Raw genomic sequence first — 72,089 nt, forward strand, 5'->3', positions numbered from 1 at the left:
AAGACCCAAAGTTTCCAGGCTTAGTGTGTGGCTTGTTGCTGAGATACCATGATCTTGTGTTGTGGTATTGGCTGATTTATCCGTAAGGCTCGTTGCATTCACATGCCATGTCCAGGGATTTTCGCCAGCTTATCTAGATTTCTGCAATACATTCAGAAGGAAGATTTCTGTACACAAGCACTTAATCCCCAGACCTGTAAAGATCTTCAAGCTTACATTTGTTTGTGGACATTATCAATTAATCCCCGAAGCAAAAGCACCTTTATCAGAAGATAAATATTTATTTACCCCAATAAAGCATGGCAACGTGAGAAACCTTTTCTGGTTTCTCAAACTGGCATTACAGATGTTAGTTACAAATTCTCTTTATACAGATTCGAACACCATCTGGCCTTTCCAAAAAACCATCCATTGCCAAACTGCCTAGAATCCCAGCAAGTTCTCAACTGGTATGGCTGTAACCGTCTTGCAGATTGTAGGAATTTATCAATATGCATTTACATAGACAAATAGACACCATTAAGTATTATCCACGTTGATCAAGGAGTTGCGACATTCTCCTTGGCAAGTGGAGCAATCTCCTCTCCTTCGGTTCCAGCTTTGCTGCCGATAACATTTAGGCTTAACAGAATCTTCTCCCAGAGTCTGGCTGGTCCCTGCATGTATCAAACCGAAATTCATTTTTCATTATTTTGATCCCAGGAACTAAAAACGATTACTGTTGCAGGTGAGTGAGGCTCTTGTATTCCAATTAGTCACTAACCTTCCATGAAAGATCCTGGGACATGCAATTCTTGATCATTTCTTTGAAGGCAGCAGTGCCGTAGACTGCAAGAGCTCTTCCGACAGTCTTAACAATTGCAGCAACATCTGCTTTATCAACTACATCACACTGCAAAATATCTTGTTTTAGAATCAAGGATAGAGGAAAAGAATAGATCAAACAAAGTAATTGCCACTGTGCTTTTACCTCAACATTGAAAACTCCCATATGGAATCCTGTGTAACCTTCTTTGACAGTGTCAACAAGTCCACCAGTGGAGGATACAATGCATACCTGCAGCAAAGTTATCAGTTATTTGCTGTCATATTTCACGAATACAAGCGGCTAGAAGTTTTTAAGTCATGCTAAAATTGTGGAGTGAATCAAGAAAGTAGCTCCATAAAGAGAAGCAGATGTTCAAGGGAATTACTGTTCCGTATCTCATAGCATGCAACTGAATGAGACCACAAGGTTCAAATCTACTGGGGATCATCATAAAGTCAGCACCAGCAATGATCATATGGGCCAGGGGGACATTGAACTTTGCCACTCCTCTGACCTTATCAGGATACTTCTTCTCAAGCTCGGCAATCTGCTTTTCCATGTATTTTTTGCCAGTACCCTGAAGGAAACAACAGATCTCATCATTAAACTCAAACATTGTAGACAATCACAGCATCATAACTTAGGAGAAAAGGATGTTGAAGTTTACACTTACAAGGACTATTATCTGCACATTGTATTTAACCAGCATTGGAATGGCAGCAGCAAGAATATCTGAACCTTTTTGCTCTTCCAGTCTACCAATAAAGCCTATTACAGGAATATCTCTGTCAACAGGTAATCCAACTTCTGCTTGAAGTGCTTCCTTCAATAATGGCTTTGCAGATAAGACCTGAACAAGAAGATCCCGAAAATCACCCACTTTATCTTTCAGATTTGCATTCTTTGGTGCTAAAACATATTACAAAGCACTTACAGTTGTGATCCCATATTTGATGCTTAGGTATTTATCTGTTGCAGGATTCCATTCTTGAACATCCATACCATTTACTATCCCAGTAATGCCAGTTGCACGGATGTAGTTATCCAATTCCACACCCTTTTCAACCCCAGAAACAAGTTCCTGGGCATAGTAAGGGCTTACAGTTATAACCCTGTGTGCTTCCAATATACCAGCCTTCATCCAATTGATTTTCCTTCCCTTCACAGGCTTGTTATACCTGCCAACATAAAATCCTTCAGTATTTGGAAAGGGGAGAGGCACAAAACCTGTATAAAACTACATTTCAATTCATCTAAAAGAATCAACTGCTAAAAATCCTCACCCATCCATGAAGTCAAAAGCGCTCTTGTACTCATCTGGCAAATTTAGGAGTGGGAAATCTGAGAAGGCAAATCTGCCCTGGTAAGCAATGTTATGGATGCAAAAGGCAACCTGTCATGATTGAATTGACAACAATGTCAGCTACTGTGCAGTCGGACATCCAAGCCAAGCAGAACTCTAAATGTCTCAATTCAATGGTCATACCTTTGCATTCATATAAATTCCCCTGGATTGGTACACTGATTTCAAGTAACATGGGAGGAGACCAGTGTGCCAATCATTGGCAACAAAGACAACATCCTCTCCTGCATAATGTGAGAAAAGAACATGCATTGGAGAAATTTCTTCGTATGAAAATGAATTCTCACAACTTCATAAAGAGGTACACACCATATGGTCCAGAGAAATGTTTGCTGCTGTTCAAGCTCAGAACTCTTGGTGCTTCAAGAGCAGCCTGAAAAACAATCAAATGAGTTCATTTGCGATATACTTACCTATCCACTAAAACAAAAATGATCAGAATAATGATGCTGATCAACTACCATCAACTACCATTACTGGATGGAAACTACCATGAATTTTGTTCAGCGATTCATTTTAACTCGTTGTAAATCACTTTGTAGCATGGGGAACCTTGCACATAGTCAGGTCTACTTGGGTAAAAGTTTGTACTAGAAGACACATGCTTTGATGATGTCAACACATTATGCAGCTTCTACACAGCTTAACAAGATAAATTATGAAAGATATGGTGCTAGTTTATATTTATAATGCAAGTCATGAAACATCTTAACCATGCGGCATATGAACTAGAGGATTCAGACGAAAAACAATTTCTGTTTTCACCATTTTCTAAACTTCTGATACTTTCTTAAGATGCAACGATTTCAAGTTATGGTAAGGCACATGAAATGAAAAGGAATGGGAAATTACCAGGCAGAACAAGCTGAACCGCAGTTGATTATCCTGGTAATCCTCTCCAGCTGCAGGACCATAGATTTTGGATCCAGTTTTGCCCCAAACCTTAAACATCCAGTTAATTTAGAATCAGAAACAGCAAACAAGAGAAAAGACAACCAAATATCTGAATTTGCAAGAACTACAGCCTTTGGACACAAGAATCAGCAATCAGCGGAAATTTAAACCTTCTCTAGGAACATGGGATGATCCACAAACACGCGATCAACTCCACGCTTGTAGCAGTGGAAGTACCGAACAGTTTCAACTCTGTCTCCAACTAGAATCTGCCCGTAAGAAGCCCCTCATTTTAGTAAACAACCTAAAAAATTACCATCTTCACAGGCAAGGAAACAAAGCACAGACAAAAAGTAAAGATGAGCCCTCTTAAACACAGTAAAACTATGACAAATTACCTGCGCCACTACACAAGTGTCCCAAGCATCTTTGTACTGGTCAAATCGTGGAGAGATTGTCATAACCCGGTGGCCTCTTGCCTGCACAACAATACCATAGTAAAATTGATCAAACACAAGCCGTGCCTGACATTTTTCAAAGATGAAACTAAGTATCAGAAACCCTCTACTCACAGCCATTGCTGGGGGAAGTCCACCAAGAACATCACCAAGACCACCAGTTTTGCTCCAAGGAGCAACCTCAGTGGCAACAAAGACCACAGTCATTCCTCCTTGTAGACAAACAATTTTTCCAGAAGTGTCATTCCCAGTAGCATAGGCCTTTTTGACAGACTTCCTTGCAGATGCTTGAATCCTAAATTGCAGCTTGTCCACCATGTTCAGTGACCTTAAACCACTGTGAGTCATGCTTTGGCTCCTTAACCCGATTTGACCAAAATCTTCCGTTGTTTCTGATCCATGGCTGCTCAAATATGAGTTCCTAGGCACAAAGTGTGAAGCGGTCAGGCTTGCCATGGTTCTCCTCTCTTGCTCTGCAAATCCAAAACGAAAAACAAAAACCAAATTCCTGTCAAAGTCTTTAAACACTCCAAGTTGATCATCCCAAAAGGGAAAACAATTCTGGGATGCTTGAAAAAAATGCTACAAATTGATCAAGCTAAGAAATTTAAACCTGAAAGAATTACAAAGAAGTAAAAAATTACGACACTAAGGCCAAAGAATGATCAAAACATTTAGTACTAGCCATCATACAAGTTACAACCTTTGTGAATCAAACAATAACAAACCAGCAAGAAAATCTCTAGACTTCGATTTTGTTTTGAAACCATAAGAAAACCAATTCATTAAAAATCTCAAAAAGTTGTTAACAAAATCAGAAACATATGCAAACGTTAAGCAAATCAACAACTTACAAGATCAACAAGAGAAGTTTGTTACTAGAAAGATAGAGGGGTCTAAGGTCAGCTAAGTCTAGAAGTGAAGGAGTGATTCACTGTATATTCTGTGGCCAAAGACAAAGGGCTTTTGTAGCATTTACATAGAAACTCGTGCCATGACACATGGCATCATGGTACTGGTTACGGTCACTTCCAAATCACTAGGAACCTCGAGATTGATTTCACGGTCTATAATTCTCATGAAAACTTGGACCCACCGTGGAAGCATGATTATTTTGATTCAAGAAGAATATGCTTCAAAATTGAGGTCCTTAGTGGTTAGTGTTAGATTTTTTTTTGAAGGGTTGGAATCAAGTGGCAGAAACGACATTGAAGTGTGCCGTGTCTTGGCTAGTGGGTCTTACTGTTTCTGCCTGCAAGTGTCAACATCTTTCAAACCTGGTGTCCATCAATGTCCAATGTTGCTTTCAGTCAGATTTTATTGTATTGAAAAATTACGAAATGGACGGTAGAGAAATCGAGGGGAAAATTAAATCTTAAATCAAATTAAAAAATATGAGGGTAAGAGAAAAACTGTATGGCTCGCGGGTGTATTTAGTGCCAGAATATAATTGTAATTATTTTTTAAAATATTTTTTATATTAAAATATTTTAAAAAAATTATTTTTAAAAGCAACGAAATGAAATGATCCAAATATATATAAAACATTAATTTTTAATAAAAAAAATTGATTTTTTTTAAAAACAGAGGTGGATCTGAGTTTTCAAACACTCTCGGTGGTATAAATTATGTTTTTTAAAATTTTAAAATTTTTATTTTTATTTCAAATGAATTTTATATTTATATGTTTAAATTATTTTGATGTCTTATGTCAAAAATAACTTTTTAAATTAAAAAATTTTATTTTAATATATTTTAAATCATCAGCTTGCTGCAATCTTAAACACTGTTAAATCCTCTAGCAAGAAGAGAAAAATACAGAAAACAAGGAAAAAGAAACTGTCATTTTCATTTTTGGGTTACAGCTTCTTCTTCTTTTATGCCTTAGCTAGCAATCATTTTCTTCATTTTTTTTTTAATGTCAAGATCTACTCAATCTTCTAACGAATCGAAAACATATATTTGAAAGGGAAAAGAAACTAGATTTTGACATTTTGCATTTCTAATTCTCTATATATGGTACCTAACAACAATGGAGAATAATATATCAAATTAACAACATTATATATAAAAATTGTTTTGTTTTGTTTGTGTAGTTTATAATATTTACATTTTGGTTAGAAATTCTTTTTCCTCTCACATTTTAGTTACTAAAATTGATAAATAAAGATAAAATTATTTTTAAAAGAGAGAGAGAGAGGAGATTTTTTTTTTTACCACATTTAGAAAGTCGAAATTTTTTAACATTTCATGGGCAAGTTTCGATTAAGATTATTAAGATTTGCATGATGGAAGAAAGGATTTGCATGATGACAGCTTGTTTGGAAACGTGGATTACACTGCAAATGTAACAGTGTTTCCAAACCTTTGAAGAAATGTGTAAATAAGAAAAGATTCTTTGTTTTAGTGTTTTAAAAGTATTAAATTTAAATTATTATTAATTTGATATTTTAAGATTATTTTAATATGTTAATATTAAAAATATTTTTTTAATAAAAAAATAAAAGCTATATGAATGTTTTTTAAATATTTGGGTAAGGATTTTATATAAAGGGCAATAAAGCTTTTTTATATCACATTCTCAAACCTTCTGATAAAAAAAAAAAGGGTCCAAGTTGAGATAAAACAGCTGATGATGGATTCATGGTCATGTTTATACCATTGCTGGTAATATTTCTTTCTTCTTTATACACAAACCTTAGCAAAATGGTTAAAGAGTTCCCATGAATGGTAGGTGAAAGAATCTATAATTGAAAATCAGGTAATTTAATAGCAAAAGCTCATGATTAAAGGATTAAAAAGGATATTTTTATTATGTTTATAAGTTTGATTCTTGTAATTATTAATATGATAATTATTAAAGATTTATATAATTATTAATTTTAAAAATTATAAAATTAATTGAGATATGTGTTAATTAATTTAGAGTAATAGATGGTTAGGTGAAACATGCTTGTTCGTCTATAACTAGGAGTACAATAAATAATATGTCATTTCATTCATGTAATATAGGGAATTGAAGAACAGTATCTTAGGAGAAAGTCTATCCATTAACTTAAAGGACCTAAATTTCTTGTTATCTTCGAAAAATGGTATTTATTATAAGGATTTAAATTCGATGTTCAATAGAAGTTTTGAACTGTTATATATGGTGGGATCAATTTATCTATCGACTAATTTAACTTGAATTAGATTTGTAAAGTTTAAATTTAAATAACTTGATATATCAGTGTGATTGTTTATTTTTTAAAAAAAAAATTATTTAAAATAATATTGTTTTTTTATATCTAAAAAGATATATTTTCATTAAAATACTTGATACATCCAAGTCGTTATTTACCGAATTTTAAACCTAAATCTTGAACTATGCATATGATCACATTATGTTCTCCGAGCTGCATCATCAAGAAAAAGAATTTCAATCACGAAGTTGGTGGTCACATGATAAAAATTTGAGATTAAGAGATTTTTTTTATGTGATCTTAATTTTGAGTCCTTAATTGCTTATATGATAGCTATTAGAGATTTACATAATTATTAATTTCAGGACTCGTAAGATTAGTCGTGGTGCGCGCAAACTGCCTCGAATATTAGAGGTGATCAAAAAAACCGAAAAATCGATTAAACCGAGAAAACAAAAAAAAACTGAAAAAACCAAACCGAAAAAAAACTGATTAAACCGATTAAAATTTTGAAAAAACCAGTCGGTTCGGTTCGGTTTTATAACCAAAAAACCGAACCGAACCAAACCAAACCGAAATCGGAAAAAAACTGAGCCAAAATCGAGAAAAACCGAGCCAAACTGGAAAAACCGAGCCAAACTGATTTGAACCGGTTTTCCCTTAAAAAACCGAACCGAATCGAACCGAAACCGATCAGTTTGACCCGGTTTTGGTTCAGTTTTTTTTATTTAGTTACTTTTTCTAATAAAAACCGAACCAAAATAAAAATGAATATCCCTATCGGATATCCATATTAATCTAAAAAAATTTCATTAATTATATATATATATAAAAAAAACCATTCACTTCATTAAAAAAAATCCAAAACCTAATACACTTGTAAAATAACTAATGATTAGTGGCGGAGGCAGGAGGTGTTGGTAGGGCCCCAACCTAAAAGAAAAATTGTCCTAGTCTATTTTTTCCTTATTTAATATATATTTCAATAAAATAATTTTTTAATTTCACCCTCTCAATTTTTTTTTCTTGCTCCGCGCCCTGCTAACTATGCATAGTCAAGGATTATAACTCTGTTCTTCATCCGAATAATCTAGCTTTAATCATTTCCTTGCAAAAAAAGAACCAAAAAAAGTATTCAAAAGTTCATCATTAACATCAAGTTTCAGAGAATCAGACCATTCTCCATCAATCTCTTTCCTAATTCTTGCATTTAAAGTTGGGATCCGAATCATCTTGTGCGTCTTCTTCCTTCTTAAAACTGGGGTATCACCATGCACATATTCAAGGGATACATCTTCATGCTTCTTCTACTTTGCTTTTTTTCTTCCTCCTCTTCGTGTGGCCATTCTTGCAAAAGAGTACTCACGTCCTCATCTTGAGACAAGCACTACCCATCTTATAATGAGAAAGGGCCTCATCTTGAGACAAGCACTACCCATCTTATAACGAGAAAGGGGTTAAAGATTTAGTAATTTTTGTAAAAGTATTTTTTGTTTGAAAATATATTAAAATAATATATATTTTTTTTATTTTTAAAAAATTATTTTTAATATCAACACATCAAAATAATCTAAAAAATTAATTTAAAAAAATTAATTTTTTCAAAAACACTATGTAACTACAAATACAAATGGTACCTAAGTAAAGCATGTATGGGCTACTCCAATGGAGGAGAGTTCTTTAGTTGCTTGAGTTCTTAACCATTTAGAAGAACCATAATTTTATTTTATTTTTTAGTCAAAGAGATCAATTAATAATCAATGTGTTTGTTTGAAAGAACAAGCTGCAGGGCAAGAATACGTTATAGCAGAAGGAAGATGCAAAATGAATTAACAAGAGAACAGAATAAAACAAACATGGATGGTTTATTGAAGATGATCATTTAATAAGATTATTGTTCTGTACTGATATGAAAAGGTCAAAATTTCCAGCTGGGATTTTCTTGAAAACCACCCTTGCATTGGTGCCTCAAGCATGTGGCTTGATCTGAAGTCGCACATCGAGCTCCATGGCCCATGAAAGGTCTAGCTGATGTCCTCCAGCAAGCTTGTGGTCTCTGTTAAAATGCCCTTACATGAACTGATGTCTGCCTGTGAGTCCCTGTGACCCTCATTATTCCATGGTATTTTTTAAAAGACAACTATTGGCCTCAATTTTATTTCATTTTTTGAAATAATCGTGCCCATGGGGTTTCAGACTTGAATACTTCATTATCTTATAGTTGTAACTTGAATGGCTAAGAATCTGAGGGTGAGAGAAGTTGTTTTGCTCTTAGCTGTGACAATTATTATAAATTATAAATTATATTTATATTTATAAAAAAAAACAACTAAGTCCCCTTAGTCATCATTCACCGTAGACTTTGAGGGGATGCACTGTTCATTCGGACATCTTCTCTTCTTTCTTTTTTTATCCCTAGGATTTTTATACTTTCATCCCTCTATATCTTTGTCTTTTTATTTGGTCCATTCAAACTAGTTTGATTTGTAATAGGTCTTAGTGATTTGTTTTCCATACATGTTTATGGAGATCTCGAGGTGCTAAGGAATTGTTTCATGGCTCGGTTAATTATCAGCTTGGTGAAGTAAAATTTAATTTCATTGATTTAATATAATTTGAAGTTTTAAGAAATGTTTAGTCGCTTTTCTTTTTGTTAGCATCAATGATTGATTTGTACAAAAAAAAAGTTTGCGTCTCTTTTTTTAATTTCAATCCCTCAACCTTTTATCTTAAATTTCACTTTTGCTTGACTCCTTCACTTTTGCTTAATTTAGGATTTGCCTCGGTAATTTTCTTATTATCTTATGTAGTTCTTTTTTATTGTTTTGTTTTAAAAAATTATTTATCTTTTAGTTTTATCTTTTAATATTGAAGCATGTAATAAATGAGTTTTATAATTTTATTTAATTTATTTTTTATAAAATTATCCTGGTATTACGACTAAGTTATAAATTTAGCATGTTAATTTAAGTAAGTTTGGATGGAGTTTTTTTTTACCTTTTAAAAATTATATTTTTTTTTAATTTTTTTTTAACATTTGATTTGATAAAAATTAATGTGAGGTTTTTTTTTACCTTTTAAAAATTATAATTTTTTTTTAATTTTGTTTTCTAACATTTGATTTGATAAAAATTAATGTGATTGAGTTTTTAATAACATGATTAATTTAATTAAACACAATCTAAACTTAGTCAACTTAATATAAAAAAATTATTATTTTAATAAAAATAATTAACTCAATAATTGATGACCTATATTTTTTTCTAAATTAATTTTTAAGCTAGGTCTAACAATTATAATTAACCCACCAAATCTTCATCTCGAATGATTTTTTAGATTCAATAGTAATTTTTCCAAGAATGAGAAAAGATTATCTTAATAATATAGTTTAAAACCCACCAAATCTTCCAAGGAATAATCATAATAAATAATTGCAAGGAAAAAAACTAGATTTTGGCATTTTGTATCTCTAACTCTATATAAATTGAGTTGAACACTTTGAATTACTAAAAAAAATGAAAATATAACCGATAAATTTTTAGTTTTAATTATATTTTTATATTTTTTAAAATTATTTTCAATAATTGATGACCTATATTTTTTTCTAAATTAATTTTTAAGCTAGGTCTAACAATTATAATTAACCCACCAAATCTTCATCTCGAATGATTTTTTAGATTCAATAGTAATTTTTCCAAGAATGAGAAAAGATTATCTTAATAATATAGTTTAAAACCCACCAAATCTTCCAAGGAATAATCATAATAAATAATTGCAAGGAAAAAAACTAGATTTTGGCATTTTGTATCTCTAACTCTCTATGTATGGCACCTAACAACAATAATTAGGAAAATTTAGATTTTGAGAACATTATAACAAATTAACAACATAACAACCAAAGAAGTATAAAGAATTTTATAGTTGGGATATTGAACTTAACTTGAAAGAGTTCTTAATTAAAACAAATTAAGAAAAAATAGACCAAGACAAGTATAAACTCCATAGTCAGAAGTAAATCAAATACTAATTAAAATAACATCACTCATTTTTTTTCAGCAAATCAATGTTGTCGGTGTCGGTCACAGGAGTGGCGAGTGCCTCAATTTCAAGCCCTGAAACTCCAAACTTCCAAACTATTCACATGAATCTTGCAAGTTGCCCAGGAAAACAGTGGAATTTTGCTTAGAACTAGAAAAACAAATAAAAAAATAGTGCAGCATCCATGATTCATGAATGGCAATGGCACTTTGGCAACACCAAATCTGTAAGACTAGATTATTTATGCATAGCTAAGCTGGACACTTTAACCATTTTTGTTGAGGTTTGTGTAAGAAGAAAGAAATATCAACAGCAATGGGCTAAACATGGCCATGAATCCATCACAGCAGCTGTTTATGTTCTTCTTCTTTGTCTACACGTCCCTTCAGCATGCAAATCCTTCCATCCCACTCTTCATTTCCTATGCAAGTATAAGCTAAAAACACGCTAAGCAGCAACCGCCCACCACCGGCATCAACCCACCAGACAAAGGCCTGATTGCACCGCAGTTCAACTGTATTTTTTAAAAAAGTAATTTTTTATTTTTATAAAAATTAATTTTTTTAATATTTTCAAATAATTTGATGTGTTGCGTTAATTTTAAAAATAAAAAAACTATTATTTTAATATATACATAACCACATTTTTTTAATATTTTCAAATACACAACTAGATGCTGAACTCTTGTTTGATGAAGCTTTCAAGCAAGCTTGAAATCACAAAGTCGGTTGTTAGATTGCCTATTTTGGGTCACACTCCATCCAATAATTGCATAAACTAATTGTACTGGAGATGCATATTTAATTTTTATGCTTCTCAGTGAAAAATTGAATTAAAAAAACTATAATATTAATATTACAAAAATAATTATTTTTTAAAATACCTTTATCTTGAAAATATATTGTAATAATATGTTTTTCAATTTTTTAAAATTTACTTTTAATATCAATACATCAAAATAATATAAAAATAAAATAATAAAAATATAAAATATTTTAATTTTTTTGGAAATAATTTTTAAAACAAAGACTTGCAATAACTTATGTTTTTTAAGTACTTTTTAAAAATATATCTTTTTTTTTGTATTTTTAATATCAATAGATTAAAATTATAAAAAAAATCAGTTTTTTTTTCTTTTCAAGTCATCAACACAACGCCAAACACATCTTTAGAATTTATTTGGGAACACTTGCAACAATGTTTCCAAGATCAAAAGCATCACTTCAAACGTCTCTTAATCTAAACTTAACCATCCATCCAATGTAAAAAATGTCAAATCTTTTATAATCTAATCCCTGCCTTCCCCTTCAAAGCATATCATCTCCGACACAGCTGATCTCCATCTTTTTTCTTCATAAAAACCTAATTTTGACAGCTCATGAACAAAACGAAATCTGACAACCAGTTCACCTCTCTTTAAGACACACATAGCACATCCCGACTCTCAGGTAGCTGTTTCCCATGCACACAAATCAATGCCATGAAACATAAAGGTAACCCAAAATAATAATAATAATAACAAAACACGCCAGACCTCCTGATTAATTCTTTTTATACCAAATTAGCAACAAAAACAATAATAATTATAAGTCAGATTACAAAATAATAAAAAAAAATCCAAAATAACAAGAGCACAATGACATTAAAGAGAAAAACACAAAGTCACCAGGTAAACACCATTCCACAAAAATAAAAATAAAAATCCTTCCCTCTTTAGTCACATCTTAATCCCTCAAAATCTCTCTTTAGTCACATCTTAATCCCTCAAAATAACAAAATTAACAGAGATTATTAATGGTTAACTCAGTAATTATCTGTGAGCCGTGACAAGGGTCTCGATAAACCTTAATCCATCAAATCTTGGCGCAAATTTCTCCTTATTAGACCCACCACTTTCCTCCATTGAAGATGATCTTGATGAACCCTTCAAAACAACAAACATATCAACGGTCAGGATTTACATCGAGTTAACCATCAAATGCTACAACATCTTCTACCCAGAAGAAAGAAAAAGAACCTCAACCACAGGAGAAGAAGGTGGGGCTGATGATGATAAAGCTACAGTGGAGACAGTAAGAACAGAAGCAACAAGAGTGCACGAACCCTTCATGTTTTCTTGATGGGTTTTCCTCTTAATGTGGGATTTGAGTGAAGAAGAGATTTGAAGGCTTAAAATGGGCGAAATCCGACGAGTCGTTCTCGCCGGATCTCTACCACAACCAGACGTCGACAGAAATTGTGTTTCTTGAGTTTTGTGACCTTCGTTTTCAATGTTTTTGGCCTTTTTATACAGCGGTGGAGGGTTTCCCAGGTTAATGGAATTTAATTTTGCTTTAAGATCCGTCTCACGTGGATTTTAATGTAAATTTAATAGCACTAAGTTAATATTAATTTCTTATTTTAATCGGTCTTATCTCCGCTCCTCCTACCTACCATAATGCATGAGATTGTCAACGTGGCATCATGAAAATGCGATGAGGTTTCATATTTTCTAGTAAAAAAAAGATAAAATATTTACCTTGAATTAATCTAATCCAGATTTAATTTTACCAACATTAAATAAAATTAAAAAATAAAATTACTTTTAATAAAAATAATTAATTCAAGCCGTAAAAACAACCTACTTGATAACTCAATAATTTATTATATATTTGATATTGTGATACAAAATATATTTTACTTGAAAACAATATAAAAATTATTTTTTGAAATTTTACTATTAATAGGTAAAAATTATCTAAAAATATTAAAAAACTATTATTTTAATATTTTTTAAAACTAAATATATTTTTAAAACCCAATCACAAAAAAACAGTTAAAAATGCAATAACGATCAAAAAACTATTATTTTAATATTTTTTTAAACTAAATATATTTTAAAAACCCAATCACAAAAAAAAAACAGTTAAAAATGCAATAACGATCAGGCAGCGTTCCAGACCCTTTCTAGGGTCAATCTTCGACTGAAGGTCTGAGAAGGGATTAGAGAGTTAGGTGGCGTAGGGAATTAGGTGGGTAAGTAAGGAGTTAGTGATTTTTTTTAAAAAAAAATTAAAGTGAAACGGGTAGAATTTTAATTAACTTTATAAATTTTAAAATTAATAATTATATAAAAATTTTAATTATCAAGAGCTTAAAACTATAAAAAGAATAAATTTATTGATTCCAAATTTTTATTACCAAACTAATTAATAAATAGTTTTGATGGGAGAGAAAGGTACGGTGGCTGACATGTTGGCAGTTGGAAAGGGTGATCGTTTTGCCGGAGCTCGATGCCGTTCGATTTAGATTCTCTAAGTTTTTATGGCCCCCTATTAATAACGACTACGATGATGCATTGCAGTAAAAAGGAATGTTATTTATATATTTTATTATACAAACACGCTTGGTGCGTGCCCCTTTCTCTTTCATGTTTTATAAGTAAATTACCTTGATTCTCCAAGCGGGATGAAGCAATTTTTTTCAACACAGAAAATGATTAAACTTTTTTTTTTATTTTCTACAAAAATCTTAACTGTAAAATAATACTAGTTCAATAAAATTATATATTTTAATAAATATTAAAATATTTATTAATTTGAACAAAAAATAAAATAGAAAAGATGAGATAAAAATGTATATTAAACTATCTAATCTTACCTTGCGTTTTAATTTTTTTTATTTAGTTATAAGATAATAAAATTATTTTTTATTAGAAATAAATAATAATTTAAACTCTATCAAAAAATATATCATAGTATACTTTTTCTCCATTTTTTATTGATATATATATTTTAAATAAAAAGCTTTTTTTCATGGATTCTTAAAATTATAAAAATACAAAAAAAAATTAATATAAATAAATATCATCAACACTAAGATCATTGGTATTAGTTACTTGAAAGTGACCAACTAACAACTTCTCTCTCTTTCATTATTTTTTTTAATGAGATTCTCCCTCTTCTCTCAATCTAGAGTTTAAAAAATAAATAAAACATGTTTCTGAACTTAAATGACCTTTTGTGTAATTTTTAGATTAAATATGTGGTTTCTTTTTTTATTTTGATTCTTTTTCTTTGGATTTTGTTTTTTATTATAAATTCCACCGATAACTCATTAAATTGGCCACAAAAGGATTTAATTTAAAAAAATTAACAAAACTAAACTTGATTTTTCTTAATCAAGCAGCAATTGAGTATCATATTTGTTTCGTAACACTACAGGAATCTCATACTAAACCAATTAAAACAAATCACCAAGCCTAATGCTATATCAATATAATAAAAAATAATCAAATTAAAAAAAAAAAAGAACTTGAGTGAAAAAAAATAACCTAAAAGGATTTAATATGGAGACATTTCAACAAAATCTAATTTGATTTTTTCAAATAAAGCATCAACCAAGCATTATATTTTTTTTTATTGTCACCATGAGGACTCCATACCTAGCTAACTATAACAAATCATCAAGCCAACCTTAAATAACCATGATGTAAAAGGATCAAATAAAAAAAAATTAAGTTAAAAAAATCAAATATAAAAAAAAAATTGGAAGGATTTAGTAAAAAAAACAAAATTAATTTTAATTTTATTAAATCAATTATTAATTAAGTGTTGGCTTTGTTTACCAATACCGCAAGGACTTATACCAAGCCCACTAAAAATAAATCAACATAACGAAAGAGAATCAAATTAAAAAGCAAAATTAGGTGACCAAAAAGTCCATATGAAAAAAACACTAGTCTAGTTCATTGTTTCTTTAAGTATTTTTAATCCCAAATATCTCAATATTTTTAGTAATATATACAAACCAAATTTAGTATTTCAACAAATTATCCAAAAATTTGATGGATATTATCCAAACAGTAAAATTATTTTAGATTAGTTTGTGTATTAATAAAAATATTTTTTAAAAAAATAAATTTAAGAATGAATCCACTAGATCAATCTAGTATATTTAGAGAAATTTAATTTTTTTTAGATGATCATCTAAAGATTTGAATCTAAGAAAAAACATAATTTAATAACATTAGTTTTCACGAGAAATACCAATTTAATCTCAAATCTATATGCTCGCTTATGATGGAGCCAAAAACTTCTACATTTTATCAATTAGATACCAATCATCTAAAATTATAGAAATCGTTTGAAAGCTAATTAATAAAATATAGAAATCGTGTGTCTATTACTAAAATCATGATTCCAAAAATTGAAAAGCATGATTCAAAAAAAAAAAGAAAAGAAAAAAAAGAAAAATACATCATGATATCCATGGAATAACATGATCCACACGTTAATTATAGCCATTTTCAAGGCTAAAATCAATTATTTTGGACACAAAATTAACCTTTTTCTTCATCAGATTAATTATTCTTTTCACGTTTGATCTCTATTATTCTTCAAGTACGAGCAAAATACCATTCTAAAAAAATGAATTGACTTAAATTAAATAGATCGAGAAATTTTGTAGCTTCTTGCTAGTTTAGTCTTGCTTGATTATACCCAAGTGGGAAATTTTTTAAACCCTAAACGAATAAAAGTAAATTTAGGTTGTTCTCATTAGCTACGGGATCGAGTTGGCAAACATGTGCTTGCCAGGATGTTCATTCAAGGAAATTTCCCAAGTAATTCAGGAATATTGTAAGAAAGAGTGTTTGACAAGTACATGACCGACCCTAATTTTAAGTCCCTTGCACCAAATTGTTATTTCTTTTCGGACAAGGTACCTTCTATATAAGGCCATATAATTCCAATCTTTTGTCACACACGCTAAGTTTTGCTTCGAGAACTTGGAAATTATAGCCTTTTGTGACACAATGTCGTCTGTTTTTGGTTCAGCAAGTGCAATTTGTGCTGATTACTTTGGTGATGAATATGGGGTGCCTCTGCTCTCTTCCACGATCAAGAAGACAGGTGGTTACATAGCAAAGGAGCCGGAGAATTCAGAAAGAATAGGTCACCTTGCAAGCAAGAGCAAGAATGGCGACAACAAGCCATCAATGATGCCATGGGCTAATAATAAAGAGGAGCATGTGTCGCCAGCACCTCTTACCTTCTTGGATGGATTACACATGTTCTTTGAGAATAATTTCTAATTATGATTTATAGTTTCGAACTCGAGAGACAGTTCACCAATGATAGTTCTAAGACCATCATTCAAATGAAATAACAATGTTATGAATAATTCTTCTTAAAATATCGAATGATGCTGTTTTAGATAAGAATTTTTTTTTTAAAATCTTGGTGTTTGTTTTGTTAAGTATTACTCTAGTTTTTTTTTTTAATCATATATTGATCCAACAGATTATTTAAATTTGACCAAGCCAATATCTAACTTAGTTTGAAAAAAACTTGGCTAGCCCTTGAATAAACCTAATAAATTAGATTGTTTTTAATTCAAAACTCTCTTGGAATTTGAAATTGGCATTTCTTCCGGAAAGTTAAGATTAATCAAGCTATGTAGATTCATAGTTTTCAATTTCTTATTGATATTATTTTATCTCGCATAACAGTGTTTGAAATATATATCAATGATACAGATTATAAACTTCTCTGACATTGTACAATGATTATTTTTTAAAATATTTTTTATTTATAAATAAATTAAAATAATTTTTTTAATATTTTAAAATTTATTTTTAATATCAGTACATCAAAACAATATGAAAATAAAAAAAATATTAATTTTAAGCAAAGAAAAGAAATAAAAAAATTTATTTTTTTTTAAAATACTTTTAAAACATAAAAATAAATAGACTCTATATATCAAACTTGAAAAAGAGTTGCCAAAAGTGTTTGAGGTGGATGAATTAGCATTAGTCCTAATAATTATCATTATATTATTGTTTTTGTTTTAATACATTGAAAATAAAGAAACAAAACTAATCTCCTCTATGATATTTTGTACATATCGTGTTGTGTACAATGTAGAGAATGACGGTGGGTTTGTCTCCTGAAAGGTGTTAAAAGGAGAAGTTTGAGTATAATCATAAAATTATGATTATATGTTCATAATTTGTCAACTAATATTATGGTTATTGAAAAATTTATGGTTTACGAAAGTCTAAGTAAGGGACTAGTTAAGTAAAAAAAAGACATATAATCTAGTACACCCTACTTAAGATAGGTTGCATTGTTGTTTAATTATTTTTCTAGGTTGTGTTTCGATTTATTAGTCTTGTATAAAGTTCAAGGTAGGTCTTCATTTGTGAGGAAGTTTCTACCTTATTATGTTAAAGCCTAACTATTTTAAGATTTAAATTTTAGTATTATATTTATTTTCTCTAAATCCAAATAAATAATCATAAACTGAATGTAATATCTATTTTCATATTTTTAAAATATGATAAAAATGATTTTATCTTCCTTTTAGAAAATATGCATGAAAAACTTTTAGGATCTAACTATATGCATGAAAAAACAAGACATTTTTAATTTTTTTTAAAATAAAAATTTACTTTTTGAAATTTTGAATTTTTTTATTTTCTTTAAAGTTTAAGAGAAAACCAAATATTTTTAATACCGATATTATAAAACATTGTTGGAAAAGCATGTGAGAAGCCCTTAAATATTTTTAAAATGCCTTTTAGAAAATTTGAATTTTTTTCTTTTTTTAAAAAAAAATTATTTTTAATATTTAATTTATTATTATTATTATTATTATTATATGGGTTGGGTTCAACCTAGCCATCTAAGTAAGACCTTGTCAGGCTAGGTCGGGCCACTTGGCCTCCCTCTCTCTCTTTGTGTTTTTTTTGGTGAAGCGAGCTAGACCTTCCCTTAGCGTTATGGGTTGGATCTAGCCTAAACAAGTAGTGACTATTGAAATAAAGAAGAAGATAAAGAAAAAGATACCTAGGCTATGGGGTGTTGCTGGTTGTGCATGGTAGTAAAGGCTCACACTTGTTATAGGAGGATTTTGTGGTCACAGTGGTGCAAAGGTGGCAATGACTATAGAAAATGAGAGAGAAAGAAAAGAGGTTGGTTGGTGAGAATAATAAGGGATAAGGGTTGATTTTTTTTATTAACTTTGAGCTCTTATTTCTTCTTTTTTAGTGTTTGGAATTCACCTCTATTTATAAAGAATAAAAGAGAAATTCTTTTTTTTTTATTGGGGGCAAATCTTGGCTTTTGATTCAACTGAAAATGATCCCAATTGTTAGCTCAAATGAGTCATTATGGCCTGTCAAAAGTTGGTACTTAAAGGCTACTTGAGGTGGTCACTTTGAGCCAATGCCACGACCATTGTGGTATCAATCAACCAGATAGAACCATATTGGGGTATGGTTAAATATCAAGCAATCATAATGATGTATGTTTTATCAAATTTGGTAAAGAGATGAAGCATTAAATGCTTTGAAAAGGTGGCCACCTGAGAAGTTTTCAGGTGAAAAAGAAAGAAAGAGTTTGATGTCCCTTTCAAAAAAGTTTTTAGCTGTGAATTTCTTCAATTTAATTTCTAATTATGGTTTAATTTTACCCTTAATTTAACTTTGTAAAAATTAAGTTTGGTCATTTAACTGATTTGATTTATTTAAGTATAATTAAGTCCTTATACTTAATTAAATCCTTTAATTTCACCCAAATTAATTCTTAAATATAATTAAACTCTTAATTTGCCTTATGATTAAATTAAGTTGGACTCTTAAAAATCTAATTATGCTTCTACACTCAATTTTTATGTAAATTCATCCAATAATAATTTAATTTGATCTTGAATATATATTGTTTTTCCAATCTTGGGTACAATGTAGTATAATTATTCTTCAAATTTGTCTAAAAGTTTAGAAAGATTCTTATATATGTACTTATAATCTTCTCGGGCTAGCTTTTGCTACAATACCAATTCTCTTGCTATTATTTTTTAATTTTTAAAAAAGATATCATAAATTTTAAGAAATATCCTATAGGTTATTACAGTGCTCGTCGAACTTGTAAGAAAAAGAGCACTTAAACTTAAAGGTGGATTTTCCCATATACAAATCTCAGTGAGATTTCGAGCACCATGCTTTGCCACGAAGTCAGCATATGATTTGGTTTCTCTCAAAATATGAAGAAGATGAACCTCCCCACTCTTTTCAAAGAAGCTCCTTAATATCCACAATAACAGCCTAAAGCTTATGAAAAATTAAATCTCCCATCATGAACTAGTCTAAGGCATTTATGGCGTTCGAATTGCATATGATCTTCCTGTAGCCTTGGTTCCAAGCTAGAACTAACCCATGTTTAATAGCCAGAAGCTCTGAAAGTAGGTTAACTCCTATTCCTCCAAAGCCTGGTAGCTTGCTTAACCCAAGCATTGCAAAGACCCTCGTTAAAAAAATGAATTTGCTTCATGAACCGATTGTTACATGCATAATTCTCCTTGTCATGCCCGGATATTCCAGCGACCGATTAAAAATATAATCTTGATTGGAAAAAAAACATGGTGTTTGACATCTTGTTCTTAGGGGAAAATGTCTTGTTCAAGGAGTCGTCACCTAGTATTATAGTCACTAGAAACCCTAACTGGTCAATAGAGATTCTATAATACGAGACTAGTTACACAAAAGAGAAGATACCCCGTAAGCGTCCTACCTAAGGTAGGCTGCATTGCTGGTTTTGTCTAAAATTGCTAAGAATTTGTTCTTTTTTTTGTTCTTTTTTATTCTTCCTTTCATGTTCTTAACTCTGGCATCAGTGAACAATTCCTATGAATATTTCTAACTCTAGCGTTGGTAAATATCGCACAAAACTAAAAATACGATACTACTGACTCTGACGTCAGTGAATATTTTTGCAAAAATGAATTTGAAGAAGAAATTTTTTATGTCCGTTTTTCCTTGTTTATCCTTTATTATTATTTGTCCTTTTTAGATGGAAGTAAAAAAAAAACATTGCATGATATATTTGTGTTTAATAGTAATAGTTCACATATTGAGCACATTTACAAGAATTACAAACACAAGAAAAAAAATAAAATAAAATGTGAGGGACCTATAAATAAATCAATGAAGATTCCCAAATATTTTTAAATTTTTAATATCTAAAAAAAGGCTCATTTGACCAAATATCTAATTAAGATGGGCATAAAAATTATGGCCAAGATATAAGGGTATATTTTGCCAAACACGCCCTTAACAAACACAATGTGGGTCGGCTAAGCCTAAAGCCTAAATCCGCCAACTCTTTTTTTTTTTTTGTGTTGGATCTAGCTTAGCCATGCGTTAAAGGTTCATGTATGCATGCAATAGTGACTAGTTAATTGTTTTAACAAGGAAGGAAGGAAACTTACCTAGGTATGCAGCTGCTGGAAGAGCAGTTGAGGGAGACCAGACTAAACAATAGAGGGTTCGAGGGGGCGACGGCTAATATAGGGTTTGCCGCCCCCCTTTTTTTATGTTTCTCTCTTTTAGGGTTTTTAGTAATGGCCTTCTCTTGGGGTCTTTTTTTTTTTCAGGGTTTCTCTCTAATTGTCCTCCCCCCCTCTAATTTCCTTTTTTTTGTATACTGAGATCAATATTTATAGTGCAAGAGTCTCATCGCTTGCAAAAAGTAAAGTTTCATTCAAACTCATTCTTTTTTTTGAAGTTCAAATTAGAATCGAATTCGAAAGTAAACAATTATCATTATCTTAAGGATTATCTTGAAAAAGGTAAGGATTAGCTTGAAGGTAAGGATTATCTTGAAAAAGATAAGGATTAGCTTGAAGGTAAGGATTATCTTGAAAAAGATAAGGATTAGCTTGAAGGTAAGGATTATCTTGAAAAAGATAAGGATTATCTTGAAGATAAGAATAGAATGATAAAGGCACATTGTAATTCCTAATTTTGATGCAAGTAGACAAATCACACTTTTCTTCCAAATAAATATTTGATCTTTTAATTATATATTTTAAACCCTATAAAATTAAATTAAAAATCAATGAGATAAAATTGAGTTACAGCACTGCTCAAAAGCAATGATGTTTCTACAGCTCCCAATCCACTAAATACCTGAAAGAAAAAGGAACGAATCATTAGAAGAAACTATATGTCTACACAATTCCATAACATTTGTGTTCTGAAACCCGTGAGCATTTACTATTCCCATATTTATCCATATGATTACAAAAAAGTGATAGTCCTACAGGCAATGCAAAACACTTTCCTCTTCCTGGTTGCAGCAGCCATAGATGGAAGCAAGTGTCCATATGATTCTAGCAATGTGTTGTTTGTAGTGTAAAAGATTTGTAGGAAGACAATCATGAATAATCTGTCAAACCATCATCCGAACTTTCTCATAAGCTTTTATCTTCCAAACCAAGATCCAAATTGGATTTCCTTGCAGCGTTGTAGATCTGTCCAGTAGCCAATGAAAGGCAAACTTAGAATTGTAAACACCAACATCATTAACCTCCCGAATAATCCTGTCATCTGGACGAGGAGCAGCTGGAATAAGGACAACCACGATAAGGTGTTTGACCCTTTCTATAAGCACTGTTATCAGGTTTCTAAAGTTCCAGTAGGCATTTTGCCACAGATCTTGTACTTCAACTCGGAGTTACTGATGTGAAGAACATCAACCTGTGAACCAACCGAATCCACATCCAGCCACTTACCAAACCAAAAGAAAAGCTCCCCCTTCTCATCCCTGTACGAGAAGCCATCACGTAGGTGAATGAAGGCTTTAAATATAGCATTCCCTCGTATCTGAGGCATTAGTGTAGGGAGTTGATCTTTGGAGCAGGTTTGAGACCCTCAAGTGTTTATGCCTCGGGATGCTGAGTGCTGACCCATGGTTTCTCTCTACCACTACAAAAGCTGCCACACTTGCTTACCTAGCAAAGCCATAGTGGCCAGCCTCATACCTCTGATTCCCATCCCACCATTCTTTTTTGGGCGTTAAATAGCATCCCAATTCATAAGATTGAAACCACGACCTGTGTCAGAGCTGCTCTAAATGAAATCTAGAATGATTTTATCAATACCATATGGGGATTCCATTAATCATCGATTTAACAAGTGTGACGCCCTCTTTTTACCCTATTCAACATTCTCCATTTCCAAGTTGCTAGCTTAGTATGAACCCTGTCCATGATGAAATTGAGAAGTAGGAAGGAATATTTCAATACCAACAAGTTCTGATAGAAATATCTTGTATAACGCTACAAAGGATATCAATGAAACAACCCTCCTCAAACGTTCCCCACAGACCTTTTTTTTTTGCTTTCTTTCCACATCCTAAAAATTGAAGAATGACAATGGAATATTTCGTTGGTATTGGAATTTCCCGACAAAATTGCCAGCAGAATATTGTCATCAAAGAGTTAATCATTGGTGATTTTATATCGTCATGGTTTCTAATTCCGACAGAATCATTGGCAGAATATTTTGTTGTCAAAATAAGCTTTTACAATCCATTTTTTGTCAAACAATCCGATAGCATCAGAAAGTGCTGACGGAACAAACATTGATGAAATCGCTAATAAAAAGAATATTTCATCGGTGTTTTTTTTAGCATCTCACAACCAGCATAAAAAAAGGGAATCAACATAAAAGAATAATAACTAGATAAAGATAATAGAAGGGTAAATTCCTTATTTTGTACAAAGTTTTAAATTGTTTGATCGATGGTAAACAATCTCTAATGATCCATCCCAATCCCATATATTAGGAAGTCCCAACTAGTCTTGAAAATTATATATAAACAAAAACACTGAGATTTTATACTTCTAGAATTTCTTTATGTTCAATATTTGGTACAATAAAATGATAATAAAAAATTCGAAACTCGGTCTAGATCAACAATAATGTCTCTGTCCATTTGTTCCTATTGACATACTTGTAAGAAAACATGCAACAATATTGCAAAAGAAGCAAAACAAATCCTACTACAGTATTGAAATTTCAAGAAGATGATCATCAGGATGCATGATGCTTGAAAATTAGTTCTAACAATCAAAACAATCACAATATTAATAATCAGCCATTGATGACCAAAATGATGGAAGAGTAAGTGGAACACTGATCATGGTTGTTGCTTGAAAATGTTAAGCTTACTACTTTCATAACACGACGACATGACACAATTCACCATATATAGCTTGAAAAAAACAAAAATAAATTAGTAACTTCCATGTCACAAAGCCAATCAAGACAACCACACAAAATTCAATCAAGACAACATAAGTTAAAACTTATGCTTATATTTCTTCTTGAACTCGCCAGTCACATGCCTTTTCACAAATAAGTTTCTTCATTGGGTTTCCTCTACTGAGTTCGTCCAATGGAATTAGTTCTCTTCATTAAGTCCCTTCAATGGTATAAGTTCTTTAATTGTGTTTTCTCCATTGAGTTCCTCAAATGGGATGAGTTCCTCGATTGGTTTCCTCCACTGAGTTCCTCCTAGCCACGAGAAACATTTTCCAAGTATGAATTCCTTCCTAGTTTCACCTTACTGTATACCTCTATACATCGACTCTTCAGTATATTACTTAAGATTTCTACCTCTCTTCTTGAAAGAAAATTCAATGAACTTATTATAATAATTAAATATTTTTATAAATTTTTAGATATTAAAATTATAAAAAATTAAATGTTTATTGATAAATCCAAATTTAATGGACTCAAAACCCTTGATAACCTAAAAAAAATGAATCTTGCCTAGAACCCATAGGTCTTGGACAACGCACTTAAATTTATTTTAAGTCAATTTGCTTGAGTCCAATATTTCTTCAGCAATTTTTAAGGACTTTCATGCCATTTTTAAGGACTTTCATGCCGATCATTTAACATTTTATATTAATTAAATAAATATTTTTAATATATATATTTTAAAAATCTATCTCTTTAAAATATAATTATATTTTTTTTATTTAAAAAGATATTTATTTAGTATGAAGATTTTTTATAAGTATTTGCCACATTAACTAGAAAAAAATAAATCAGATTACTAGAACATTAATAGATTAATCTATTAATATTCAACATATAAACTTTATTTTTAAATTATTTGAACTTTTTAGGAATTCAATCTTTTCCAATTCTGTAGGATGAAATCTCTTACATTTTCTTCATATATGATACTATTTTTTTTCCATTGAAAGTTAATTTGATCTTATTTTTAATTCTCTAAATTCTTGCAACCCACCAACCGAGCTGATCTATGCCATCATTTGTCCTAGATCATATAACCTTTCCAAAAACCAAGCAAAGGATATCTTGCACCGACAATCAACAAACGAACATGATTTGCTAAGGATTTAGGGAAAAAACAATTTCAATGAAGAAAAGCTGTCTCACGAATACTAAAAGCTGTTAATAGAAAAAATGATAATGTTTAAAGATGTAGATTCTGGAACACTACAGTTCTGACATAGATATTTCAAGTTGTTAATATGATAGTATAAAATCAATATATTAATTATCATATCAATAAATATGTGAACATAATTATTGATATGTATCACGTGCATACAAATAAAATATAAATTTACCTTACTCTACCCATCATTATTATTGGTGAATTAATGTGTATTCCAGGTCTATAAAATATTTTTTAATATTTAGTTATGCTATCAAAAATAATTTATTAATAATTTTTTTTAAATTTATTAAAATAATAAAAAACAAATTTTACAGATTAAAAAGTTAAATAAAAATAAATTAAAAAAATTCATAAATTATCTCAAATAAAATAAATAATAATAATAAAAATAAAATTTAACAAATAAGAAAATTGAAAGATAATAAAATTAAAATAATTATAATTATAATTTTATAAATTATTTTAAATAAAATAAGTAACAATCAAAATAATAAAAATTATATTTGATAGATTTATAAAAATAAAGAATAAAATTAATATAAAAATTAAATTTTAAGGGATGAAATTAATATATATATATATATATATATATATATATATATATATAATTTGAGAATCAAATTTTATGTAATTAATAAATAATATGATATTTTTAAATTTTTTATAATTTCTAAAAAAGATTTTTCATTCAAAATAAAAGTAAAATATTTTTTAAAATTAAATTAAATTATTTTTAAATTAAAAAATATTTTATACTAACCATCTTTCTAATGATAAACTAAAAACATTAAAAAGTAATTTTCTAACTTTCCGTCCAACGGGCCTTATTATCTCCACTTCCAAGCAAGTAAACATACTTCGACAAGACACGCACCTTTGATCGTGGAACATGGTCAGCTGGTCTCCCCTGGCAGCTACCCCACAACAAGCGGTCCTTACCTCTCTCTTACACGCCTATGAGCCCCCACCCATTCCTACAGCGAAAAGGAAACAACATGGAAGTTGAAAGGCTTCCCACTCTCCAAAGGATATCAAGGTTCCTTCCTTGTATATAGTTTTACTTGAAATTGCTCCTCGTCAAATACCTGAACACAGCAAGAAAAGCAAACTAGAATCTTCCTCTCTAGCTTTCAAAGGGTCTTCTACCACTTGAGATTTGGGGCGGTCAAGATTTTCTTGAAGAGACCATGAATTCTATGTTCAGTTCTTTTGATGCTTTGTGTGCTGAGTTATTGGGTCAAAAAGTGAGGTCTTCACTCGCTCTTACAACCATGGATTGCAATACCAAGAGGGTTTTGACTGCTGGTGATAATAGCATGGTGGCTGAAGATAAGCTGATCAAGAATCGAGAGGGAACATCCTCGAGATCGTTGGCTAGGAAACAAGAGAAGAAGGTGCCAAGGTTTGCACCAGAGCTGGATGGACTCAACTGCTTCGAGACCATTGTTAAATGTTGAGATTCGATGACATGACACAATGAAGTTGTGTTTTTATTTATAAGGATATGTAGAGAAAGAAAAAGGTAGGCATTATTCTTTGATTGATCCATCTCAAGTGGTGATGGTAATGTTAATATCTAATTCTAATATACTTTTATAAGACTAGAATATTCTTTTTGTTCATCTTCTTGAAATAATTTTAATTTTATTAATTGATGGATTAAATTCTCAAAACCATACTCAAAGCTATGGTGTTGCGGGGGTGCTAGGTAATCATGGCAATCATGTTATTCAGATACTTCTATCAGAGCAAAGATCCCCTGTATATAGCAGCTCTAATCTCCCTGTCTCAGTAGTTTAAACCCTCATTAAGAGAACAATTACAAGCAATACACTTAGCATGGTGGTCAATCTAAATTCACATTAACAACTTAATCCTAGGCTTAAGGATCTTCTGTGGTCATCAACTTGCAAACCACCCAGGCTCCAACTTGCTAGCTATTCTCCATGATATCAGTCTGGTGAATACATGGCAATGCACAGTTGGTGCCAAAACCATAGAGAGATATCCCAATTTAGGCCAAGTGGATCGTTAGCCCATGTATATGTGTTTTTCTTTCTTGCTTTGATATCAATCCACACGGTAACTTCAGCTAAGGCGTCACAAACCAACACACTGCATAGATATAAGAGCCGACCTGATTCAAGTCCAGCTTGCAAGTTTGGTGAATTCACTTAGTTGAATGCAAGCTTTGATTTTTTTTTTTTTTAAATCCTAAAATAATGTTTTAATTAAAAAAATGACTTTTTTTCACTCATTTCACTTGAGGCTAGCCCTAGTTTGGTGGATCAACGAATCTTATAACAGTAACATAATATCTTCCTTAGATCAAGGTAAATCAACATAGCAAGAAAATTTAGGATATACTCTTCTTTTTTTTTTCTTACAAAATTTAGTGTGTACTTGCTAAAAGGAGTTAGGGCACATAATTTTAACTGTGGAGTTTCATTCAATGAAATTTCTGAAGAAGACAACTTTTTTCTCCTGACTGTCTAATATCAAATCCCATTCTTTTGTCACTCACTGAATTTTTGTTACAAATACTCTACTATTGATCTATAGCTTTTTGTGACACAATGTTGTGTGCTAGCAAGAAGAACGAGAATAATGGTGATAATATGCCATCAACGATGTCAAGGGCCAATAATAATAAACAGCAGCGTGTGCTAACCATTTAGGTGGTGGTCAAGTGGTAAGAGTTTGGAATCAAAGGGTTTGCTCCCTCTATGGTTTCAGGTTTGAATCTTTAATTGCTCATATGATAGCCATTGGAGACTTACCTTTCAGGTTTGAATCTTTAGTTGCTCATATGATAGCCACTGGAGACTTACATGGTCGTTAACTTCAGGACCCGTGGGATTAGTCGTGGTGCGCGCAAGCTGGCCTGGACACCCACGCCAATCTAAAAAAAAAAAAAAGAGCAGTGTGTGCCACCAGCTCTCGCACCCTTCATGGATTGACTATCCATCTTTAAAATGATGGCCCTTCGAATGATTTCTATTAGAGTGGCTTGAACATTGTTTTAGTTTCACTAATTGTTTTTGTTTTTTCCTTTCGATCTGGGATTTTAGTTGTTTTTGAATTGTGTAATTTTCAGCTTGGGGATTGAAGCTATGCATATTTGAGTTTTTGTTTTATTGTTTTTTTTTAAGTCTTGTTGGTTAATCAATAATAATTTTTCTTTACTCATCACAGTTGGTAGATTGTTTTATTACCCAGTCACTCCTTATCATACTTGTTAAACTTTGGCAGACTAGAGAGCTAATGATAATAAACCTGATCTGAATGGATTTGGATTCAAATTATTTTGAATATTGACCTGATTAAATTTATTTGATTTGAAAAATTGATTCAAAATCTGATTGGTTCAATTAAATTCAAATAAGACCTATTAAGATAACTTCAAAAAATACTTTTATTAAAAAAATAAAACTTTGTTGTTTTATATAAAAAAAAATTTATCTAGTTAACCATGATTCATATATTAACTCAATAATTTAATGATACGAGTTCTAAATCATGTCATATCTTAAATGAATTCTAAAACTATTCTCCTCATTAGATAAGTCTTGTTATTATTATTGTGTACTTGGTAAAGTCTTAGAATTTTAGTTGTGGCTCAAGAAAACAGTTTAAAATCCTATTACTGAAAAAAATACTAAATCATTGTGTAGACACTCACAATTTATTATGGATTTCTAAATTAAGGTTACCATTTTGCCCTTAGTGGTTTAAGTTTTATAGTTTGCTTGCAAGGTTAGCATTGTATTTTAAATGAGACAAATTTGTTATTACAAAATTCATTAGGGTAAATGAGTTTTTTACTATTAGATTTGTATAGTATAATATTTAAAATATCTTCAAAAGTTGAATTTTCTTCACAGTAAAAGCAGGGGTGTATTTTATTTTTCATTTTTTCTTTGCAATGTATAGTCACCAACGTATCCTTAAAGTCAAATAATTTATAGCTAAGCTTGAGGGATTTTTATTCTTTTTATCATATTTTTCTATTAATATTGTGTGGGTAAAGGACAATTTAGTATTTGCATAAATAAAATTAAAAAAAAAGTTATTGGCATGTGTTTTGAAAAGACAAACAAGTAGGAGGTGCCTAGGTTTTTTAGATGATGCTTGTAATACCTCTTAGTAGCCGAACATCACATTATCGGATGACTTTTGATAAAAAAAAATAGAAAAGTTGTGTGATTTGTTAGATTAATCACATTTGGTCTATTGTTTGTTTGTATAGTTTTATTTATTTTATTTTTAATTTGATTCTTTGTCATTTTATTTTTTTATTAATTTATCATATTATTTTATGATGTTTTAAGTTTGAATCTTGATATTTTGAATTCTAATTTCAATTCTAGACTCTTTCATAGAATTTTAATTTCTTTTTAATTTCATCATTAGATTCATGAATTTTTTTTTAATATTTGGTCCTCATTCTTATTTTCATTCTTTTGATTTTGATTTTTGTTTTGGATTCTCTTGTGAATTTAATTTTTCTTTTTAATTTTTCCTTTCAATTTAACATTTGATGATAATTATGGTTTGAATTTAATGATTTGATTTCTAATTTTAATTCTTAGCCTTTTATCATATTTTAATTTATTTTCAATTTCATTCTTAAATTCATAATCTTAATTTTTATTTTTTTATTTTGGAATAATTTGTTTATTTGATTATTTTTTTCAATATTTCCCTTCAATTCAAAATTTGTGCTTATCCTCTCAATTTTCTTTTTCAAACGAGGTCCTTATTCTCATAGTTGTTTCTATGGCCTACCTAAAAGTCAATTTTAGGTGACAGGTTGAGTGGGTTGACTTGAATTAACTTAAGTCAATGGAATATTTTTTCATAAAAAAATCAAAATAATACTATTTTAAAAAAAAAATAGTTAATTGGTTTTGACTGGATTTTTCCTAGGTTATCCGAAGCATAGGTCAACTTGGTCTTATATTACATCAATTCTCCTTCAATTTCTTTTGAAATTTAGGTCAGTTTAAGCCAAGGGTTACCCGGGATGTCATAATCTATTTATGGGTTATTTCCCAAAATTTTCTTTCTTTTCAAAATAAAAAATCAAAATTATTATTTAGAAAAAGCAAATTGGGAGGACTTCAAATAAAAAAAAATTAATTTGTAATTTTGGATAGAACTGAAACTCTAATTATACCCTATTTTACCAAAAATAGAAGAAACAATGCAGATTCAAAGTTAAACTAAATCATTATTGAATAACTTTAAATAAAAATTAAGTATAAGGACATAATTAGAATTTTAATATGTTAATTTATTTAATCATGCAATAGATTAAAATTTAATTATATTTAAGAATTAATTTGAGTCAATTGAAAGATTTAATTAAATGAAAGAATTAATTATACTTTAAATGAATTAAATTAATTTTATTATAGATTTAATTGGTAAAAAATTAAGTTTGAAAATCCAACTTGAGCTTAACATCAAAAATTAAAATTTTAAAAAATCAAAGATTAAATTGTAGTTAGACTTCATATATGATACTATTTTTATTTTTCCATTTGAAGTTAATTTGACCTTATTATTGATTCTCTAAATTCTTGCAACCTACCAACCGATCGAGCTCATACATGCCATCATTTGTCCTAGATCATTTAAGCTTTCCAAATACCAAGCAAAGGATATCTTGGACCGACAAGCGACCAACGAACATGATTTGCTAAGGATTTAGGAAAACAAATAATTTCAATGAAGAAACGTTGTCTCACGAATACTAAAAGCTGTTAACAAAAAAAATGATAATGTTTAAAGATGTCGATTCTAAAACAATGCAATTTTGACATAGATATTTCAAGACGTCATGAGTGCAAATTTGTTAATATTATAATATAAAATTAATATATTAATTATCATATCAATAAATATATGAATATAATTATTGATAAGTATCACGAAAATACGAATAAAATATAAATTTACCGAACCCTACGCAGCATCATTATTGATGAATTAATGTGTGTGCTAGGTCTCAGACAGGCTGGTTTTGAAAAAATTAAAAAGAAAATTATCTTTATTTTTAATTAAAAAAAAACTTGGATAAACTAGAGACTTGGTTAACTCAAGAAAAACATTATAAAAACCTGATTAAAATTCATTGATTTTTCTGTTTTTTTAAATTTATTTTTCAAAATAATATCAACATATGTTTTCTTATAAAATAAAAAAATATTAATCGAAGTTAATTCATTCATGTAAATCCATTATCTTAGATTTATCCCGAGTCAGCCATGGTTTTAAAACTATGGTAACTTGTCAACAATGATGTCCAAAGAACAACAACAATAATATAATTAATGAACAAACTAATCCTCGACCAATCAAAGTGGCAAGAGCATATTTTCATCTTTTATATTTTTCAAGTCAAAAGATAATTTGAGACTGGCCCGGACACCTCCACGTGAATGAAAACAAAACATGCTTTGACAAGACACGCGCCTTTTAGATTTAATTGGTAAAAAATTAAGTTTGAAAATCCAACTTGAGCTTAACATCAAAAATTAAAATTTTAAAAAATCAAAGATTAAATTGTAGTTAGACTTCATATATGATACTATTTTTATTTTTCCATTTGAAGTTAATTTGACCTTATTATTGATTCTCTAAATTCTTGCAACCTACCAACCGATCGAGCTCATACATGCCATCATTTGTCCTAGATCATTTAAGCTTTCCAAATACCAAGCAAAGGATATCTTGGACCGACAAGCGACCAACGAACATGATTTGCTAAGGATTTAGGAAAACAAATAATTTCAATGAAGAAACGTTGTCTCACGAATACTAAAAGCTGTTAACAAAAAAAATGATAATGTTTAAAGATGTCGATTCTAAAACAATGCAATTTTGACATAGATATTTCAAGACGTCATGAGTGCAAATTTGTTAATATTATAATATAAAATTAATATATTAATTATCATATCAATAAATATATGAATATAATTATTGATAAGTATCACGAAAATACGAATAAAATATAAATTTACCGAACCCTACGCAGCATCATTATTGATGAATTAATGTGTGTGCTAGGTCTCAGACAGGCTGGTTTTGAAAAAATTAAAAAGAAAATTATCTTTATTTTTAATTAAAAAAAAAACTTGGATAAACTAGAGACTTGGTTAACTCAAGAAAAACATTATAAAAACCTGATTAAAATTCATTGATTTTTCTGTTTTTTTAAATTTATTTTTCAAAATAATATCAACATATGTTTTCTTATAAAATAAAAAAATATTAATCGAAGTTAATTCATTCATGTAAATCCATTATCTTAGATTTATCCCGAGTCAGCCATGGTTTTAAAACTATGGTAACTTGTCAACAATGATGTCCAAAGAACAACAACAATAATATAATTAATGAACAAACTAATCCTCGACCAATCAAAGTGGCAAGAGCATATTTTCATCTTTTATATTTTTCAAGTCAAAAGATAATTTGAGACTTGAGATTTGAGCCTAACATCTCCACTTCCTGATAAGTAAACATGAAGAAGAGTGGAAATTAATTATGGTGTGTGTAAGTTGGCGCGGACACACATAAATAAAAAAAACATGCTTTGACAAGACACGCGCCTTTGATCGTTGAACATGGTCAGTTGGTCTCCCCTAGCAGGCTAGCAGCTACCCCACAAGAAGCTGTCCTTAGGTCTCCCTTACACGCCTTTCAGCCCCAACCCATTCCCACAGCGAAAAGGAAACAACTTGGAAGTTAAAAAGGCTTCCCACTCGCCAAAGGATGTCAAGGTTCCTTCCTTATATATAGTTTCTCTTGAAATTGCTCTTCGTCAAATACCTAAACACAACAAGAAAAGCAAACTATAATATTCCTCTCTAGCTTTCAAAGGGTCTTCTACTACTTTAGATTTGGGGCGATCAAGATTTTCTTGAAGAGACCATGAATTCTATGTTCAGTTCTTTTGATGCTTTGTGTGCTGAGTTATTGGGTCAAAAAGTGAGGTCTTCACTCGCTCTTACAACCATGGATTGCAATACCAAGGTGGCAGAAGATAAGTTGATCAAGAATCGAGATGGAAGCTCCTCGAGATCGTTGGCTAGGAAACAAGAGAAGAAGGTGCCAAGGTTTGCACCAGAGCTCGATGGACTCAACTGCTTTGAGACCATTGTTAACTATTGAGATTCGATGACATGACGCAATGAAGTTGTGTCTTTATTTATAGGGATATGTAGAGAAAGAAAAAGGTAGGGATTATTCTTTGATTGATCCATCTGAAGTGGTGATTGTAATGTTAAAATGTAATTCTAATATACTATGTATGACTAGAATATTCTTTTTGTTCATCTTCTTGAAATAATTTTGAGTTTTTATTAATTGATGGATTAAATTCTCAAAACATACTCAAAGCTATGGTGTTGCGGGGGTGCTAGGTAATCATGGCGATCATGTTATCCGGCTACTTTTATCAGAGCCAAGATCCCCTGTACATAGCAGCTCTAATCTCCTTGTCTAGGCTTAAGGGTCTCCTATGATCACCAACTTGAAATAATTTTGAGTTTTTATTAATTGATGGATTAAATTCTCAAAACCATACTCAAAGCTATGGTGTTGCGGGGGTGTGCTAGGAAATCATGACAATCATGTTATTTACCTGATTTTATCAGAACCAAGATCCCATGTATATTTCAGCTCTAATCTCCCTGTCTCTGTAGTTTAAACCCTCATTAAGAGAATAATTATTAGTAGTTCACTTAGCATGGTGGTCAATCTAAATTCAGATTAACAACTTAATCCTAGGCTTAGGGATCTCCTCTGGTCAACTTGCTAGCTATTCTCCATGATATCAAATTTGGCAAATTTGCATCATTTCCTAATTATTTATGATGCTATAAGCAAGAATCAGGATTACACTGTTAGCCTCCGGTGCTTTGTTCTCTGGTGAATACATGGTGTTGCACAGCTGGTGCCAAAACCACAGGGAGATCATCCCATTTAGGCCAAGTGGATGGTTAGCCAATGTATATCCGTGTCTTTCTTTTTTGCTTTGATATCAATCCACACAGTAACTTCAGCTATGGCATGACAAATCAACATAATGCATACTTCAATTCAAACTTTGATTTTTTCTTAAAAAATAATCCTAAAATAATGTTTTAATAAAAAAAAGAGAGTTTTTTCACTCACTTGACTTGAGGCTAGCCCTAGTTTGGTGGATCAACGAGTCTTATAACAGTGACATAATATCTTCCTTAGAAGGGTAAATCAGCATAACTCAACAAGAAAATCTAGGATATACTCTTTCTTTTTTTTCTTACAAAAATAGTGTGTACTTGGTAATAGGAGTTAGGGCACATAATCTTCCCTGTGGAGTTTCATTCAATGAAATTTCCGAAGGAGTGCAGGAGAAGACAACTTCTCCTGAATGTCTAATGTCTAATGTCTAATCCCCATTCTTTTGTCAAGCCATCAACAATGTCAAGGGCCAATAACAATAAAGAGCAGCGTGTGCCACCAGCTATTGCACCCTTCATGGATGGTGTAGGGTTTTATGAAAAGATGATTTACTTGTATTACAGCAATGCTTAATATAGTGATTACAATGAGAGTTACAATTAGAATAGGAAAGAAGAATTATACATAGAGAAGGAAACAAATGTCCTGAGATTAAGGAAGCAATTATCCTAGGTATACGGGGAGTTATTGCTGAAGATATGTAGACTTATTCTTTTACTCTTATACGCCCCTGCAAGATGGTGCCTCCATCAGAGACACCAATCTTGGACCAAAGAAGAGAAAACCGTTGGCGAGGGAGAGGTTTGGTTAGAGCATCGGCTAGCTGATCGGTAGTAGAAACATGAGAGACCCGAAGTAGACCTTGGCTGACATGATCACGTACAAAGTGGAAGTCAATAGCTATATGTTTCATGCAAGAGTGGAACACAGGATTGGCACAAAGATAAGTTGCTCCCACATTGTCACAGTAAATAGTTGGTGGAGCAGGAGGAGAGGCATGCAGTTCATGTAAGAGTTGCTGAACCCAAGATAACTCAGCAGCAACTGCCCGATATTCAGCTTCTGTAGAACAGCGTGCAACAGAACGCTGCTTGCGAGAAGCCCAAGAGACAACATTACCTCCCAAAAACAAAATATAGGCAGTGGTGGACGTGCGGTCATCAGGATTGCCTGCCCAATCAGAGTCAGAGAAAGCAGATAATGTAGTGGAGGTGCTACGGGTGAGGGAGAGGCCATGATGAATGGTGCCTTTGAGGTAGCGTAACCGACGCTTGACTGCTTGCCAATGAAGCTGAGTAGGTTTATGCATGAACTGAGAGAGCTTATTCATTGTGAAAGCTATGTCTGGACGAGTGAGAGAGAGATATTGGAGAGACCCAACAACACTGCGAAATTCACTAGCATCCATAGAGGCAGAACCGTCAGATATAGTAAGACTTGTAGTTGTGGAAAGTGGGTGGTTGCCTCCTTTGCACCAGCCATGTTGGTGTGGACAAGTAGATCATATATATATTTGTGTTGGGATAGGATGAGGCCAGTGGAGGTAGGCAATACTTCAACCCCAAGGAAGTAATGGAGAGAACCCATATCTTTGATAGAAAACCGAGAGGACAATGCAATAATAAAGGAAGTCAAGAACCTGTCATTATTGCCAGTGATAAGAAGGTCATCAACATAGACCAAGAAGTAGACAATTATTCCACCATGATTGTAGATGAACAGAGATGTATCAGCTTTAGAGTTGACAAAGCTCTATAAGATAAGAAACGTGGCCAGCTCATTATACCAAGCTCTGGGAGCTTGTTTAAGGCCATAGATTACCTTGCGGAGACGAAAAACATGGTGTGGCAGCTGATTATCAATTAAGCCTTGGGGTTAAGCCATGTAGACTTCTTTAGAAAGAGAACCTTGAAGGAAGGCATTGTTAACGTCAAGTTGTGTAATAGGCCAACCATGCTGAAGAGCTGGACAGAGAACAATGCGAATGGTAGTAGGCTTGACAACAGGGTTGAACGTCTCAGTGTAGTCGAGACCAGGATGTTGATGAAAGCCTTTAGCTACAAGGCGAGCTTTGTACCTGTCAATGGAGCCGTCTGGTTTTCTTTTGAGCCGAAAGACCCACTTGCAGCCTACCAGATTCTAATGCAGAGAAGGAGGGACCAGTTCCAGGTGCCATTACTGGTTAAAGTAGTAAACTCAGCTGACATGGCAGCTCTCCATTCTGGGTGTTGAAGGGCTTGAGACACACATGATGGTTCAAGAGGAACATGTAAGGGATGTTTGGTGGTGAGGTTGAGCTGGCGGGGTTTGAAGATATGGTTTTTGGAACGAGTGATCATGGGGTGATGTGGTATAAGGGGTGAGGGAGGTGGTGGGGTGGGGGATGGTGATGGTGATGGTGATGGCAAGGACGGGTATGCAGGACTTGAAGAGAGATCAGTATATGGGGGCGAAGGCTGACATGAGTGCATGGTGGCCTGCTGCTGACGAGATGAGAGTGCTGCAGAGGAGGGGACTGGCATGTCCGACTAGAGGAGAGGAAAAGTGGAGAGAGAGGGAGGTACTGGAGGTGGGGAATGAATGTCAAATGATAATGCCCAGGCGGGTAAAGAAGGAGATGGGAGACATGCATGAGAGGAGGCAGCAAATGGGAATGCAGTTTCAACAAAGCGGACATAACGGGAGATAAAATAATCATTGAGTAGTGGGATCAAAGCACTTGTAGGCACTTTGGGTGAGGGAATATCCAAGAAAGACACAGGGATGCGAGCGAGGGTCAAGTTTGTGTTTGGCATATGATCGTAGCCATAGGTAACACAAACACTCAAAGACACGAAGCTTGAGATAATTTGGCAAATTTCCAAAAAGAGATTCAAATGGGGATTTAAGTTGAAGAACGGGAGTGGGTAAATGATTAATGAGAAATATAGCAGCTTGAAAGGCATGGGTCCATAAAGAAAGAGGGAGGGAGGTTTGATGGAGCATTGTGAGACCTGTATCCACAATGTGCCTATGACGGTGTTCAACAATCCTATTATGTTAAGGAGTGTGGGGAGGAGTAGTGAGATGATTAATGCCTTGAGTAGCAAAATAGTCTTTAAGTTTGATGTACTCACCCCCATTATCGGAGTATATGAAAACAATTGATTTTTTAAAATATTTTTCAACAATGACTTTGAATTTAGGAAAAATAAGAGAAACATCATATTTATGATAAAGAGGGTAGAACCAAATATATTTTGTAAAATGATCAACAAAAATGACATAAAATTGATAACCTTCGGTAGAAGTAATTGGAGTTGGCCCCAAACATCAGTGTAAATTAAATCTAATGGACCATGACTTTTAAGAGAGGATACATGAAAAAGGAGCCTTTGGCTTTTATGACAGAGACAAGAGTCACAAATAATATTATTAGAGGATGTAGATAGAGGAAGAGTGCAGGAGGTAATAAGGTGATGCAGGATACGAGAGGAGGGGTGGTCAAGTCGTCTATGCCAGTCTCTCAGTGGGGCTTTAACACCCACAAAAGCATGGAATGATGTCAGAGGAGATAAAGATTCAGGCCACACGTACACATCATTTTTATTCTGGCCTCGAATGAGAGTCGCCCTCGTGCGGAGATCCTTCACCAAAAAATAAGTAGGAAAGAATTCAATTGAGGTGTTATTAGATTTGCAAAATTGATAAACTGAAAGTAAATTTTTCTTGATGGAAGGAACACACAGAAAATTAGATAAGACAAAGTTTTTGGATGAAGTTGGGAGAGTTACATGACCAGCATGAGTAATTTTCAAACCTGTACCGTCACCTATAACAATAGCATCCGAACCTTCATAAGCCGAGGTGAGTGAGAGATTGGTGAGGTCATCGGTGACATGATGGGATGCTGCAGAATCAAGAAGCCAGTTTGGTGACTTCGAAGAGGCAGTGGTGGTGTAATTGGTAGTAGGAGATGTAGAGGTAAAAGGGCGAACTCGAGGACAACGTTTGGCACTATGTCCTTGTTGATCACATAATTGATAGAATCCTTTGTACCCTTGGCCTGGATGTTTTCGTGGAGGCTGATATGCACCTTGATAACCATGATTGGAGTTGGAGAATGACTGATATCCACGATTATTGGAAGAGACTTTGTTATTGTGATAGTGCCTAGGAGTAGAGGTGCTGGATTGGCCAAATCGTTGAGTGACACGAGCTGTGATTGAAGGAGATACAGAGCACACCTCTTCACGTTTGAGAAAGTTTTCATATTCAACAAGTTTATCATGAAGATCTTCAAAGCTGATGGGGTTGTCACGTGCGCGAATGGCTGCAGCAATTTCTTTGAATGTAGGACCAAGACCATTGAGAACATGAACTACCAAATCAATATCACTGGGAGGCTCACCAATGATTGATAGTTCATCAGATATGCTTCACATAGTATTAAGAAATTCACCCACAGAGCTGGAGCCACGGGTGGTAGCAGTGAGTCGTTCTTTGAGACTCATTACACGTGATCTTGAACGGTGTGCATAAAGAGTGTTTAGTTTCTCCCATGCCATACAGGAGGTTGTTGCAGATGCAATGAGTGGCATGATTTGTTCTGAAACAGAAGCGATGATGGAGTGTAGCCATAGCTGATCTTGGTGAATCCAGAACATATGAGCAGGATTAGGTGCATCATGCAAACATTTGGGTAGTTCCTGATAAGAGCCATCTACATATTGTAGAAGATCATAGCCAATAAGAAGGGCATTGAACTGAGCATGCCATGTTAAGTAGTTTATTGGCGTGAGCTTGAGGGGCAATTGTGCTGCAGCATTGATGGCAATCAATGAATTTGGTGTTATGATAGCAGGGTTGGAAATAACAGTGGTTGTGGCTGCGTTGCCTTGAGTTTCTGCCATGAAAATAGGTGATGAATGCTCATGGGAGCGTGGCGGCTCTGATACCATGTAGGGTTTTATGAAAAGATGATTTACTTGTATTACAGCAATGCTTAATATAGTGATTACAATGAGAGTTACAATTAGAATAGGAAAGAAGAATTATACACAGAGAAGGAAACAAATGTCATGAGGTTAAGGAAGCAATTATCCCAAGTATACCGGGAGTTATTGCTGAAGATATATAGACTTATTCTTTTACTTTTATAGATGGACTATCCATCTTTGAAACGACGGCTCCTTGAATGATTTCTATTAGAGTGGCTTGAACATTGGTTTAGTCTCACTAATTGTTTTTGTTTTTTCCTTTCGATTTGGACTTTTTGTTGTTTTCGAATTATGTAATCTGCAAATTTGGGATTGAAGCTATGTATATTTGAGTTTTTGTCTTTTTTGTCTTATTTCTTGCTGTTTGATCAATAATAATTTTTCTTTACTAATCATAGATTGTCTTTTTACCAGTTTCTCCTTATCATACTTATTAAACTTTAGCTGACTGGACAGGTCAATCAAGAGAGTTGATAACCAGGAACCTAATTTGGGTGTGTTTTGATTTAAACCATTTTGAATATTTACCTAATTAGACCTAATTGACCTAAATAATTGATTCACGATCCAATTGGCTTAGCTAAATTTGAATGAAAGTCAACTTCAAAGAATATTTTTATTAAAAAATTAGAATGTTGGTATTTTCAAAAAAATTAATATGTCTAGTTAATGAGGTGATCCATATATTAACCCAATAATTTAGTGATGTGAGTTATAAATTATATCAGATCTTAAACTAGTTTTGAAAACTATGCTCATCATTAGATAGGCTTGTTACTGTTATCGTGTACCTCCTAAAATTTTAATTGATGATCAAGAAAAGCGCTCAAAATCCTATTATAAAAAATATTAAAAGAGTTTAGTCTTTTATTATGCACACACTCACAATTTACCGTAGATTTCTAAAATAAAATTATCATTTTGCTCTTGGTGGTTTAAGTTTTATGGTTTACTTGCAACGATAGCATTATATTTTTAGTGGGATACATTTGCTATTACCAGATTTAATAGAGGTAAATAAGTCTTTTATTATTAGATTTGTATAGTATAAATACCCTTAAAAGTTGAATTTTCTTGACAATAAGACTAGGGGTGTTTTTTAATTTTTCATTCTATTTTGCACACTATGGTCACCAACAAACCCCTAAAGTCAAATAATCAATACCTAAGCTTTAGATATTTTTTGATCTTTTATCATGTTTTTTTCATTAGTATTGTATGAGTAAAGGAAAATTTGGTATTTGCATAAATAAAATAACAAAAAAATTGTTGATGAGTGTTTCAGACATGCCAATAAATTAGAGGCATTTATGCCTTTTGAACAATGCATATAATGCCTTCGAGTGGCGGAACATCACATTACAAGACAAGCTTCAATATATTTGTCATCTCTATCATGATGGACAGACATATGTCTCTGCCCAATACATAATGGGGCTTTAATAATATTTCTTTTTCTTTCCCTTCTCTTTTCTTTTTCTTCAACCTTAAAAAATATACAGCCCTCACAAAAAATTAAAAAAAAAAGTGTGATTCGTTAAGTTAATCACATTTGATCATTTGTTTATTTGTATCAAGTTTTTTTTTATTTTTGTTATCAATTTAATCCTATCATTTGATTTTTCTATTGAATTTCTCCTATTTTATGTTGTTTTAGGTTTGACTCTCATGTTTTGATTTTTTATTTTGATTCTTGGTTTTTTTTATTAATTTTTTTTTTTCAATTTTATCATTGGATTCATGATTTTATTTTTTTTATTTTTTTCATATTTGGTCCTCATTCTCTTGAATTTTATTTTTGTTTTGGATTCTCTTGTTAATTTGATTTTTCTTTTTAATTTTTCCCTTCAATTCAATATTTAATGATATTTATAGTTCAACTCTCAATGGTTGATTTCTAATTTTAATTCTTAATCTTTTATCAAATTTTAAGTTGTTTATAATCCTTATTCTTTTGATTTTTATTTTTTTTATTTTAGATTTATTTGTTAATTTGATTTTTTTTTATTTTTCCTTTCAATTTAAAATTTTTGTTTATCCTCTCAATTTCTTTTTCAAATGAGGTTCTTATTCTCATAATTGTTTATAGACCCTACCTTGGAGTTAATCCATGACAATTATCGAGTCGTGCATCGAGCGGGTTAACTCGAGTTAATTTAAATTAATCAATTTTTTTTTGTTTTATAAAAAAATAAAAAATTAATATTATTTTAAAAAAAATAGTTAACGAATTATAACTGAATTTTCTCATGATTAACTAACGCATGGGTCAATCTGAGTTTTGACCATCTTAAACTATATCAATTCTTTTCTATTTGTTTTAAAACTCACGTCAGTTCAAGTCAAGAACCACTTGAATCACGATTTAATTTGAATATATAAGGTTAAATAATGTTTCAAAATAGTTAATATAGTGAAGCAAACTCACTTGGAGCTCTCTCTTCTTTTATCTCAGGCTCGTCTCGTTTATTGCAACTTAAAAGATAACAAGCACTAGTTTGAATCTTGTACAATTTTATTTAATTGTCAAAAACTAATTTATATATAAGAACAGGGTCACCACGTATGGAAAGTCTGTAAATAAAATAAATACGAGACCAATCCTTGATTCTAGCTTGCGGTAATCTTGGCATATCAACTGTCATCAGTTGAAATCTTTGATTCTAGCTTGCAATAATCTTGGCATATCACCTGTAATTAGTTGAAATCTTCCGTTATAAGAGTTGGCATATGATGACAGTTCATTCTTCCTCTACACAACTCTACCTAAATTGGTTTGCTAGTTCAATTAGCCAATTGGCTCCTCTCATGAGGGATAATTTGCTAGGTTGTTTTTAAATTTCTGTCTGTACTCCATTAAAAAATCCAAGCAGGCCCTAAGGGTATACATGTAAAAAAAATTCCAAGTCCTGCCAAAATTAAATAAATAAATAAACATGGGATAAGATGAGAATTTGAACACAGCAAGGTGCTAAGATCATTAAGCACGTCGCCAGAAAGAAAAATTCAATTTTAATGAAACAATTGAAATGCAGTGGAGTTGCGTCCTGCACTTATCCTTTCAAGTTAATCAGTTTAAAATAACTATTAATTACTTTAAAATAACTATTTAGATGGTGGTCAAATGATAAAAATTTAAAATTAAAAAATTTATTTTTTTTATAATTTTAGTTTTAAGTCTGTAATTATTTATATAATTGTTAATTTTAGAATCTATAAAATTAATTATAATACATATCAGCTGGCTTGGATATCATGTTAATTTTTTAAAAAAACTTAATCACTTTAAATGATATAAAAATCTTTAAAATAAACAAAGGTTCCACGCCGGAAATGCTTACGTGATTCATACATTAAAATATTATTGGAAGCCGATTTGATCCTATTCTCGATTCTCTAATCCTCGACAGACAAAAAGGGCTTTGCGCCAGAAGGGAGGTGAAATGCTTTCTTTAAGTGCCAAACGCAGTTCCAAATCCAATTGTATATATCCACCAACAGAATTAGTGGCATAATCACGGGCACATTTTCATCCTTTATGTGTTCCAAGTCAAAAGAAGATTTCAGAATTGAGATCGAGACCATGTCCTCGCAAAGCATATCCACTTCCCAAGCAGGTAAACATACTTCGACAAGGCACATGCCTTTGATCTCTGAACATGATCACATGGTCAGTTGTTGTCCTCTAGCATCCCCCGACATGAACTTACCTGGATAGATTTGGGTTTTTTTATATGAATATTTTATTTGATTGGTAATGAAAAGATCATCGATATCTCCAATTTCAACTTATAACTCTGCATGATATTTTTATATATATTTTTTAATTTAATATATATATACACACACATAAAAAATACATAGGGCATAAGATATTCATTTTATTATAAGAGAGAATTTACTAGGAATTATAATAATAAAATGATATTTTCTTTCTTTCCTTAAATTAGATCGGAATATAATAATAAAATGATATTTTCTTTCTTTCCTTAAATTAGGTCGGAAGACTAAGTTCAAGGGTAAATATTTTTTTCATGTGATTCATTTATCACTCATTTTTAGTGGGGGTACATTAATTTTTTATTTATTTTTATAACTATGAAAAACTTTAATTGCCCTTAAAAGAACATACTTCAATATTTGTTGCCATGAGCTTTTTTAAGATTTCATGTTTTTTTTTCACAATTTAATTACTACCTTATCATTTATGTCATAATTAATTAAGCCTTATTTTGGAGGCATTTGTGTATTTTCATTATTATTAGTATGATGAAATTATGAAATTAAACTTTATCTCATAATTTATTTAGGCTTGTGTTAGGGAAACTTTGTGTTTTCATGTTGTTTTTTCTAGTTATCAGGGGATTATTTGAGGGGTAGATTTGTCATTTAAAATAATTAAAAAAATATAAGTTGTCAAGCACATGGAAAAGATCATACTTCAGCGGCAACACATATATTTTTTTATCAATTTTATTCTTGAATTAAGATTTTTAATTTATTAATCTTTTTAAATTTGATTCTTATTGTTTTAATAGTTTTTTCTTTTAATTATTTTGTGGAATTTATTTTTCTTTACAATTTAATCATTCAATAAAAAATTATTCACTTTTATCCCTTTTCTTTTAATTTATATTTTTTTCCTTTTGAATTTTTTGTAGTTTTTTAGTTTTATCCTTTAAAAATTAATTTTTTATTTTTATAAATTAATTATATTATTAAATTAATTCAATTTATTCAAATCAATAACTAAGATTCTATTTTTTTTTTTTAAATATTATCATCACCTAAAATTCTTTTTAATATTAAAACATTGAGCTAATATGCACCACTTATTTAATATATTAATATATCATGTCGGCATACATATTATTGCATCAGTATTAAATAAAATATAAATTCACTAACCCCACCCAGCATCACTAGCAAAACAATAACAATACTATAATAAACAAAATAATCCACAACCTGTAAAAGTGGCAAGGGCATATTTTCTTCTTTTATACTTTCCGGGTCACAAGAAAATTTGAGAATTGAGAATTGAGATTGGGACCTAGTCGTAGCTATGCATCTCCATGTCCCAAGCAAGTCTACATGCTTAGGCAAGACGATGCCCTTTGATCGTTGAACATTGTCATATGGTTAGCTGGTCTCCGCTAGCTGCCCCCACAAGCTGGCGTCCACACGCTTTTGGGCCCCACCCCCTTCCTCCAGCGAAAAGGCAACAACTTGGAAGTTAAGAGGCTTCCCACTCTCCAAAGGATGTCAAGGTTCCTTCCTTATATATAGTTTTTCTTGAGATTGCTCCTCGTCAGATACCTACCTAAGCACAGCAAGAAAAGCAAACTAGAATCTTCCTCTCTAGCTTTCAAAGGGTCTTCTACTACTTTAGATTTGGGGCGATCAAGATTTTCTTGAAGAGACCATGAATTCTATGTTCAGGTCTTTTGATGCTTTGTGTGCTGAGTTATTGGGTCAAAAAGGGAGGTCTTCACTCGCTCTTACAACCATGGATTGCAATACCAAGAGGGTTTTGACTGCTGGTGATAATAGCCTGGTGGCTGAAGATAAGTTGATCAAGAATCGAGAGGGAACATCCTCGAGATCGTTGGCTAGGAAACAAGAGAAGAAGGTGCCAAGGTTTGCACCAGAGCTTGATGGACTCAACTGCTTTGAGACCATTGTTAACTGTTGAGATTCGATGGCATGACGCCATGAAGTTGTGTTTTTATTTATAGGGATATGTGGAGAAAGAAAAAGGTAGGAATTATTCTTTGATTGATCTATCTGTAGTGGTGATTGTAATGTTAAAATGTAATTCAATATACTATTATATGACTAATATTCTTTTTGTTCATCTTCTAGAAATAGTTTTGAGTTTTTATTAATTGATGGATTAAATTCTCAAAACCACATTCAAAGCTATGGTGTTGCGGGGTGCTAGATAATCATGGCAATCATGTTATTCGGCTACTTTTATCAGAGCCAAGATCCCATATACACAACACCTCTAATTTCCCCGTCTAATTTGTATCTGTGCGTATTTGTGCTTGTCCAACAAAAAAACTACTAGAAAAATTAAGAAAAATTAATTCTTATATCCAATCGGAATTTCAAACACAACCATTAAAACAAACACAGTCAAAATCCACCCGGGCTCTAACTTGCTGGCAATTCTCCATGCTATCAAATTTGCAGAATTTCCTAGTTCGTTATGATGCTATAAACAGGAATCAACACCATCATGGTTAGTGTCACGGGGTAATTTTTCGCTACGCGAATAAACCCGTGCGGCAGCCTAGTCCCTCGCTAGACTCAGCCTTCCCTCGTTTATCCACTCGTGTTTGCCTATTAACTAAGTGTTTCCCTCACCCGAGAGGTTTCCCCACTTTCCCATGTTAAAGACAAGCGGAATACACAAGTAGAATTGCTCTTAACCAAGCACACTGAGATTACAAGAATACCTCTCAACCTTTATTTATCTCATTAACAAAGGATTACACAACGTGTGCTATGCACAGAATTCGCATGCTACACCAACAAGTTTACATACGTTATTTCCTCTCTATGCATTCTATTCTCTATGTATTCACCCTATACAACAAAGAATTACCATCACCATTTATAGCCAAGTATATGAGCTGCAGGGCACCTCCATGATCCCCATATTTCAGGACATAATAGGTACTTACTCCCCCATGATCCCCATGATCATTTGTGGCTCACCCATATCCCCATTTCCAGGATATAGTGGAGAACTTCCTCCCCCATGTGCTTCGTGATTTCAGCAACTTGGAAACACCCCAGTTATGCTCCCACTTTCTGCATGCTTGCCTGGTAGCTCCATCTGCCAGCCCTAGCTTCATTTGTTGCTGAATCACCCACATGCCTTGGACAGTCCCTCGTCCAAGTTTTAGATCTTGCTAAGTCAAGCCCCTGACTTACGCAAGCTCTTGTGCGCTGCTGAGCGCGCACCCTGGGTACGGTCGCCAAATACTGCGATGCCAAATCCGCATCTGCGTGCAGACCCCCATGTTTGCGCTGCCGAATGCACATCTACGTGCAGGCTGCCCAATCTTGCACTGCCCCATTCGCTTCTGCGTGCAGGCCCCAAATCCTGCGCTGCCGAATTCACAACTCCGTGCAGGCCCCAATTCCTTCGCTGTCGAATTCGCAACTGCGTGCAGGCCCCAATTCCTGCGCTGCCGAATTCGCATCTGCGTGCAGGCCCCAATTCCTTCGCTGCCGAATTCGCAACTGCGTGCAGGCCCCAATGTCTGCACTGCCGCATTCGCATCTGCGTGCAAGCTAGCCAAATCTTGCGCTGCCGAATTCCCATCTGCGCGCAAGCTCCCAGTGTCTGCGCTGCTGAATTCCTTGACAGCCCCAATTCTCGTCCGCCATATCCCAGACGAGTTTTCCTGTCTCGCTTGGACATTCCGTCGCCAAGCCCATAGACATCACCAATCCGTGCTGCCGCATTCCTCGACAGCCCCAGTTCTCGCCAGCCTATGCCCCTGACGAGTTTCCCTGTCTGGCTTGAACATTCCATCGCCAAGCCCATGTTTGTCAACATCCTGCGCTACCCCGCATTTCTCGACAGCCCCAGTTCTCGCCAGCCTATGCCACTGACGAGTCTTCCATTCTGGCTTGGACATTCCATCGTCAAGCCTAGCATTCTGTGCTGCCGATGTTTCCTTTGACAAACTTACAGCCGCATAAATCTGCGCTGCTAATATATTCCATCGTTGGCATGGCTGCCAGCACCCTTAGGCCTGGTATAGGACAGCATGCCTTAGGTGTGCACCCCGTGCACATTTAACACTGTAACAAACCACCCCCACCAAAAGAACCCGACGCCCTCGTCGGACAGATTTGAAGTACCCTTTGCTCCGCATCTGTTCCTTGTCACCCTCCATGTATGTCCCCATGAAGTCTCTCTCTGGCTTTGTCCACATTCAACAACAATTCTATCCACCGAATTTCATCAACCTGTTTCAAAGCCAAACTGTGACACGTTCTGTTTTTGGCTCGTTGGTTTTCCACAAATGTTAAACCCATTATACTTGCAAGCATGTTTTCGCAAAGTTTGGATGCTCCATCTAGCACCCGAGGAATCCGTCCCTTCCTTCACAAAATACAACCATACAAAACCCCCGCCAAAGAATCATAAGAACTCCCATATGAACCCATCATTCCTCAACTGTTTCATATTTCACCTGCAAGTAACCAAAATGAGACACTGCAGTTGGCTCTAGTACCAACTCCATCCTTTGATCAACTCCATCTCATGTCGAAGTGTTTCGGCAAGGTCCTCAGTCCATCTGCAACCTACCATAGCACAAACACATAGCATCCCAGCATCAAAATTTGGTCTGACCTGGTTCCCCCATGCGCTACTGTCATGCCCCCGAAACTTCATCACCCCCACAAGACTTCGCTGACGCAAAATAGCCCCTATTGTTTTCCACCTGCGCTGCATGTTTCGCCCACCGAAAACTCACAACACTGTATCTCAATAAAGGCCACTAGCGTTCTACTTCTATCACTGCAACCATCCATTGTCGCAAAGCATAGAATAGCCACCCGTACTGCTTCCAAGACAGCACTCAAAATCATCTTCGTCGACAATCTTGACTTCCCAGCCGAGCCCACTTGAATCGGCTGTTGAATCTGTCACCTAGACAGTTCTTCATCATGTGCAGACTCTTCAGACACACCCCTACGGTACTGCCTCTTCGATACTGCCTCCTCTATGATTTGAGACATACCCCCACGGTACTGTCTCCTCTATGATGCTTCCCCTCCAAAGCAACACACCAAACTAAGTCCATCTAGTTCAGCTCCTCAACCAAATCCCTCAATGACTTGGTTGCCGAATTCTTCACCTCAATCTGTCCTCTTCGTCAAGGTGCCTCGAATTCCCGATACCACAAGTATTAAATTGCAATACTGCATACTTGTCCATTGCACAACAATCAACTCTTCCTGCCGAATTCATCTCAGTCTATGCCAGACTGCCGCTATCCATCGCTGTTGAATTCTATGCAGTATGTTTTTCGTTGGCGCATCCTCACACCTAGAGTTAAACCATGATCTCTCCATCATCATAGGTATGAAACTCTCCCATCTTGGTCCCAACATGACTAGAGCCCATCTCTGCCATTGTTCTGTCTTCTTCACCCTGCATTGTCCATCATCAAGGTCTCCCCGTCGAAGACACCAATTCTGCCTCCCCCAAGGCAGTAAAGTCACCAAAATCTTCGCAACTTTGTCTTGCCATTCGACCAAGTCTTCATCAACTTCGTCATTGGATTTTGCTTCCCACACCCTAACCATTCCTTCGTCAAGATGATGCACAAAAATCCCCAAGTTCTGCCCCCACAAGGCAGCAAGCAGGGCCAGACAGCATCCTCGCCGATATGCTGGCCCATGACGACTGAATTCTATCTCGGTCATCAAGCAGACACATAAGATTTGCACATGTCACATTCCCAACACCATCTTCCACACTGACAGCATCAAGGTTTCCCTTTGTTGGGCAACCATCCCATACAAAGTAATTTTCCATTGCAAGAGAAAATTAGTGTAAATTCAGTTTTGAACCCTTACCACTTTGCCTTCTCGTCTGACCTTCCACCGTCAGCAGCAAGTTTGGGCTCTCTCCCACTGAATTGCCCCTTCTCTTTCGTCTCACCCTTCCCTTTTAGGTTTCGACGAAAACTTAGAAACTCCCAGCAATCCCATCGCTGGCACTTGTTCTCTCGTCTGCCATTCCATTGACATTTCAATGGCCGAATCAGCATCCACTTTGATCTGATCCCATGTCATTACTTGCGTTACCCACAAATTCGTTAAGCCACCCAACTCCGCAAGTCTTTGAACATCAACCCTGCCCAAAATCCGCTCGCAAGTTTTCCTCAGAATGGCTTCCAGCAAATCAGCCCTTCGATCTGCCTCACAGAACCCTTTAGCATCTGTGCTACGAAACAGCCCATCGTTTCGTCATGAACGCAAACTGCGCTCTATCCTCAAGTTTCTGCCAGTCCATCAGCAGCAACAATGTTTCTCCCAAATCAGTCTCATCGATTTGTCTAGAGAATCAACAGCATTCTCATCGCTGATCATTGCACTGAAATCTGCCTCTCCATCGACATAAGTTGTAGCCCTCCCAAATCAGTCCGTTGATTTGGCCGCAGAATCATTCTCACTGTTCTGCCAAGAAAGCAACCATGCTCTGATACCAGTTGTCACGGGGTAATTTTTCGCTACGCGAATAAACCCGTGCGGCAGCCTAGTCCCTCGCTAGACTCAGCCTTCCCTCGTTTATCCACTCGTGTTTGCCTATTAACTAAGTGTTTCCCTCACCCGAGAGGTTTCCCCACTTTCCCATGTTAAAGACAAGCGGAATACACAAGTAGAATTGCTCTTAACCAAGCACACTGAGATTACAAGAATACCTCTCAACCTTTATTTATCTCATTAACAAAGGATTACACAACGTGTGCTATGCACAGAATTCGCATGCTACACCAACAAGTTTACATACGTTATTTCCTCTCTATGCATTCTATTCTCTATGTATTCACCCTATACAACAAAGAATTACCATCACCATTTATAGCCAAGTATGTGAGCTGCAGGGCACCTCCATGATCCCCATATTTCAGGACATAATAGGTACTTACTCCCCCATGATCCCCATGATCATTTGTGGCTCACCCATATCCCCATTTCCAGGATATAGTGGAGAACTTCCTCCCCCATGTGCTTCGTGATTTCAGCAACTTGGAAACACCCCAGTTATGCTCCCACTTTCTGCATGCTTGCCTGGCAGCTCCATCTGCCAGCCCTAGCTTCATCTGCTGCTGAATCACCCACATGCCTTGGACAGTCCCTCGTCCAAGTTTTAGATCTTGCTAAGTCGAGCCCCTGACTTACGCAAGCTCTTGTGCGCTGTTGAGCGCGCACCCTGGGTACCGTCGCCAAATACTGCGATGCCAAATCCGCATCTGCGTGCAGACCCCCATGTCTGCGCTGCCGAATGCACATCTACGTGCAGGCTACCCAATCTTGCACTGCCCCATTCGCTTCTGCGTGCAGGCCCCAAATCCTGCGCTGCCGAATTCGCATCTGCGTGCAGGCCCCAATTCCTTCGCTGCCGAATTCGCAACTGCGTGCAGGCCCCAATGTCTGCACTGCCGCATTCGCATCTGCGTGCAAGCTAGCCAAATCTTGCGCTGCCGAATTCCCATCTGCGCGCAAGCTCCAGTGTCTGCGCTGCTGAATTCCTTGACAGCCCCAATTCTCGTCCGCCCATATCCCAGACGAGTTTTCCTGTCTCGCTTGGACATTCCATCGCCAAGCCCATAGACATCACCAATCCGTGCTGCCGCATTCCTCGACAGCCCCAGTTCTCGCCAGCCTATGCCCCTGACGAGTTTCCTTGTCTGGCTTGAACATTCCATCGCCAAGCCCATGTTTGTCAACATCCTGCGCTACCCCGCATTTCTCGACAGCCCCAGTTCTCGCCAGCCTATGCCACTGACGAGTCTTCCATTCTGGCTTGGACATTCCATCGTCAAGCCTAGCATTCTGTGCTGCCGATGTTTCCTTTGACAAACTTACAGCCGCATAAATCTGCGCTGCTAATATATCCCATCGTTGGCATGGCTGCCAGCACCCTTAGGCCTGGTATTGGACAGCATGCCTTAGGTGTGCACCCCGTGCACATTTAACACTGTAACACCTAGCATCTAAACTTTTTAAATTCAATTAACCTTTTGTTAGTATTTTTTATATATATACACGTGTGTAAACTCCATCATTATATTTATTTGTTAATTTTATTTTGTTATGTATTAATATTTATAGTTTTATTTATATTAATTGCTTTTGTAAATGTATATACACCGGCATATTATGCATGAATTTGTATAAAAATGATGTATGAAAGTATTATATACTAGTTATGAACATGGATGATAATGGGTATCTACGAGGAAGGTTTTACAATACATATACTCAAACTTAAGCTTATTTTTTTTTTACCCAAACTTGATTAAATATAAACCAAACATGATTGAATTAGGTTTCTAGTATCTATCGGTTATTAACAACCTACCTTACCCACTCTCTTGTTTTGTTATTTATTTGATATCCATCTAAAGTCACCATTCAAGATCATCAATATAACATTTAAAAAATTTATAGCTATTTTCACACCTCCAAATCTTGGGTGTGATGAATATATATGATATAACTTTTAAAACAATAAGTTAACAAACCATATTTTCTCCCTCAACTTTAAAAATCTCTAATATTACAATAATCTAAAGCTATGATAATACATCACATTGGTGTTTGTATGTATCATAATCAATTTTAACTTTCATCTCTTCTCATCAAATCTAGATGAGAACCTAACTAAGATTAGCCTGAAAGTTATTCTAAAAGTGACCCAAACTAGTAGTAACCTTTTCCTCTTCCTCTCATGAGAAACACTGGATTCTAGCATAATAATAGAAAATAAAAAAACTTGATCTAGCTTATTCATAAAAAAATACAACTTTTATTTAATTGTTTGATTTCTGCCATAATTATACTGTAGATAGCGTGTAATGGTATCATTCGGTTTTGGAGCAAGCAATTAAATCTCTTAATCAACTTGGATTTGATCTTGTTGTTTCATAATAGAAATATTAGTGCAAAAAATGAAAGAGAAAAAAAAGCTAAAAGAAAGGAGTAAGAAGACATGACTGGAGAATGAAGACGTTACAAAGGAGAACGAGTTTATGTACACAAAAACCTTAGATTTTTTTATTTATATATGTTTGGTATAAAATGTAAAATTTTCAGACTTTAAGGTTATTTATGTAATTCAAGTCGGGTTCGACTATATCCATACCTTACCAAACTTGACCTTTTGACTTCCAATATTACCCAAATCTTACTCGAACAGAAAAAAAAATCCTTACCCATTCGAATTAGTATTCATCAAGTTTTAATGAAATTATCATCCCTAATTATGAAATGTGGGATGAAAGGATATAAATAATGAATAAAGAAGTATGAGATATACCTAAAGTTACCATGTGAAATTTATTTATGATATAATTTTATACGAGAAATAATGAGATAGAATTTTGGATAGGATCCAATATAAAAAAAACTTTACTAAAATTTTATCAAATTTGATAAATTATATAAATAATTTGTTTAAAAATAATATAAAATATTAATTCAAAGTTATCCAAGAAAATAAATCCATGGAGTAAAATCTAGTAATATTATGGATGCAAATCCAGTACTGTATTGCATCGTAATATCCACCGAAAATGATGCATATATTAATTTATTTTTTATCTAGTATACAATACATTTAAAAAGTTAAAAGATAAGGTATATGAAATACAAAAAAAAAAAAAACTTGTAATAAGTAGAAGAGATGAATATAGAAGTTATTATTTAAAAGAGAAGATTTAATTGCATGGAACATATTGATTATACAATCTGATGTTAATAAAATTGCTAATAAATAATGACGTCATGTCATATAAAACATTGGTTAAATTTTATATGACATCACAGGCTGGTATAGAAATTGTAGTTTCGTTTTGTTAGTGATTTTTTTTTTTTTGTATTTAAGTTTAGGTTTTTTATATGTGTCTGTTATTTCTGTAATATTTTAATTATTTATTAAGTTTGCAGGATATTCAATGAATTTAAAAATTAATTATAATATATATAAGCTAACCCAAATATCATGTATTATCAAATTATCAATTTAATTGTGTTTATTTTATAAAAAGTTTTTTTTACAATACTATAGTGTTATAATTAGAATTTTATTATGTCGTGATGTTTTTTTTTTTATCCTCCCATCTTCTTATAATTTATGCCAACTCATTTTTTTTTAATACTGCATTTATTATAGGCGATAATTTTAAATGTTGTGTTTTTCGACCGCAACATGAACTTATTTCGTTATTTTTTTTTATCTGTTTTTTTTTTGCCATTTTCTTTTAAATGGGGTTAATAAGCAAAAATACCAGGCAATCTCAGCCATCAAAATCACTGGACCCCACAATTCGCACTTTTCATTTCTACAACACGAGGGAGCCTATCACTCCTAACCAAGCTCAACAATCTCTCTCTCGCTCACAAAAAAAAAAAATAAAAAAATTCCAGCAAATCTTTTTTATTTTTTTTTAATCTTTTCTGCTTTCACTTATTTCTTTTCAAATGAAACCCAACCGGTAATCACTGAAAATTCGATCAATGGCGATCGCGTCTCCATCGACAACAACGTTTTCTGCTTCCTTCTGTTGCAAACGAGCTGAGTCTACTCACCCAACTCTCTTCCCTTCTATCTTGCCCACTCAACGGGCTCACCGCCTTCCAACTCGCCGATTCGCGATCAACTCCCGACTCAACTCCTCAAAATTCTGCGGTTCCCTTTCTCCTGACAATGGCGGAAGCCAAGATTTCGAGCAGTACGAGCTTCAACACGGATTCACTGGCCCGATGGAGCGGCTGAAGAAGGGATCGCCAGTGTACGTGATGCTGCCGGCGGATTCGGTGAGAAAGGATGCAAAAGTGAGGAGGGTTAAGGTCTTGGCGGCGTCTTTGAGGGCGTTGGTGACTGCTGGAGTGGAAGGTGTGGTTATGGAGGTTTGGTGGGGGGTAGTGGAGAGGGAGAAACCTATGGTTTATAATTGGGGAGGATATTTGGATCTTGTGGCGTTAGCCAGACGGTGTGGGTTGAAGGTTAGAGCTGTCTTGGCTTTCCATCAACATGGCATTGGACCTGGAGACCCTTTATGGTGAGAACTTATTGATTTTGGATCAATTGTTTTAATTTCTTGTTTTGTTAGTTAATCGTGTTGTGTTTCTTTTAGTTTTAATACTGGGGGTTATGCAAATTGGTATTGATTTTGGGAATTCGAGTTTGTTGTGGGGGTTTGATTTAATGTGTGGAGATTGGAGGTGTTTCTTTTTGTTAATTGAAAGTTGTAATCGTTTTATGATTATTACGTCAAGTCTTCTGCTCTAGGCCTTCTCTTTGTTATTGTATACATCCTATCTTCGGTGAATACTTTTGTCGTTGTTAATGTCTTCATTGCAATTCTATCAATTGTCATTTTATGAAATAAATGTAGGTGGCTGTGGGAATACTGAATATGTGGAGTTTTTTAGTGCATGTCTCAAGAATGTGATAATGCTTGACTGTACTGTGTTACTGCTTGCCCATTGTCAGTGGAATTATTTTATAATATGGGCTGTTGAATCTCGCGAAGCTGTAGAAAAATGTAGAGCCTAAGGTGTGATGAATCAGATAAATGAGTGAATTTTTCTCTCAAGAACTCGGTTGAAGATTTCTTCGGTTGTCACATACTTTGGAGGAAGGCCGTGGGTGCATTTTCCTCCCTTCTCTCTCTTGACATGGCTAGGTGATTGGAACTCCTTAGGGCTGATTAGAAACATATTTGAAATCAGTTTTTTTAAAAAAATTTAAAAATTTTATACTTAATTTTTTTTTTAATGTTTTTGAATTGTTTTGTTCTGTTAATGTTAAAAAAATATATTTTTTTAAAAATATTATTTTGATGTATTTTTGAGCAAATAATATTTTAAAAAGCAACTGCTACCATACTTTCTAATACACCCGTATTAAATTCTAGCAAAGTTGTAAAAGAATAATTGAGTTCAAAATGTAGAGCCTAATCATGTGAATTTGAGAAATTTTTCCCTTGATAACTCAATTGAAGATTTCTTCAATTTGTCATACATTTCAAGGAGTAGGTTTTGGCTGCAATTTTTGCCCCTTTCCCTTCTAGCATGCTTAGGATAGTGTTTGGATACTGTCTGAGATAAAAAAGATGAAGACTATAAAGACAAGATTGACAAAATAGAACAAATAGTGATAAAATTATACAACATAGATTAATATTTTTGTATAGTTAATGGTGGACAAGATATAATAAATATAAAGAAGTTTATTTTACCCTTAACATGTATTACCGTCAAACTTATATATTTTAAAAAATAATTAGATTTTTTTCTTGGTTTATATTGAGTATTGAAATTAATAACAATATAATAACTTTAGTTATAAAACCCAAACCGCCTGGCGAGTCGACCCAAGACCTGAAACTTGGACTAGTCTAGGTTTAAAAAAATAGAGGATGAATATACCCAATTTAACCTGATAAAAATCCAGGGCAAATTGTGATCTGGTCGACCTAGGATAAAACCTGGTCAAGACCCGTGATTTTTATTTTGATTTTTTTTTTGTCAAAACAACTTTGTTTTGATTCTTTTTAAAAGAAATTTTTCTGGGTCAACCCAAGTTTACCTTTTCGACTTGTGACCCAAACCTTGCCTCAGGTCAAGTTTTAAAACTTTAATCATAATTATTTTTATCATTATATGTTCTAATTGAATAATTTTGGAATTAAAAGTTTTTTATAATGATATTTTAAGGAAAAGATATAATAAATATCATATGTGAAGACATATTTTCTATGCATCTTTTGTTTTGAATATACAGAAATTCACATCAAAATTGTCCTGGAGAAAAGTTTATTTTCATGTCTGTCATTTTAATCAAACATGGTTTTGTCTCAATGTCTCCAATTTTTTTTTTTTTTTGTCTCGGGACGCTAACCAAACGTTATCTAGGTGATTGTATCTCCCTAGTTGATGGTTTCAATGTGTGTGCAAGACCTACTTTCACTTCCAGTAGTTTTATCCAGTGAGTTTTATGTTCTGTGTATATAATGGATGGATGGAACAGTGTGTTATTTGTCTAGGATCTTCATTCTGATGGAGTACCAATCCAAATAAAATTGAAACAGCCTCTAGAAAGTTTTGGAAGACATTCTCAGGAAAAGTAAAAGATGCATGTAGTGTGATCAAGGTTCCGCGAATCAAGCACAATGCAGTAGCTTTTACACATTCGATGAATGCTGATGATACAAATGGTTTTATTCTTTGGATAGTACTATAAGTTTTACAACATTGGTGGTCTGAACCATGTAACCATGTTGATCTTTGGCTTATACAATCCCCTCCTATTTTTTTTTCATCTGTCTTGAGTAACCTCTTAGTCATAGATCATTGACCAGATTGCGTGTTGCTTTCTTGGCAAATTTGAAGTATTTTTTTCTACCAACTTACCTTGAACCTAAAGTGTTTGGTTCATGGTCTGGTGTGGTGAGGGCAACCTTTTGCCTCTATTCTTCTTTCTTTGTTGGGCTTCTGGTAGTATTTGAATTTAGTGAGTCATATTATGCATATGTTGGATGCATTTAATTTTGGCACCATAAGTTGTCTTACAGACATTTTTCAAAATTATTGGTCTCACACTGTGTTTCAGGGTGATAATCTGGTCTGAAAGAAAAAATTCTTTTGACAAATTTGATTTGATAATTTTCCCTCAAGCTTCTTGTTTAGCTTCCCTTCTTGTTTGTCTATATGCTAGTGGCTCTAAACAATTTGTTTTATGTGTTGAAGGATTTCTCTTCCTCAATGGGTGCTTGAAGAGATGGATAAAGATCCAGATATAGCGTATTCTGATCGATTCGGTAGAAGAAACATGGAATATATTTCTCTTGGATGTGACATGTTTCCTGTGCTGAAGGGACGATCACCACTCCAAGCTTATTCAGATTTTATGATGACCTTCAGAGATGCTTTTAGACCTTTTCTTGGTTCTGTCATTACGGTGAGATGATACTGTTTTCAGTGCAGTAAATCACTGCTTCAATCATTGACAACAGATTCTTTGATGTTGTAAGTTACTTTTCCTGATAGGTCATTTTGTAGGGGGTCCAAATCGGCATGGGTCCTGCAGGTGAATTAAGGTACCCTTCATGCTCATCACAGGAGCTCGCATGGGCTTGGCGTTCACGTGAACTTGGAGAGTTTCAATGCTGCGATAAGGTACAGCAATAAGTTCAATTTACTTGAAAGCATCTAAATCTTTCATGCTTCATAATGGGTTGCTCCAACCCATTTGCAATCCCTGATCGTCTTGATTTGACTGTTTGCAGTATATGTTAGCATGTCTGAATGCCTGTGCTCATGATGTTAGAATGCGTGAATGGGGATCTGGAGGCCCGATTGTTGCTGGGAATTTGGTGCATGGCCCTGACAATACTGATTTTTTCAAAAGGAACGGCGGATCTTGTAATACCCCATATGGGGAGTTTTTTCTTCAATGGTATTCTGGGATGCTGCTGCTTCATGGGGAAAGGATATGTAGGGAAGCCAAGACCATCTTTAAGGGCACTGAAGTTGATACTACAGCCAAACTGGCCGGGATCCACTGGCATTATGGCACACAATCTCATCCATCTGAGTTGACAGCTGGCTACTACAATACTTCAAGAAGAGATGGGTACTTGCCGGTTGCTCGCATGTTCGGCAGATATGGTTTCGGTTTATGCTGCTCCGTCTTTGGAATGAGAGACGTGGAAGAAAAACAGACAAACCCAGTTAGCAATCCAGAGGATTTTCTTAAACAGCTTTTATTGGCAGCCAGGGTCTGTCAAATACCAATGGAAGGTGAAAATTCTGCCACCTTTTTGGAAGAAGAATCGTTTGAACAGGTGCTAAAGATGTCAAAATTCTTTTCATATGGTCCTGGAAACCCCTCATTTTCTTTCAACTTTATGAGAATGGACAGATACCTCTTTGAACAACATAACTGGGCTCGCTTCACTCGTTTCGTAAGGCAAATGTCAGGGTCCAATATTTTTCGAGCCAGATTAGATTTTGGAGGCGATGTACACCGAACTTCAATGTCAGATGCTGTAAAAGCTAAGAGTTGCATGTACATATTGTTGAGGAAGAAAGATTCAAACCCATATCCAAACCAGCAAGACAAATCTTACACTTCGACCGCCAACACTCGGTCTATGTACCTTACCTATAGCAGTACATAACGTGATGATCTCTGATAGATTGTCGCCAAATGTGCAGTGATGCCACGCTTTCAATCATTTTTTCCCCTTAATCATGCAGGGTTCTTATGGACCAGATTAATTGTCTGTGTACATCTTGCCTCTCTAACGCTGCTTGCAAGAAGCCCAAGAGACAACATTACCTCCTAAAAACAAAATATAGGCAGTGGTGGACGTGCGATCATCAGGATTGTTTGGGTTGCCTCCTTTGCACCAGCCATGTTGGTGTGGACAAGTAGATCATATATATATTTGTGTTGGGATAGGATGAGGCCAGTGGAGGTAGGCAATACTTCAACCCCAAGGAAGTAATGGAGAGAACCCATATCTTTGATAGAAAACCGAGAGGACAATGCAATAATAAAGGAAGTCAAGAACCTGTCATTATTGCCAGTGATAAGAAGGTCATCAACATAGACCAAGAAGTAGACAATTATTCCACCATGATTGTAGATGAACAGAGATGTATCAGCTTTAGAGTTGACAAAGCTCTATAAGATAAGAAACGTGGCCAGCTCATTATACCAAGCTCTGGGAGCTTGTTTAAGGCCATAGATTGCCTTGCGGAGACGACAAACATGGTGTGGCAGCTGATCATCAATGAAGCCTCGGGGTTAAGCCATGTAGACTTCTTCAGAAAAAAAAAACCTTTAAGGAAGGCATTGTTAACGTCAAGTTGTGTAATAGGCCAACCATGCTGAAGAGCTAGACAGAGAACAATGTGGATGGTAGTAGGCTTGACAACAGGGCTGAACGTCTCAGTGTAGTCGAGACCAGGACGTTGATGAAAGCTTTTAGCTACAAGGCGAGCTTTGTACCTGTCAATGGAGCCGTCTGGTTTTCTTTTGAGCCGAAAGACCCACTTGCAGCCTACCAGATTCTAATGCAGAGAAGGAGGGACCAGTTCCAGGTGCCATTACTGGTTAAAGTAGTAAACTCAGCTGACATGGCAGCTCTCCATTCTGGGTGTTGAAGGGCTTGAGACACACATGATGGTTCAAGAGTAATAGGTAAGGGATGTTTGGTGGTGAGGTTGAGCTGGCGGGGTTTGAAGATATGGTTTTTGGAACGAGTGATCATGGGGTGATGTGGTATAAGGAGTGATGTGGTATAAGGGGTGGGGGATGGTGATGGTGATGGTGATGGCAAGGACGGGCATGCAGGACTTGAAGAGAGATCAGTATATGGGGGCGAAGGCTGACATGAGTGCATGGTGGCCTGCTGCTGACGAGATGAGAGTGCTGCAGAGGAGGGGACTGGCATGTCCGACTAGGGGGGAGGAGTGGAGAGAGAGGGAGGTACTGGAGGTGGGGAAGGAATGTCAAATGATAATGCCCAGATGGGTAAAGAAGGAGAGGAGAGACATGCATGAGAGGAGACAGCAAATGGGAATGCAGTTTCAACAAAGCGGACATAACGGGAGATAAAATAATCATTGAGTAGTGGGATCAAAGCACTTGTAGGCACTTTGGGTGAGGGAATATCCAAGAAAGACACAGGGATGCGAGCGAGGGTCAAGTTTGTGTTTGGCATATGATCGTAGCCATAGGTAACACAAACACTCAAAGACACGAAGCTTGAGATAATTTGGCAAATTTCCAAAAAGGGATTCAAATGGGGATTTAAGTTGAAGAACGGGAGTGGGCAAACAATTAATGAGAAATGTAGCAGCTTGAAAGGCATAGGTCCAGAAAGAAAGAGGAAGGGAGGCTTGATGGAGCATTATGAAACCTGTATCCACAATGTGTCTATGACGGCGTTCAGCAATCCTATTATGTTGAGGAGTATGGGGAGGAGTAGTGAGATGATTAATGCCTTGAGTAGTAAAATAGTCTTTAAGTTTGATGTACTCACCCCCATTATCGGAGTATATGAAAACAATTGATTTTTTAAAATATTTTTCAACAATGACTTTGAATTTAGGAAAAATAAGAGAAACATCATATTTATGATAAAGAGGGTAGAACCAAATATATTTTGTAAAATGATCAACAAAAATGACATAAAATTGATAACCTTCGGTAGAAGTAATTGGAGTTGGCCCCAAACATCAGTGTAAATTAAATCTAATGGACCATGACTTTTAAGAGAGGATACATGAAAAAGGAGCCTTTGGCTTTTATGACAGAGACAAGAGTCACAAATAATATTATTAGAGGATGTAGATAGAGGAAGAGTGCAGGAGGTAATAAGGTGATGCAGGATACGAGAGGAGGGGTGGTCAAGTCGTCTATGCCAGTCTCTCAGTGGGGCTTTAACACCCACAAAAGCATGGAATGATGTCAGAGGAGATAAAGATTCAGGCCACACGTACACATCATTTTTATTCCTGCCTCGAATGAGAGTCGCCCCCGTGCGGAGATCTTTCACCAAAAAATAAGCAGGAAAGAATTCAATTGAAGTGTTATTAGATTTGTAAAATTGAGAAACTGAAAGTAAATTTTTCTTGATGGAAGGAACACACAGAACATTAGATAAGACAAAGTTTTTGGATGAAGTTGGGAGAGTTGCATGACCAGCATGAGTAATTTTCAAACCTGTACCGTCACCTATAACAATAGCATCTGAACCTTCATAAGCCGAGGTGAGTGAGAGATTAGTGAGGTCATCGGTGACATGATGGGATGCTGCAGAATCAAGAAGCCAGTTTGGTGACTTCGAAGAGGCAGTGGTGGTGTAATTGGTAGTAGGAGATGTAGAGGTAAAAGGGCGAACTCGAGGACAACGTTTGGCACTATGTCCTTGTTGATCACATAATTGACAGAATCCTTTGTACCCTTGGCCTGGATGTTTTCGTGGAGGCTGATATGCACCTTGATAACCATGATTGGAGTTGGAGAATGACTGATATCCACGATTATTGGAAGAGACTTTGTTATTGTGATAGTGCCTAGGAGTAGAGGTGCTGGATTGGCCAAATCGTTGAGTGACACGAGCTGTGATTGAAGGAGATACAGAGCACACCTCTTCACGTTTGAGAAAGTTTTCATATTCAACAAGTTTATCATGAAGATCTTCAAAGCTGATGGGGTTGTCACGTGCGCGAATGGCTGCAGCAATTTCTTTGAATGTAGGACCAAGACCATTGAGAACATGAACTACCAAATCAATATCACTGGGAGGCTCACCAATGATTGATAGTTCATCAGATATGCTTCACATAGTATTAAGAAATTCACCCACAGAGCTGGAGCCACGGGTGGTAGTAGTGAGTCGTTCTTTGAGACTCATTACACGTGATCTTGAACGGTTTGCATAAAGAGTGTTTAGTTTCTTCCATGCCATATGGGAGGTTGTCGCAGATGCAATGAGTGGCATGTTTTGTTCTGAAACAGAAGCGATGGTGGAGTGTAGCAATAGCTGATCTTGGCGAATCCAGAACATGTGAGCAGGATTAGGTGCATCATGCAGACGTTTGGGTGGTTCCTGATAAGAGCCATCTACATATTGTAGAAGATCATAGCCAATAAGAAGGGCATTGAACTGAGCATGCCATGTTAAGTAGTTTATTGGCGTGAGCTTGAGGGGCAATTGTGCTGCAGCATTGATGGCAATCAATGAATTTGGTGTTATGATAGCAGGGTTGGAAATAACAGTGGTTGTGGCTGCGTTGCCTTGAGTTTCTGCCATGAAAATAGGTGATGAATGCTCATGGGAGCGTGGCGGCTCTGATACCATGTAGGGTTTTATGAAAAGATGATTTACTTGTATTACAGCAATGCTTAATATAGTGATTACAATGAGAGTTACAATTAGAATAGGAAAGAAGAATTATACACAGAGAAGGAAACAAATGTCATGAGGTTAAGGAAGCAATTATCCTAAGTATACGGGGCGTTATCGCTGAAGATACGTAGACTTATTCTTTTACTCTTATACTTTTAGCAATACATCTGGCATTTTTTGGGATTGATTTTTCAGCCTTAAAAAAGACTGAAATGACAACTGCTGAGAGGGAACTTGACCAGAACACCAGCTATGACTGGAACCGAATTCAAGAAAGTGGACAGGATGTGGAACCCATTTTTGGACCAGGTTATACAGTACTTGTGAATCTTGGAAACAGGTACTACATGGCTGCAACGATGCAAGTTGTGTTTTCAACTCGGTTCTTCAATTCACGATACTACATTAACCAAAGCTCGAAAATGGCATTTGAGATGGCTCCTGCTGATCCAACTGCAGGCTTAAATACGCAGCTTACAAAGCTGGCACATGGTATGCTTCCTGGCAAGCAATCGGTTCCAGCATTGGAGAATGATGAAAAGGCTAATGCCAGAACCACCCTAGTGGCAAGAAAAGGAGTTGGGTAGGCAAATTCTGCAATAAAGCAGATTCTTCAAATGAACACTAATGGAAGTTTGGCTTCTGCAATTTTCACAAGTTGTCCTTGAGGTCAAGGACATTTTCAAGAAAGAATAATGTTGAAGAAGGAATGACAGTAGTAAGAGTTCAGAGGATTTTCAAGGAAGAAAAATGTTGAAGGAATGACATTTTAAGGCAAAAATTAATATCATGGAGATATTAAGTTTCAAGTATTAAGTATTATAAATATTTATATAATAACATTAAAAAGTTAATTACGAGAGCTCATTCACCAACTTTCATTTAATTTATTACAAAAACTCATAATTATAAATATTTTAAAAGAAGTATTTCTTTTCATAAATATCTTTTTCTTTTTTATTCATTTACAAGCTAATTCAATAATAAACCGCAGCCTAATAGGAAACCAGTTTTAAGAGACGGGTTGTTTTTAGAGACATGGTTAGAGACACTCGTGTGGTGTAGTGTGGACAAACTGTCTGAAGCCTTTATGTATTTGGGTAGTTCCTGATAAGAGCCATCTACATATTGTAGAAGATCATAGCCAATAAGAAGGGCATTGAACTGAGCATGCCATGTTAAGTAGTTTATTGGCGTGAGCTTGAGGGGCAATTGTGCTGCAGCATTGATGGCAATCAATGAATTTGGTGTTATGATAGCAGGGTTGGAAATAACAGTGGTTGTGGCTGCGTTGCCTTGAGTTTCTGCCATGAAAATAGGTGATGAATGCTCATGGGAGCGTGGCGGCTCTGATACCATGTAGGGTTTTATGAAAAGATGATTTACTTGTATTACAGCAATGCTTAATATAGTGATTACAATGAGAGTTACAATTAGAATAGGAAAGAAGAATTATACACAGAGAAGGAAACAAATGTCATGAGGTTAAGGAAGCAATTATCCCAAGTATACCGGGAGTTATTGCTGAAGATATATAGACTTATTCTTTTACTTTTATAGATGGACTATCCATCTTTGAAACGACGGCTCCTTGAATGATTTCTATTAGAGTGGCTTGAACATTGGTTTAGTCTCACTAATTGTTTTTGTTTTTTCCTTTCGATTTGGACTTTTTGTTGTTTTCGAATTATGTAATCTGCAAATTTGGGATTGAAGCTATGCATATTTGATTTTTTGTCTTTTTTGTCTTATTTCTTGCTGTTTGATCAATAATAATTTTTCTTTACTAATCATAGATTGTCTTTTTACCAGTTTCTCCTTATCATACTTATTAAACTTTAGCTGACTGGACAGGTCAATCTAGAGAGATGATAACAAGGAACCTAATTTGGGTGTGTTTTGATTTAAACCATTTTGAATATTTACCTAATTAGACCTAATTGACCTAAATAATTGATTCACGATCCAATTGGCTTAGCTAAATTTGAATGAAAGTCAACTTCAAAGAATATTTTTATTAAAAAATTAGAATGCTGGTATTTTTGAAAAAATGAATATGTCTAGTTAGTGGGGTGATCCATATATTAACCCAATAATTTAGTGATGTGAGTTATAAATTATATCAGATCTTAAACTAGTTTTGAAAACTATGCTCATCATTAGATAGGCTTGTTACTGTTATCGTGTACCTCCTAAAATTTTAATTGATGATCAAGAAAAGCGCTCAAAATCCTATTATAAAAAATATTAAAAGAGTTTAGTCTTTTATTATGCACACACTCACAATTTACCGTAGATTTCTAAAATAAAATTATCATTTTGCTCTTGGTGGTTTAAGTTTTATGGTTTGCTTGCAAGGATAGCATTGTATTTTTAATGGAATACATTTGCTATTACCGAATTTAATAGGGGTAAATGAGTCTTTTATTATTATATTTGCATGGTATAAATACCCTCAAAAGTTGAATTCCCTTGACAATAAGACTAGGGGTGTTTTTTAATTTTTCATTCTATTTTGCACACTATGTTTCAGACATGCCAATAAATTAGAGGCATTTATGCCTTTTGAACAATGCATATAATGCCTTCGAGTGGCGGAACATCACATTACAAGACAAGCTTCAATATATTTGTCATCTCTATCATGATGGACAGACATATGTCTCTGCCCAATACATAATGGGGCTTTAATAATATTTCTTTTTCTTTCCCTTCTCTTTTCTTTTTCTTCAACCTTAAAAAATATACAGCCCTCACAAAAAATTAAAAAAAAAAGTGTGATTCGTTAAGTTAATCACATTTGATCATTTGTTTATTTGTATCAAGTTTTTTTTTATTTTTGTTATCAATTTAATCCTATCATTTGATTTTTCTATTGAATTTCTCCTATTTTATGTTGTTTTAGGTTTGACTCTCATGTTTTGATTTTTTATTTTGATTCTTGGTTTTTTTTATTAATTTTTTTTTTTCAATTTTATCATTGGATTCATGATTTTATTTTTTTTATTTTTTTCATATTTGGTCCTCATTCTCTTGAATTTTATTTTTGTTTTGGATTCTCTTGTTAATTTGATTTTTCTTTTTAATTTTTCCCTTCAATTCAATATTTAATGATATTTATAGTTCAACTCTCAATGGTTGATTTCTAATTTTAATTCTTAATCTTTTATCAAATTTTAAGTTGTTTATAATCCTTATTCTTTTGATTTTTATTTTTTTTATTTTAGATTTATTTGTTAATTTGATTTTTTTTTATTTTTCCTTTCAATTTAAAATTTTTGTTTATCCTCTCAATTTCTTTTTCAAATGAGGTTCTTATTCTCATAATTGTTTATAGACCCTACCTTGGAGTTAATCCATGACAATTATCGAGTCGTGCATCGAGCGGGTTAACTCGAGTTAATTTAAATTCAATCAAATTTTTTTTATATATAAAAAAATAAAAAATTAATATTATTTAAAAAAAAATAGCCAACGAGTTGTAACTGAATTTTTTCATGATTAACTAACGCATGGGTCAATCTGAGTTTTGACATCTTAAACTATATCAATTCTTTTCTATTTGTTTTAAAACTCACGTCAGTTCAAGTCAAGAACCACATGAATCACGATTTAATTTGAATATATAAGGTTAAACAATGTTTTAAAATAGTTAATATAGTGAAGCAAACTCACTTGGAGCTTACTCTCCTTTTATCTCAGGTTCATCTTGTTTATTGCAACTTAAAAGATAACAAGCAATAGTTTGAATCTTGTACAATTTTATTTAATTGTCAAAAACTAATTTATATATAAGAACAGGGTCACCACGTATGGAAAGTCTGTAAATAAAATAAATACGAGACCAATCCTTGATTCTAGCTTGCGGTAATCTTGGCATATCAACTGTCATCAGTTGAAATCTTTGATTCTAGCTTGCAATAATCTTGGCATATCACCTGTAATTAGTTGAAATCTTCCGTTATAAGAGTTGGCATATATGATGACAGTTCATTCTTCCTTTACACAACTCTATCTAAATTGGTTTGCTAGTTCAATTAGCCAATTGGCTCCTCTCATGAGGGATAATTTGCTAGGTTGTTTTTAAATTTCTGTCTGTACTCCATTAAAAAATCCAAGCAGGCCCTAAGGGTATACATGTAAAAAAAATTCCAAGTCCTGCCAAAAATAAATAAATAAATAAACATGGGATAAGATGAGAATTTGAACACAGCAAGGTGCTAAGATCATTAAGCACGTCGCCAGAAAGAACAATTCAATTTTAATGAAACAATTGAAATCCAGTGGAGTTGCGTCCTCACTTATCCTTTCAAGTTAATCACTTTAAAATAACTATTTAGGTGGTTCAAGTTAATCATTTTAAAATAACTATTTAGATAATTGTTAAATAATAAAAATTAAAAATTAAAAAATTTGTTTCTTTTATAATTTTAGATTCAAGTAAATAGTTTATATAATGATTACTAAAGATTTATATAATTGTTAATTTCAATACTTATAAAATTAATCATAATACATATAAATTACCTTGAATATCTATATTATTAATTTTTTAAAAAAACTTAATCACTTTAAATGCTATAAAAATCTTTAAAATAAACATTGAATTATAATAGTAAAATGATATTTTTTCTTTCTTTCTTTAAATCAGATCGGAAGACTAAGTTCAAGGGTAAAATATTTTTTTATCTATGTGATTCATTTATCATTCTCATTTTTAGTCGGGGTACATTCAATTTTATTTTTTTTACTATGAAAAACCTTAATTGCCCTTAAAAAAAATACTTCAATATTTTGTTGCCACGAGCTTTTTTAAGATTTCATGTTTTTTTCACAATTTAATTACTATCTTATCATTTATGTCATAATTAATTAAGCCTTATTTTGGAGGCATTTTTGTATTTTCATTATTATTATTATAATGAAATTATGAAATTAAACTTTATTTCATAATTTATTTAGGCTTGTGTTAGGAAACTTTGTGTTTTCATGTGGGTCTTTTTAGTTATCAGGGGATTATTTGAGAGGTAGATTTGTTATTTAAAATAATTAAAAAAATATAAGTTGTCAAGCATATTGAAAAGATCATATTCTAGCGGTAGCACGTACATTTTTTTATCAATTTTATTCTTAAATTAAGATTTTTAATTTGTTAATTTTTTTAAATTTGATTCTTATTTTTTTAGTAGTTTTTTCTTTTAATTATTTTGTGGAATTTATTTTTCTTTAAAATTTAATCATTCAATAAAAAATTATTCACTTTTATCCCTTTTCTTTTAATTTATATATTTTTCTTTTGAATTTTTTGTGGTTTTTTTATTTTTATCATTTAAAAATTAATTTTTTATTTTTAAAAATTAAAAAAATATGATTTTTCTAGATTTAATACCTCCAATCAAATGATCTAAATCACACTTTTATACGAAAGTATAGGTTTCTATATGTTTTTAAGACTTTTTTTTATTTTTAAATCTCATTACTAAATTTTGGTTTTTTATTAAAATAATTGATTTTATGATTTTTTTTATTTTTTTACTAAGCTATCTTAATATCATTACCTTTAGTGGATTTGCCAAGTTAACTTATGTGATTTGTGCCCTTACCTTTTTTGTTTTTTGCTTTTTACTATCTAAGTTTTCTTTTTTATATTTTTTTGAGTTATTAATTTTTTTATATTTTATCTTTTAATATTTAATTTATTAAAAAATGATCTTTATAGTTTTTTCATATCTAGTACATCTAATTAACTTACCTGAAGCACAGGTTTTATAAACTAACAAGAGTTTGCATTTTTTTTTGTGTTTATTTTTGTCCTATTTCATAATTCAACACTTGTTTTTTCAAAAAAATTGACTTTTATGTTTTTCTTCATTTTCCTTTCATTGTAAGGTTATCACAATCCTACAATCTAACTTATGGGTTTAATGAGTTGATTCAAGTGGGTTTGAGCTTTTTTTTTAATTTATAGTTACTATTTTTCTAATCCTTTATGTCTTATGATTTAACATTTAACATTGGCATTTAAAAAAAATAATAAATTTTAAATTTTTTTATTTTATTGTTTTGAATTATTTTAATATCATAACCTAACACAACCTAACACATAGATTAAAAAAAATTAGCCTATGCAGCCTCAAATATTTTTTTTTAACTTATAATTTTTTTTTTTTTTGTATGTTAAAGAAACTCAACTCATAAGTCTTACATCTTGAAAATCCTTGAGCCCCAACTCAATCCTACAACATATTATTGAGATTTTTAAAAAAATATTATCATCACCTAAAATTCTTTTTAATATTAAAAAATTGACCTAATATGCACCACTTATTTAATATATTAATATATCATGTCGGCATACATATTATTGCATTAGTATTAAATAAAATATAAATTCACTAACCCCACCCAGCATCACTAGCAAAACAATAACAATACTATAATAAACATCTCCATGTCCCAGGCAAGTCTACATGCTTAGGCAAGACAATGCCCTTTGATCGTTGAACATGGTCATATGGTTAGCTGGTCTCCGCTAGCTGCCCCCACAAGCTGGCGTCCACACGCTTTTGGGCCCCAACCCCTTCCTCTAGCGAAAAGGAAACAGCTTGGAAGTTAAGAGGCCTCCCACTCTCCAAAGGATGTCAAGGTTCCTTCCTTATATATAGTTTTTCTTGAGATTGCTCCTCGTCAGATACCTACCTAAGCACAGCAAGAAAAGCAAACTAGAATCTTCCTCTCTAGCTTTCAAAGGGTCTTCTACTACTTTAGATTTGGGGCGATCAAGATTTTCTTGAAGAGACCATGAATTCTATGTTCAGTTCTTTTGATGCTTTGTGTGCTGAGTTATTGGGTCAAAAAGTGAGGTCTTCACTCGCTCTTACAACCATGGATTGCAATACCAAGAGGGTTTTGACTGCTGGTGATAATAGCAAGGTGGCAGAAGATAAGTTGATCAAGAATCGAGAGGGAACATCCTCGAGATCGTTGGCTAGGAAACAAGAGAAGAAGGTGCCAAGGTTTGCACCAGAGCTTGATGGACTCAACTGCTTTGAGACCATTGTTAACTGTTGAGATTCGATGACATGACGCCATGAAGTTGTGTTTTTATTTAGAGGGATATGTAGAGAAAGAAAAAGGTAGGAATTATTCTTTGATTGATCTGTAGTGGTGATTGTAATGTTAAAATGTAATTCAATATACTATTATATGACTAATATTCTTTTTGTTCATCTTTTAGAAATAGTTTTGAGTTTTTATTAATTGATGGATTAAATTCTCAGAACCATACTCAAAGCTATGGACTTGCGGAGGTGCTCGGTAATCATGGCAATCATGTTATTCGGCTACTTTTATCAGAGCCAAGATCCCATATACACAACACCTCTAATTTCCCCGTCTAATTTGTATCTGTGCGTATTTGTGCTTGTCCAACAAAAAAACTACTAGAAAAATTAAGAAAAATTAATTCTTATATCCAATCGGAATTTCAAACACAACCATTAAAACAAACACAGTCAAAATCCACCCGGGCTCTAACTTGCTGGCAATTCTCCATGCTATCAAATTTGCAGAATTTCCTAGTTCGTTATGATGCTATAAACAGGAATCAACACCATCATGGTTAGCCTCTAGTGTTTGCATGTCTGGTGAGTACATGGGGACGCACAGCTAGTGCCAAAACCATAATGAGATCATCGCAATTAAGGCCAAGTGGATAGCTAGCCCATATGTATCTTTGCTTTTGCTTAACTTCACCTTTGGCATAAAAAAATCAACATAATGCATAATTATACTACCCTTTTCGAGCATAAATTGGTCATCAGATTAATCAGTGATATTATTTTGATAAAAAAAAGTCGAGCTTTTTCACTAATTTGCTCAGATTATTGAATCTTGATACAATAAAATTCTCCTTATCAATTGGATTTATGCACTTAAACCCGTCTTGCATAGATCTTCTCCTTCATCGGTGCCCTTCGATCACTCCATTAATTAAGATTTACTTGTCTCCATGGTCCGAATGGCAGGGAATTGCAATTAGTGGAATTTGCCGATGCAGGGCTGCTTCCACCTATAACTAGATGTGTCTAGGCTTTCTCTGGTCCTTATGGTCCCTATGGACCTTGGTAGGATTGGCCCTCATGGAAGGTACGCCATTTGGGTATCCAAAACTAGGGAATGAACTGGATGCTCTTTCTACACAATGTTCCTTGCTCATCCCAGGTTTTCCTTGAAAACGATGTGGTTTTTGGCCAAACTCATTATTTGTCCTCTAAGTTTTCATCAACTCATCAAAAGAGATTTTTAAATTATTGATTCTATCAAACGAAACTTTTTTTTTTTCAATCAATTAAATATAATTTTTCAAAATTAAAAATTTATTTCAACCAATTCAGTCTTTTTTATTAATTGAGTCGTTATTATTAACTTTCCTTTCTTATTTTGTAATATCATTGCTCACCTTCATCATCCTCCCTCTTCTTATTAAATATTATATTTTTTTTTACAAATTTACTTAGTTAATTAATATAAAAAAAATGCATGCATTTAATGGATAAAAAAAAAAACTAATTTCTCAAGCTAAGAAGGTCTAAAGCTCCTTGTCAAGCCCTTAATGATTTGAAAAAAATATAGGTAACATATCGTTTTTACTACCTAAATTCTAATGACCTCATGTTGCTAAAAAATCAAGTTGGTATGTTTTTTTACCAAGAAAAACTTATTTTTAACCATATTTCAACTTGAAAAAACCATAAAACATCGTAAATACCTTGTAAAATATATCTATAGCCTTTAAAAACCAAAAAATTATCTTCAAAACTCACAATAAACTTGAAAACCAAGATTCTTTTCTTGCACAAATTTACCATTTCAAGTAAATTTAAAGAAAAAAACACCTTATCTAAACTTTATTCATAAAAAAAAACTCATTAAAACTCAAATAATACATTTTCATGGCTAGAATAGGTCTTAGTTAAAATTTTCTCTCTAGCACTGGAATCCATCCTCTCCTTTTCTCATCTTTTAAATCAGGGATCAAAAAATAAAATAAAAAAGTTTGGGACTAAAATTAAATTTCATAAATTGTTAGGGGCTAAAAGATTATAATCTAAAAGGTTAGAGGACTAAATTGTATATTTAGCCCAAATGTTAGCAAAATCATCTATTTTTTCCGTATTTTTCATTTTAGTCTTGTATCTTTGAATTTTGTCCTTTCTTAATAAATATGCTTTAATTAGTCATCATTAATTATTTTTCATTTTAATCTATAAGAGTGCAATAAAAAAAATACTAAAAAAATACAAATTATTGTGACACAATTATTTGTTTCTTGATAAATAATGGCATGAGAAAAAGTATTTCCCCACACCTTTTTTAGGGTATTACTTAGGGTATTACTTAATTGGTCTAAAGCCAACAATGCTGTAGAATTTTGACAATAATTTCTTCACATGTCTGATTTAAAAAAATTGTTGTACATTTCATGTCATCAACCTTTGTTTTTGTTATAGCTGTTTGCTTAACTAGGTAGGAAAGTATTTGATTAATCTTTGGATGGACTGACCATTAGCTTATCTGTAAGCATTAATTATTGGCAAACAAAAGGCATTTCCACACACAAGTTAAACTAGAACCGCAGAAACTAGAGGCACGTAGACTTCTTGAAACTAACAGTTAGTCTTGTATCCTTGATACTACAGTTATGAGTGCTCTTGTCTCGCTCAATATACCCATCAGAGTTAGTATTGATCTTATACACCCAACGACAACTAACAACACTCTGACTAGGAGGTAGAGGAACTAAGTCCCAAGTATTTGTTTAATGCAAAGCAAAAGGTTTCTCATCCATAGCTTGTTGCAAAAAAGGATTAAGAATTGTCTCTTTATAAAAAGAGGGCTTAGAGAGACAATGAATAGATGAAGAATAACAAGAATAAACAAATTCTGGTAGTTTTGTGGACTTACGATTGCATATGGATTGACGTAGAGGTAGATTCACAATCTCAGACAAAGCTTGAGGGGCCATAGATAAGAATGGAGCTTCAGGTGTGCTAGAGAGTAAAGTGTCAGTATTTGTAGGACTATGAGTGCAAATTGGTCGAACATATGAAAGGGTATTTGAGGTACAAAGAACCTGTGATAATATATTATTAGAATCCTCAAAAAAGAGATCTATATGAATAATATTAGGTTTAGTCAAGTTATGAGTAGTGGATGGAATAGAGAAGAAATGTATATGCTCAAGAAAGACAACATAATGAGACACATAAAGTTTATAAGTTATTGAATCAAAACAACAATATCCATTTTTATCTTCACCATAACCCAGAAAGACATAAATAGCAAAACGAAAGGATAACTTACTGCGTTTTGTATAAGGATGAAAAATA

At 33.5% G+C, this 72,089-nt stretch overlaps 4 protein-coding genes and 1 long non-coding RNA gene across 6 annotated transcripts; 2 read left to right on the forward strand and 3 right to left on the reverse strand.

Annotated features, from left to right (window-relative positions):
- Positions 1–247: 247 nt before the first annotated feature.
- Positions 248–4,488, reverse strand: LOC105135026 (granule-bound starch synthase 1, chloroplastic/amyloplastic-like). Of its 2 annotated transcripts, none has more exons than XM_011039699.1 (14): positions 4,378–4,488; positions 3,638–3,996; positions 3,464–3,544; positions 3,236–3,334; positions 3,024–3,113; positions 2,481–2,544; positions 2,295–2,395; positions 2,092–2,201; positions 1,743–1,986; positions 1,482–1,673; positions 1,194–1,385; positions 971–1,057; positions 764–892; positions 248–656 (listed from the first exon to the last, which is right to left on the reverse strand). In XM_011039699.1, exons 2-14 carry the CDS (start codon positions 3,977–3,979, stop codon positions 540–542), a joined length of 1,848 nt encoding a protein of 615 aa, XP_011038001.1. In that variant the 5' UTR covers positions 3,980–3,996; positions 4,378–4,488; the 3' UTR covers positions 248–539. The 2 variants fall into 2 exon arrangements, with proteins under 2 accessions (XP_011038001.1, XP_011038002.1); XM_011039700.1 differs by having other exon boundaries at positions 253–656; positions 1,482–1,658; positions 4,378–4,487.
- Positions 4,489–12,481: 7,993 nt separating this feature from the next.
- LOC105135027 (uncharacterized) lies at positions 12,482–13,018 on the reverse strand. The gene is made up of 2 exons (XM_011039701.1): positions 12,761–13,018; positions 12,482–12,667 (listed from the first exon to the last, which is right to left on the reverse strand). The coding sequence occupies exons 1-2, from the start codon at positions 12,851–12,853 to the stop codon at positions 12,554–12,556; spliced, it is 207 nt and encodes a 68-aa protein (XP_011038003.1). The 5' UTR covers positions 12,854–13,018; the 3' UTR covers positions 12,482–12,553.
- Positions 13,019–26,003: 12,985 nt separating this feature from the next.
- Positions 26,004–33,386, forward strand: LOC105135029 (uncharacterized). The gene is made up of 2 exons (XR_844110.1): positions 26,004–26,326; positions 33,054–33,386. It is a non-coding gene; the product is annotated as an uncharacterized LOC105135029 (long non-coding RNA).
- A 4,199-nt stretch (positions 33,387–37,585) lies between these two features.
- Positions 37,586–38,965, reverse strand: LOC105135102 (uncharacterized). Its single transcript, XM_011039817.1, has 3 exons — positions 38,670–38,965; positions 37,825–38,441; positions 37,586–37,651 (listed from the first exon to the last, which is right to left on the reverse strand). Exons 1-3 carry the CDS (start codon positions 38,963–38,965, stop codon positions 37,611–37,613), a joined length of 954 nt encoding a protein of 317 aa, XP_011038119.1. The 3' UTR covers positions 37,586–37,610.
- A 14,153-nt stretch (positions 38,966–53,118) lies between these two features.
- LOC105135030 (beta-amylase 1, chloroplastic-like) lies at positions 53,119–58,075 on the forward strand. Its single transcript, XM_011039702.1, has 4 exons — positions 53,119–53,829; positions 56,522–56,732; positions 56,834–56,950; positions 57,061–58,075. The coding sequence occupies exons 1-4, from the start codon at positions 53,285–53,287 to the stop codon at positions 57,952–57,954; spliced, it is 1,767 nt and encodes a 588-aa protein (XP_011038004.1). The 5' UTR covers positions 53,119–53,284; the 3' UTR covers positions 57,955–58,075.
- Positions 58,076–72,089: the final 14,014 nt, after the last annotated feature.

This window comes from Populus euphratica, unplaced genomic scaffold (genome assembly GCF_000495115.2).
Source record: "Populus euphratica unplaced genomic scaffold, PopEup_1.0 scaffold172.1, whole genome shotgun sequence".
NCBI lineage: Eukaryota > Viridiplantae > Streptophyta > Magnoliopsida > Malpighiales > Salicaceae > Populus > Populus euphratica.

Bases quoted from the DNA above. Each gene is read 5' to 3' on its own strand.
- LOC105135026 (XM_011039699.1), bottom strand. From the start codon at position 3,979: ATGGCAAGCCTGACCGCTTCACACTTTGTGCCTAGGAACTCATATTTG. The intron at 2,545-3,023 runs GTAATTTCCCAT...ATTGTTTTTCAG, and splicing joins GGTTCAGCTTGTTCTGCCTG to GCTGCTCTTGAAGCACCAAG. The intron at 2,202-2,294 runs GTATGACCATTG...CAATCATGACAG, and splicing joins GAATTTATATGAATGCAAAG to GTTGCCTTTTGCATCCATAA.
- LOC105135027 (XM_011039701.1), bottom strand. From the start codon at position 12,853: ATGAAGGGTTCGTGCACTCTTGTTGCTTCTGTTCTTACTGTCTCCACT. The intron at 12,668-12,760 runs GTTCTTTTTCTT...GTTGTTTTGAAG, and splicing joins CTTCTTCTCCTGTGGTTGAG to GGTTCATCAAGATCATCTTC.
- LOC105135102 (XM_011039817.1), bottom strand. From the start codon at position 38,965: ATGGTATCAGAGCCGCCACGCTCCCATGAGCATTCATCACCTATTTTC. The intron at 38,442-38,669 runs GTTCTGGATTCA...TACTATGTGAAG, and splicing joins GCACCTAATCCTGCTCATAT to CATATCTGATGAACTATCAA. The intron at 37,652-37,824 runs GTTTGAAAATTA...TTTTTGGTGAAG, and splicing joins TGTTATAGGTGACGGTACAG to GATCTCCGCACGAGGGCGAC.
- LOC105135030 (XM_011039702.1), top strand. From the start codon at position 53,285: ATGGCGATCGCGTCTCCATCGACAACAACGTTTTCTGCTTCCTTCTGT. The intron at 53,830-56,521 runs GTGAGAACTTAT...TATGTGTTGAAG, and splicing joins GGACCTGGAGACCCTTTATG to GATTTCTCTTCCTCAATGGG. The intron at 56,733-56,833 runs GTGAGATGATAC...GTCATTTTGTAG, and splicing joins TTCTTGGTTCTGTCATTACG to GGGGTCCAAATCGGCATGGG.